The sequence below is a fragment of the Peromyscus eremicus genome, chromosome 4 (assembly GCF_949786415.1).
Source record: "Peromyscus eremicus chromosome 4, PerEre_H2_v1, whole genome shotgun sequence".
Taxonomy (NCBI): domain Eukaryota; kingdom Metazoa; phylum Chordata; class Mammalia; order Rodentia; family Cricetidae; genus Peromyscus; species Peromyscus eremicus.
Window position 1 is genome coordinate 66,076,083 of NC_081419.1, and position 72,089 is coordinate 66,148,171.

The 72,089-nt window shown below is 40.0% G+C and overlaps 5 protein-coding genes and 1 pseudogene across 5 annotated transcripts; 2 read left to right on the forward strand and 4 right to left on the reverse strand.

The window, feature by feature from the left end:
• Nucleotides 1-3,375: 3,375 nt before the first annotated feature.
• Nucleotides 3,376-4,468, reverse strand: LOC131908370 (olfactory receptor 4B1-like). Its single transcript, XM_059259428.1, has one exon. The coding sequence runs from the start codon at nucleotides 4,466-4,468 to the stop codon at nucleotides 3,539-3,541; it is 930 nt and encodes a 309-aa protein (XP_059115411.1). The 3' UTR covers nucleotides 3,376-3,538.
• Nucleotides 4,469-19,845: 15,377 nt separating this feature from the next.
• Nucleotides 19,846-20,772, reverse strand: LOC131908371 (olfactory receptor 4B1-like). Its single transcript, XM_059259429.1, has one exon. The coding sequence runs from the start codon at nucleotides 20,770-20,772 to the stop codon at nucleotides 19,846-19,848; it is 927 nt and encodes a 308-aa protein (XP_059115412.1).
• Nucleotides 20,773-31,759: 10,987 nt separating this feature from the next.
• On the reverse strand, nucleotides 31,760-32,677 carry LOC131908372 (olfactory receptor 4B13). The gene has a single exon (XM_059259430.1). The coding sequence runs from the start codon at nucleotides 32,675-32,677 to the stop codon at nucleotides 31,760-31,762; it is 918 nt and encodes a 305-aa protein (XP_059115413.1).
• Nucleotides 32,678-39,213: 6,536 nt separating this feature from the next.
• Nucleotides 39,214-40,140, reverse strand: LOC131908373 (olfactory receptor 4B13-like). The gene has a single exon (XM_059259431.1). The coding sequence runs from the start codon at nucleotides 40,138-40,140 to the stop codon at nucleotides 39,214-39,216; it is 927 nt and encodes a 308-aa protein (XP_059115414.1).
• A 6,248-nt stretch (nucleotides 40,141-46,388) lies between these two features.
• Nucleotides 46,389-48,252, forward strand: LOC131907812 (uncharacterized protein C2orf78 homolog; annotated as a pseudogene).
• Nucleotides 48,253-54,545: 6,293 nt separating this feature from the next.
• On the forward strand, nucleotides 54,546-55,475 carry LOC131908374 (olfactory receptor 4X2-like). Its single transcript, XM_059259432.1, has one exon. The coding sequence runs from the start codon at nucleotides 54,546-54,548 to the stop codon at nucleotides 55,473-55,475; it is 930 nt and encodes a 309-aa protein (XP_059115415.1).
• Nucleotides 55,476-72,089: the final 16,614 nt, after the last annotated feature.

Sequence of the window (72,089 nt, forward strand, 5' to 3'; positions counted from 1 at the left end):
CCAGCCTAGAGTGTGAGGGTAGATCTGTCCTGGTGGAAAGGTTGAATATGACACGGGAGATTCCTGTGGTTTGGATAATATGTAGTGAGGCTCCTGGCCCAAGCCTAGAGTTCCTTTGCCACGCAGGCAGGGAAAGTCAGACTAAGCTGGTGCATTACTTATGAGACCCAGGTTAAATCTAGCAAGCTGTGGGAAAAGTATGTATGGTGTATATGGAAAAGGTGTGTATGAAGATGGCAGGAATATTCACCAGGCTAGACCTTGGTGAGGGATATGTGAAGTCTAGGTACCAAGTGGGGTTGTGGGGACAACACAGAAGGTAAATATAAGTGGTTGCAGATAGAGTAGGTCCTGGTGGAAGCCTAGAGCTTGGCTTCCTCACAGGCCTGGGTAGCCAGACCAGGCTGGAGCATTGCTGTAGGATCCATGCCAGATCCGGCTGATTGTGGAAAAACAAAGATGGTGTGTGTGGTAAGAAGTATTCACCAAGCCAGACCTGGAGGAGGACAAGTGGAATTCTGGGTATCTAGTTGAGTGATGAAAATGGTGAAGAAGCCTATGTTTTTCTTACAAAATAGGAACTTAAAAATACTTCTCAAAGCTTTTGTAAAAGTAACTATATATTTATTTGGAGGAAAAAGTATATGTATGCCATGTTGCAGGAGTGGAAGTCAGAGAACAATTTTCAGGTGTTGGTTCTTCCCTACCACCATGTGGAAGCTAGGGATCAAACTCAGGTCACCAGATTTGGCAGCAATCACTTTAATGTCTCACAGATTTTATTTACAGTGTCTATTAACCCAGGCATGATCTCTGGGTACAAATCTAGATGTTCTGGCTCCTAGAACTGATGTCTTCCTCCATGCAGTCCCCTCATCCATCATGCCTGGTTTATGCATCCTGACATGGACAGCTGGAGTTTTCCAACCCTTCTTTGTCTTAAGCATTAGAAATACACCCCTAACTGTCATCATAGAGCCTTTCTCCAGTAACTGATGAAAATAGATGCAGAGATCCACAGCCAAACACCAGGCAGAGATCCAGGAGTCCAGTCGAAGAGAGAGAAGAGGGAATCTATGAGCAAGGGGCATCAAGATCATGATGGGGAAACCTTCAAAGACAACCAAACCAAACTAGTGGGAACTCATGAAATTTAGACCAACATCTGTGGAGCCTCCACGGGACTGGACTAGGCCCTGTGCATAAGTGAGACAGTTGTGTATCTTGATCTGCTTAAGAGGCCCCCTGGCAGTAAGATCAGGATCCATCCCTGGTGCGTGAGGAGGTATTTTGGAGCCCATAGGTAGTAGGGAGGGGCTTGGACCTGCCTCTACTGAATGTACCAGGCTCTGCTGACTCCCCATGGGAGGCCTTACCTTCTTGTAGGAGGGAATAGGGGGTGGGTTGGGGGAGGAGGCTGGAGGGGTGGGAGGAGGGAAGAGGGGGATCTGTGAATGGTATGTAAAATGAATAAAAAATTCTTAATAAAAAAAATATGCCCAATGTCCACTAATGAAAGAACTTTTATTTACTGTGATGTGTTCCTACAATGGCACACCATTCAATAAAGAAAATATCAAATTATTGTAATCCACAGTACAAATGAGTTTCAAAACATTAAAATCGGTGAAAGAGGCCCAATACAAAGAGGGTGCCCACCATGCTAGCATTTCTGTGAACACAGCAAGACTCTACACTAACCCCTGGTGGCAGAAGTTAGACCAGCAGCTGCTGTTGGAGGAGGAGGTGGTGATATACAGAAAGGACACAAGAAAATCGGCCATGTCTTCACTTAGATGTCAGGGAAACAGTGTATGTACTTGTCAATAATCATTGGATTGCACGCATTGGTTTTTACATTTCACAGGATATAAATTGCGAGTCAGTGGAATGCTGCCATTGTGAATGAAGCTCCAGCACTCATCTCAGGACATGAGGTAAACATGGAAATGGAAGGGCTTGGTGATAGACAGACATGATAATGTTTCTACCCTGAATCACTTACTTCTTCACTTCTCTCTTATTTCAGATTCTGTTCCTTGCAACCAAAACCTCATCTAAATGGCATTTAAATTTCTAAAGCTATGCATTCAGAACAATTAATTACTATTTCATTAACATCATAGAGTTGATTTGAAGATTCCAGGAAGTAATGGATGTAAAAAGGCTTTGAAATATGCAAAAGCTATTTACTCAAATAGAATGCATATCAATCACTCCAATAATAAATCCAAACAGGGATTAGGGGCATTCTTATGGAGTTTATAAAGCTGATATCTTTTCATTGCAAGATAATATATTAATACCACTTTAATAGTTATAGTTCAATTAAGGTAACGCCTTAAAAAAAATTCTGCCTTGCTTCCTGGTATCCTTATATCTGACCCAATCCCCTTCCAAATGATAAATTCTATTGACATCACCTTGATGTCTTTGTTCATTGTGTAGCTCAGTTCCTGTTATGTATGACTTGTCATGTAAGGCTACCTGGAAAGAGCACAGATGTAGAGGGGGAGGAACAGGCTGATGATTCAATATGGTCAGCCTAGGGAATACACATGGAGAATCAGGGAAGGCATCCTAGAATTCCCTCCAAAACTGCAAGGAGACAAAGCAAAAACATGAACTTTTGCCATTGGATGCCAAGATCCTTTCACATACCACAGTATACTAACACTAAAGGGAAAATGAATAAAGTTGAGGTCACAGAGCTGATGGGTCAGGGTAGGGTTCCATTTTTGAACTGAGGTTCCCAAGAAAAATCCACACTTGGTTTTAAGATTCTAAAAAACTAACTGACCAATTAGAATTTAAAATTATAGGATGTTGGGTTGTTGTAGAACCATGCCAAATTATCATGAGCTAGCTTTAGAGACATTAATAGCCACCCATTGTCCACTTCTGTGCCTAATCTAATGTTCTTGTGGCTATAATATGAATCTTTGGGGTATTTACTGACATAACGGACCACCAGCTTCACAACTCAGAAACTAAAGATGTCAATATACACTGTCTGAAGCCAATAGCAGAGACTGCACACATACACATACACATACACACACACACACACACACACACACACACACACACACACATACATATACTGTTCCATAACCTATCAACCTGATGTTCACATCAGTGTATTTGAAAAATGCCTTGATTTATGACTTTTTGTTCTATGAACCTGTCACCACAGTGGAACGTGGTGTTTGGTGTAGCCTGAGTCTATGTTCTCAGGCCACTTAACTCTATTGGCTCAAGAATAAACTATTTTGTTTCTTTTGATGTGAGAGCTATGTTTTATATCCACACATTACAGAATTCCTCAATCGTACACACTACAGATTACTGGAGAAGAGAGGTATAATAGCCCAATTTGAACATACTCCAAAATACAGACACCTATGACATGATTGAAGTCAAATAAAACAAAAATAATGAGCATGTAGATTTTGATCTGTGCTTTCCCTGATTATTAAAGTCAGATTCACGTTCTTGTCATATTAGTCATGTTGTTCATTATTTCATGTCTCTAATTTTATTCCAGACTTGAGTTCACCTTCTTGCCCCATAACTTCTTCACAGCACTTTTCACCTCTGTGTTCCTGAGTGTGTAGATGATGGGGTTGAGCATGGGGGTGATGACCGTGTAGAACACAGCCACAAGTTTGTCTTCGGTGTAGGTGGAAGCAGGCCTCAAGTAGAGGAAGATGGCAGGTCCAAAGAACAAGACAACCACCATAATGTGAGAGGCACAGGTAGACAGGGCCTTGCGCCTTCCTTCAGCAGAATGATTTCTCAAGTTGAACAGGATAACAATGTAAGAGGACACCAAGAAAAGGAAGGAAAATACAGAGAATAATCCACTGTTTACAAACATAATAACCCCAACCACAAAGGTGTCCGTGCAGGCCAGCTTGAATAAGGGATGGAGGTCACAGAAGTAGTGGTCAATCACATTGGGACCACAGAAGGGCAAGGGGATAGTGATGAAAATCTGAATTATGGAATGAAAAAAGCCCCCCACCCAGGAACCAGCCACCAGATGGTGACACACAGTCTTACTCATGATAGTTGTGTAGTAAAGAGGTTTGCAGATAGCCACATAACGGTCATAGGCCATCACTGTAAGCAAGAGGATCTCAGTGACCCCAAAGAAGTGGAAAAAGAATATCTGAGCCAGACAGCCCTTCAGGGAGATGGTTTTAACTTTAGCAAGTAAGTCAGTGATAAATTTAGGGACAACAGTAGAGGAGTAGCAGATCTCCACCAGGGACAAGTAGCTGAGGAAGAAGTACATGGGGGAACGTAGACTCTTACTGATGTTGACTGTCACAACAATGAGGCCATTGCCCAGCACTGTGGCCAGGTACACAGGAAGGAACAGTACAAAGCACACCTTCTGCACCTCTGGATCCTGGAAAAGGCCAGTGATGATCAGTTCAGTCACATTATTTACACTGACCATGGCGTCAGTTCAGGTGTGCCAGACACCAGCTGTTGAGGGACCTGCAATAAAACAAGCAATAACTGTGGCATTATTCACTTTGTTTATATCACTTCAAAGAGTGAAAACCAACTTACAATGTGTTGAGGTGTGCTCACTGAATATTGAGTGCTAATTTTCTAACACTTTATTTTAATTACCTTACTTTCATTATTAAAAAATGAAAACCTAGTAGAAAATTAAAAGTGAGAGAAATCTTTATTTACCAAAGATCACACAGAATATGGTAAAACTTAAGACTCAGACAAGTGTTTCTGACTGTCCAGGGTTCTCTCTAATCCATACAAGACATTGAAACAGTGGTGGAGCACTAAAGTAAAAAGCCTGTTTGTATCGTTTGCACAGCATTTCAATAGCTCTCTCCCACTGTGAAATCCCCTTGGAACATCTCTGATCTCTTACTCATCTCTCTTCTCTGCACCTCAGGAACTTAGCTTCTCACAGATCATTCTCCCCATATTTCCCTGTGCTGTCTTCTTTCCTCAGCCACACACACACTCTTTCCCCCTCCAATGACATAAGCATATACGAGCCACGTTTACACGCTTTGGGGGTGTGATGCCGTGACACCAGGACACGCTGGCTTTGGGTGCATCTTATCCCAAGTGCACTTTCAGTGATGTCACCCTGGTTGATTGAAATGTGGCCAGGTTGTGGGGCCAGTATAGGCACACTGGAAACCAGCAACACTTCAGAGCTGAGTTCTTGTTAAGGAGAAAGAGTTGTTAAAACATTGGTAAAGGTGCATAGGAGAGCATTTCCTCTCTACCCCTGATGCCTCCTTCCAAGGTGAGGGAGCTGTAGAAACATAACATAGCACAGTTATCCACAGTCTTCCATTAGAGGAGCGGGCTGAATTTGGAGGGAGAGATTGGGTACACCCAGCTGGGCCCTTTCCCTCTCCTCATGTGAAATGTTCCAGGATGAACTTCCTAATCTGCTTCAGGGCCAACTCCTGTCTGAGCGCTGTAGAGACAAGGTCCTCTCTGTTGAATATATCCGAAGCTGCCACAGCTGACTGTTTGTCTACTTCTGGAGCAAGTCATGTGAAGGTCACTGATAACTAATGCCAGGCCATATTTATTGTCATCTTTGTCAGCAACAAAGGCAATGCTCCCTCAAACTCAAGTGCCATTTCCGTTAAGTTAGCTCAGCACCCATATAAACAAAATGACCAACCAAATTTATCAGACACGAAAACAGTATTTCTCACACTTTTTTTAAGCAGGGAAAAATGTAAAGCACCTAAATATACATCAAAACTGTGAAAACATTTTCTGTCTACTCAAGCAGGAGTCATGCCATCTAATATTTTAAGAAGAATATCTCTGTGGCAAAAATAAAAGGAATGGCCTCAGAAGAGAAAGAGAAATCAGACATTCATAGAACCAAAAAGAAATTGACTCAAAAGGCTAATGCTTTTAAAGAAACCTTATTCAGCTGCCAAATTACATTGAAATTCAAGGGCACAACAAGCAATATGATTAAATTCAGCATGGCATGTACTATAAAATAAGAGCAATAACTTGATACAAGGCTTTTGAATCACCAGGAATATCCAGTCCCCTGGAAAATCAAGTTGCTGAATAGGGAGACAATGCAGAATCACTTTTTCCACATCTTCCCTCACAAGCAAAAGGATACAGACAGGGTTAGGAGTGTAGGTGGTGGACTACACTGTGGTTTCACAGAAGACCTAGGAGCAAGGAGGACCTAGAAAGTGTTCTGATGACCCCCGTTAGCCTCCAAGCTACCCGACCTTGCAGCTTTGATGTCAATGTTTCATTGGCAGGCCTATCTCATTTCCCACGTCCAGCCCGCACACTGCATTAATTTGACCTGGGCACCAGATCCCCACTGTGTCCTTTCTTCTATCTCGCTGTCGTCTCCTCACACTCAGAAAACTGATAACTAAATTACCAAAGTCTTCCGATCTCCAGTCACCCCGCCCCATCCTTCCTGTAATGGAAAATCAGAAGACTGCTTTACTACACCCTTCCTTCCTCAGATCACTCTGCTGCCTTGGAGTAACCAGGGAAGCCTGAGTCTCTCTAACTAACCAGTGTTTAATGACTTGTCAACTGAGACTAACCAGGAAAGCCTGGGTCCCTCTAACTAACTGTGTTTAATGACTTGTCAACTGAGACTAACCAGGGAAGCCTGGGTCCCTCTAACTAACTGTGTTTAATGACTTGTCAACTGAGACTAACCAGGGAAGCCTCTCACTGGCTTTTAATGGCTTTCAAATCTGAGCCACCTCAACAATTCTTTCTATTGTCCAGCAAACTTCAACTTGTGTATTTTCAAGTCAGTGTCCTCTCCACCTCCACAAACCTACCCTGTTCATTGCACCAAAATCGCCCACTCCTTGTCCTTCCAGCCTTATGCACCTTCTAGGACCAACTGCAGTCCTGCTGGTTCAGTTTGCATTAATTACACGATCCACATACATCTTCTTCTCTCTAAACACTGGGGAAATGCCCCAACCGTTTTCCTTAAGTACAAATCTAACCACATTCCTTCTCTACCGAATCTTACCAACTATTCCCCACTGCCCTCAGCATGAGGTTTGGTATCTTCAGAGGAAATGTAAGCGCCTTCTTAAACTGACTGTAAGCTCTTTGCACCCTTATTGTCTCCCCCAACTGAACACCGTGAAGCTTATTATAACCTAAAGTGCTCTTACCTCTTTCTTTTGGTATTCCTTCTTTCTAAGTTGTACGATGAACCTCATTGCTATAAGAACGAAGCTCTGTGGATTTCTCTTTCAACAGTCCCCCATCATATTTCTTTCAAAGAAATTAATATAATCTTTTGTTATTTCAGCATCTGTATTTATATCCCTTACTAAGAAATACATTGTCTAGTGTTGAAATTACAATTAATTATTTTGCAATTTTATGCATCTTGGGTTAATATAAAAGGCCATCATTTCAAAACTACCTAACTTATATCACACATTTGTAAGTACTCCATATGAATTAATATATTTAGCATGTACAGCAAACCTATAAAAATTGGTGTGATTATTATCTCTTCTTTTTTTCCGAATGAGAAAACAGAAACACCGAGAAGTGAATTAGATTGCCTAGGTTTACACAGCAGCACAGCCAGGGTTTGACAGCTGGCAGCCAACCACATCCACGCTCTTTAACTACCACGCTATACCTAGTAAGAAGAGGGCACGTGTGTGAAATGTAAGTGAAGAGAAATACAAACGACCAGCTATTAGAAGCAGGGGATATATTCACTTGACAACACAAACGCATAACTCTTGTCTGATCTTCTGTTGAAATATTCCTGATCCATTGCGGAAATGAAGGTAAATTTAGTAGAACCATGCTGAGACACTCAGAGATGTAACACGAATTCTAAAATGGTCTTTTAATAAAAACCAGGAGCCAGATATTAGGGTAAATGCTGAAAGATCAGAGAGATAAAGGAACAAGTCACTGCTACATCTCACCTCACCAACTCCACGAATCCTCTCACTGAATGTCTCTGAGGTCTCCGCTGAAAGGGGTCCAGTTGAAAAAGCTTTCCTCAACCGGAAAAGGCTCTGCTAGTTCCTGTCTCCTCACGCCTTTTATAACTCTCTCCGCCCAGCTGTATCACTTCCTTCTTAGTGCTGGGATTAAAGGCATGTGTGCTTCCCAAGCAAAGGCATGAGATCTCAAGTGCTGGGATTAAAGGCATGTGATTCCCAAGTACTGGGATTAAAGGTGTGTGCCACCACTGCCTGGCTCTGTTTCTCTCCTAGACTGAATCAATGGTATGTAGTCCAGGGTGGCTTTGAACTCACAGAGATCCAGACAGATCTCTGCCTCCCAAGTGCTAGGACTAAAGGTGTGTGCCACCACTGCCTGGCTTTTATGTTTAATCTAGTGGCTTGTTCTGTCCTCTGATCTTCAGGCAAATTTTATTAGGGTACACAATAGATCACCTCACAGAGATGAGGAAAATCATGTAAGGACCCATGTTGCCAAACTTTTTCAACAAAAGGAAGAATACGTAGTAGCTTTCCTCTTTGAAAGAATAACTCCTATTTATCTATCTATCATCTCAGCCTTTTCTGTATTTCTTCTCTCTCTAGCTCCCACTTCTTTGTCCCTACTCCTTCCCATGGCTGATAATGAATACATCCTCTCAGCTCACAATCTAGAGCTATAGATGACAAAGGGATCAAGATATGGAGACATGAATCAGTACATGAGCATGTAGAATGTATATCAAAAAACTCTTGGAACTTGCATTACACCAAATGGTATCATGCCTGAGAAAAAGTATAAAGCAGAGCTTTATGTGTCAATTATGCCTGATCACTATGTGAAGCAATGGAACCGCTATTCTAATTACAGGCTCCAACTTCCTTAAACCCAAATGATACCTCACAAGAACCCCAAAATTACAAAGGACTTAAAAAAATATAGAGACTCTGTAATGTTGTATAAAATTATCAATTTAAATAACAACCGTCTCCAAAACTATATATACAAAAGAAACTATCTCATTTAACAAATAAACTCTGACTCTCGGAGAAAAAGCCATGTCCAGCATCATGTGGCTGCTAAGAAACTTAGCACTTTGCTTTTAGGCAGATCGCCTATCTTTAAGTCAGAAGAGCTGCTGCATGCTTATTCTGCCTTGGAAACAAATCATTGCACAAGAGGGGATTTAAAGACACTCAAGATGCACCCAGAATGAACTTTATAATGCAGCTGAGATGGGGATGAGCACTGTATTCTCCCTTTTAAATCCTGGTCCTTAGCAAATAAAGTCACTTAACTAAGAGCACCACCCAGCAGACATCTCACCAGCTACATGAATCACCAAATACAAAACAATATCAGCTAAACCCTCTAAGGGTGATACAGAAAAAAAAATCAGAAAGAAATTTTACTTCCTATTCATAGGTGGAGTGGCAGAAACTGAGAGCGGCTATTAGCTTTCTAAGTGAACAATCTAGTTATTTCCAGTTACTAACTTAAGAACCAATGCTTCTTCATAACATCTGGCTGCTTCCTGAAGGATCTGGGCGGTGGGTACAACTTCAACTCAAAGATCTGACCTGTCCTCAAGAATAAATCACCAGTGCTCTTGAGAGCTTTATAAAACAAGATAGATAACACCTAAGACAAATCACAAAGAAAATTTAAGGGGTTAGAGTAAATGATAATATTTGTATCTAAGAAATAAGAGCTACAAAAAGAAAAAAAACTGAAATTTTAAGAATCTGCTTCATTGCAGAAATCCTACCTCCTCATTCAGACTCCAAGAGTTGTGATTAAGTGCTCAGAACTTTGAACTATTTAAAATAAATGAAGCTATACACTGTAGTCAAGAGACTAACTTCCCCATAGAATTCCTGTTCTCTAGAGTAAAAATTTGCCAAATGAAGTATGACGCAAGGACAGGGTCAAACGGTCTCAATTAATTACATGCACAGCCATAAAATTTTAGTGATTCAATGGAAAGGTGATGAAAGAAACAAATTCAAATGATTTCCCCCTACACAATTCCACTGAAAATAAATGCCAGATTATAAATCAAGTAGCCCCTGGGCACTAACTCGGGGTAAGCAGTTGAAGACCTATGCCACTACATTCACACCATCTCGCCTCCCCACATCTTATTCCTCCCTGTTTCCTCCTCTATGTAAAATGAAAGTGTTTGATTTTCAGACACCACTGCCCCCTGTTGATGCATGCTGCAGCCACGATCAACCTCACCATGATGTCTGACATTGTGGCTGATAGCAAGCCCTTGGGCAACATCTCCTTCAAGCTGTTTGCAGACAATGCTCGAAAGAGAGCGGGAAACTTTTGTGCTCTCAGCACCAGAGAGAAAGGCTTTCTCCTTTCACAGAATTATTCCAGGATTCATATTCCAAAATGACAACTTCACACACTATAATGTAGCATGTCCATCTACAGGGAGAAACTTAAGGATGAGAACTTCAACCTGAAGCAAACAGGCTCAGGCATCTTGCCCACAGAAAATGCAGGACCAAGCACTAATTTCTCCTAGTTTTTCATCTGCATTCCAAGACTGAGAGGCTGGATGGCAAAGAGGTGATCTTAGGGAAGGTAAAAGAAGGCATGAGCATTGTGGAAGCCACAGAAAGTTTGGGGTCCAAGAATGGCAAGACCAGCAAAAATATCTCCATTGTTCACTATGGACAACTCTACTTCTTTTGACTTTCAGACATCTTACCCATCAGACCATTCCTTCTGCAGCTCAGGAGAACACCTCTACCCCATCGATTCACCATACCTGTCATCACCGCTCTCACTGAAGTTCTTTAGGTTCCGTATTTTCTTCATTCCTCTCCAAGTCTAACTGAAATGCAGAGTTAAGTTTACTATTATGAATCAAAACTAAGTAATAAATAATAAATAAATACATATTGGAAGTGTTAATCTAAACTGTTCATCAAACTTCCTAATTCCACATTCATGTACTTGAGTGTAATATTCATGTATTAAATCACTTAGTCAACCTCTGTGTCAGTGAGGACAGTGGTTATGATCATAGACTAGGACTAGAATTTTCTCTGAGAGTGATGTCATTCACTCACTCAGTCATTCAACACACACTGTTAAATCCTATGAAATTCTAAGCAATATTCTCAGTAATGAAGAATGAGCAGAGGGAAAACAAAATACCTAAACTCATGGTAATAAAAACCATCATACCCTTTCCTGGACATAACGGAAGTGGAGATAAGCATAAACAAATGCAATTTGATAAACAATTCAGTAATAAGTCTGTGGTAGCTAATCTTGGTTGTCAACTTGTCACACCTGAGAAGAGGGAACCGCAGTTGAAGAATTATCTCCACAAACTTGGCCTACCGGGATATTTTCTTGACTGGTAATTGATGTAGGAGGCACAGCCTTCTGTGGGCAGCACCAAACCTAGACAGGAGGGTCTGGGATGTTTAAGAAAGACATTTAAATGTGAGCTTGTGAGCAAACTAGTAAGCAGCATTCCTCCAGGGTCACTTTGCTTTAGTTCCTTCCTCCGGGTTCCTGCTTTGGATTTCCTCAGTGCTGGACTATGGGTTGTAAGATGAAATAAATCCTTTCCTCCTCAAGTTTCTTTTAGTGAGGGTATTTTATCACAGCCACAGAAAAGTAACTGGAAACAAGTCCTATGGGGGGAAAAATAAAACAGATTAAAAGTGACAGGAAATTCTGGTAGATACTATTTTAGATACAGTCACAAAGAAAATCAATCTCATACCATAGTCCCTCCCAAGAATAATAAAGAATGGTTGTAAACACAAGCAATAGTTAGAATAGAGAGTAGAGAAATATAGCTTGATCCAGGATGGCACTAATGAAGATTTTAAGAAGTGATCAGAATTTTGGCATTCTTTGAAGGTAGAACTAATAATATCTTCTGATGCTTTCACTAAAAGGAGATAGATAAAGAAAAAATGAAGAATACCTACAAAAAGATAAATATCCATGAGACTACAGGGAAGAATAAAGCATGCTGGAAAAGTTAATTTGGGAATAGAAAGACCCCAAAACTACAAAACCAACAGAATGACACAAATTAATGCACACCTTCCAATAATAATGTTGAGTATTAATTGAATCTCCCAATGAAACAACACAGGGGAGCAGACTGGGTTTAGAAACAGGCTCCAGGGCTGAAGAGATGATTCTGAAGTTACAAGTACTCACTGTTCTTCCAAAGGAACAGAGCTCAGTTCCCAGCACCCACATCAGGCAGTTCATAACTTCCTGAAACTCCAGCTGCAGGGCATCTGACACCCACTCCAGGACTCCTCCACAGGCACCTGCACTCATCTGCACACACGCATACACACAGAGACCCATAATGAAAAGTGAAAATATCTCTCTTTCTCCACTCTGCTCCCTGAGACAGGGTCTGCCCTGCAGCCTTCCTCTGCCAAGTGTTGTGATTAAAGGCATGTGCCCTCATGCCTGGCATAAAGTAAATGTTAATGTTTTTAAACCCATCAGTTTGTCACTTCTGAGAAACCAAGCTTACCATCAAAAACAAATGTAACCTTAGGGGGAAAGGAAACTATGACTGCAAGCAACTGGAAGTAAAAAGCAACCAGGGGTCAACTAAGCGTAAGTATAATATAATATACTTCAAGGTAAATGTCAAACCAGAATTAATCAGAAAGAAACATAGTCACTCCATGCTAATTAAGAGGACAACTCATACAGAAGACATATAATTTTCAACATTTATGCAGCCAACACTGATGTGCCCAATTACATAAAGTGAACACTGCAGCATGTATATACACAGATTAAACCCAACGTAATAATAGTAAATGACTTGCTCAGCCTTGATGCAGGGTGGGAGGGTCTTGGTCCTGCCTCAACTGAATATACCAGACTTTGCTGACTCCCCATGGGGGCCCTTACTCTTTTGGAGGAGAGGATGGGAGTAAAATGAATAAAAAAAAATTCTTAAATAAAAGAAAAAGAAAGAAAGAAAGAAATCAAGACAGTTAGAGTGGCAGCCATTCTCAACATTTACTAATTTTTATGAGAACATTCAAAATTCTCTTGTAAGCAGTTTGGAGTGTGCAAGACCCCACTGCTAACTTCAGTGACCCTACTGTGCTGCAGAACACTGAAGCCTATTTTTGTGTCTGGCAATAGAGGCTTGTCTGCAACGTCTGCACATTGTAATACAGAACATGCATATTCAATTGAACGTATTTTGGGTCACTAGATGATGTGACATGTCTTGATGTTTAATGATTTGGACATCTCATTTTGACTCACTGGATGAATAAAAAATATTTTAAAAAAAGAAATAAAGAAAAGAAAAGGAGCTGCCTCACCCCGACTCTCAGAGTTAGTCACAGGTTTGAATCAGAAGTAAACATGAAGGCCAATAGACTTCTGCTATCCATTTTGGTAGCCATCAGTATGTAGCTAAATATAATTTTAAGTTAATTATTATTTAACAAGGTTAAAAAAAAGAATGCTGCGCATATTTCAAGTGCTCAGTAGCCCTATGGCACTTGATTAGCACAAAGATTTCTGCCATCAGATAAACTCCTATGAGCAATGTTGACTCAGACTACAGCAGCTTTGAAGCAAAAGGTTTGCCTGGGATGTGAGCTCCATGATGAGATGGTCTCGGTCTGTGTGCCATCATCTCACCAGCTCTTAGAACTAAGCTTCACCCAAAACGCATGTTCAGTTGATTTTGTTGAATAAATTATTAAATGAATCCAAACCCCTAAAATGGATCATTAGTTAAGAAAATTATGCTACAATTAGGCTGTGTGATAACACCAAATCATTGCGAATCATATTTGGGGGAAATATTACATGAGAAAATGCAATGGATCTGATGTTACATGAAAACACTTGGATCATTCTCCTCTTCCTCTTTGGGATTAGGGAACAGACCTAGGGATAGAACAAAATTAAAGTCAGATTTTTAGATGAACACAAAATGAAATACTTCAATCACCAGCCTCATTTGTTATTAAGGCTGGCCATATGACTATTTTCTCAGATAATATGAAAACAAAAATGTTGTGCAGCATATTTGAAGAATCTCCTAAAAGCAAAAAGAATCAGATTATCCTTCTCTTTCTTACTGATTTTTGATGACATAAATGAATTAAAAATGTTATGATCCCATAAAGCAACCACCAACCTCATGTGATTGCTAAAATTTAAACTTTTTAAAATTAAACTTAGAATTCAGTTCTTCGGTCTTTCACGACAATGGGCCTGTGATCACCACATTAGACTTCCTCCAGTACTGCACTTTCCACCTCCATACTTCGGAATTCTAGACCATTAATTTTCTCTTTTTTCTGTTAGTATTCAGCCAAAACTGAAGGATCCAAATATCCAATGGGAAAAGAACATAATACTATATATGCAAAGTGGTCCCTACATTCTGTAATTTCTCTTGCAAAAATAATTATACAGTGTTTATTATCTAAACTGTATTTTAATGTGACAGATCAGTGAAGATTACACACTTTCCAATGCTGGGGTGATATAACTGAACTGCCACTAGTTCTTGAATTGAGAAGCTTTTTGTTTTTTTACTTTTTTGATTTTCACAAGGTTTTTAATTCTTTAACAAATGGTCACCGCTGAAAACATATATGCAAATAACATTATACACACTGAGTTCATTGTATTTAGGAATACACATGTATATATGTATATGAATGTAACAACAATTAATGAAAAAAAAGAGACCATAAATCTGAAAGGAGGGATATATAGGAGGACTTGGAGGGAGGAAAGGAAAGGGAAAAATGAAGTAATTATATTATAATCTTAAAAAGATAAAAGAAGTAATTTAAAAACAATGGGAAAATATTTTCCATTAATCTCTGAGGTTTTCTCCCAGCGAGAGTAGAACAAAGTGAGTAATTAGCTCTCAGTAGACCATCATGTCTCAACCCTCAGTAGGTGAGGTAATTTCTGAAAATGTTGATAGTTCCATTAGAGCAGACTTTATCAACCTGTGCAGTACCCAGCCCCTCATGGGTCACTGAGGAAGTCCTGTCTGTAGCTTTTGCTGAAGAAACCAAACCTGTAGAAGAGTGAGGAACTCTATCACAGTCAACTTCCTACAGTCCCAACATGCTATAATGCAAGCAGTGTGTCAAGTGAACAGGGCATGTCTCCACTGTGTTTAGTTCTGAGCCAAAAATGTTAAATATGCACTAAGAAACTGTGAAAAGCATTTAGCATAACATATAACAGAAGCCATTACAGCAAAAAATGTTACTATACCTATGATATGCTACAGTAAAAGGCAATGCAATAAAGAAAAAGAAAAAAAAAGATGTTACTTCAAAGAAGCCCTCCTTAAAAAAAAAAAAAAAAAAGCCTTGAATTGTCAATTAGTGCTTCAAAGCTGCAAGAATCGGGTGTGTTCTGAGCAGCTGTACAGGACAGACATGGGTGCAGTCATCACACAAAATTAATGCCTAGCACTAATGATGGTGATGGTGGTGGTGATGTTAAACCTTATTAAGTGACCTGTTCTCTGGATCATGTTCTTCTATAAATGTGTTTGCTACAGTCCTGCCACAGCTGGGTTCAGGTCCCGAGATGGGGAAGGGGCATGGATGCAAAGAAGTGTCCAACTACCAGATCAGTTTTACACAAGAAGTCAGCCTGGAATAGCTTGAGCCATCTTACATTTGGAAAACAAGCATGTTTTCCCATCTTCCAGCATTAACTCTGGAGAAAACAAATATTTTTTTTTCCTAACTTCTGCATCAAAACAACTTTTAAACCAAAAACAATGCTCAGCATTTTGTTAACTTGGTTAAATATTGAGCCAGGCACATCCTGGCCTTACAAAGCTAAAAGGTGATAAACATAGGCACATACTCTCAAGAACAACAATATTGTCCAAAACTTAACAAAGTATATTTGCAGAAATAGGGGTGATTTGCCATTGGCTGCTTGCATACAGTTGGCTTGTATTTCTCTGTTTCCTTGTCCTACAAAAGGGTCCCGCATGCCCAAGCTTCTCTATAAAGGGCAAACTTTGACAAAGTTCTCTTTCCATCTTAATGTTTTTTTCAAAATTAGGAGATGTAGTTAATGTCCCCTTTGTTGCTTCCTTGTATGTGCCCAGTAACTTTTACTGCCGCTGATCCTGCCCACACTGAGTCAGAAAAGTTCCCAGGGTCTGAGGTGAGAGCTGGTATTTCCAGATAAGAAATCTGAGAAGCATCAGCCCCCAAAGAATTTTAGAGGAAAATATTGGAGAAAAGGAAATGGGGTTTCTGGGAATGATCACATCTGTCCTATTCATGACTGACAGAATGAAACTAAAAGCCACCAAGAGAATCATCAATACTATGAGAGAAAAGGGAGCTTGCAGGCCGTGGTTTTGCTGCATGAGACTGCTTCCATGGGTCTTGCCTCTCAGACATCTGTTGAACAAGGGCTCATATGCTGATCCAAAACCAGGCCCCATGGCTCCAAAAGATGTTATACGTGGGCTGAGGAGATCACTTATTAAAATACTTAGTTGCAAGTATGAGGAGCTGAGTTCAACAACCAGACCACAAGTACATGGTGGAATGCTTAAAAGCTCTGGGTAGGAAGGGACAGGACAGGGAGGTTTCTAAGGCTCACTGGCCATGCAGCTCAACCTAATCAGCATGTACCAAACAAATAAGGCACTCTGTTTTCAAAAAGCCAAAGTGATCAACACCTGAGGAACAATATCTCAGGTTGACCTCTGGCCTTCAGATGCTAGTGAATACATATATACATACCCACACACACACATATTCATACAACACACACAAAAAAACTTATACATGTATATTATTGGATTAAATAGTCACCATAATCATACAGATGTCTTCCTAGTGTTTATCTTGCTAAATTTAGGCAAAAACCATTATTCACAGGAGTTGGGCACCTTAACTCTCTGGCTGTAGCTGGCAGGCAATTAAAACATTTTAAGGAATTCAGAGCCAGAGCTCTCTTAAAATTTAATAAGGAAATGATGTGCTGTTCACTGTGAAAATGTTCAAGAAGAATCTGTGAGAGCTGATGTAGCAAGCCTCAAGAGTTATTCATACACCAAGTATTTATAAAGCATCAAATATGATATTCACAGCTATAAGGGAGAGATAATGAATAGTCCTCTACTTGAGAGCTTATACTTTGAGAGAGAAACACATTTATTACCATTATAATAAAGCTGGTAGAGCAATGAAATCACGAAAATTTTGGAAACAATTCTCAAGAAGGAAAGCTATCAGCAAACACTTCACAACACAGGTGATTTTGAAGTGGGACTCTACGACTCTACCGGTCTGGTATATAGGAAAAGAAAGTAAAGTCACCCCATCTATTCCCCAAGAAGATGTCACTTGTGAACATTCACCATGAACAAGATATAGTGGAGTCACCAAGAAAAGGAAGATTCCATGCTGCCATTAAAGACATTATTCACCTATAGCTTCAACCAACACAGACAAGAAAGAAAGGGAGGAAAATCCATGTTTAGTGACAGCACAGACACTCCATCTCTCTACTTAAGAAAGGATTTTTTTTTCTAGTTCCATCCATTTGCCGACAAATTTCGTGATGTTATTTTTTTTTAGCAGCCGAGTGATATTCAATTGTAAATATACCACATTTTCTTTCTCCAGACCTCTATTGAGAGACATCTAGGTTCTCTCCAGTTTCTGGCTATTATGAGCAGAATAACAATGAACATGTTTGAGCAAGTGTACAGTGGAGTGTCCCTTGGGTGTATGTACAAGAACAGTTGGTACACCTGGATCTTGAGGTAAATCGAGTCCCATCTTTCTGAGGAACTGCCATACTGATTTCCATGGTGGCTGAATGAGTTTGCACTCCTATCAGAAATAGATGAGTGTTCCCCTTATTCCACATCCTTGTCAGCATAAGCTGCCACTTGTGTTATTGATCCTAGCCATTCTGACAGGTGTAAGATGGAATCTCAAAGTAGTTTTGATTTGCATTTCCCTGATGGCTAAGAATGTTGAACATTTCTTAAGTGTTTCTCAGCCATTTGAGTTTCCTCTATTGTGAAGTCGTTGTTTAGGTCTGTACCTCATTTTTTATTGAATTATTTGGGTTTTAGATATCTTAGCTTCTTGAGTTCTTTAGAATATTTTGGACATCAGCCCTCAATCTTTTCCCATTCTGTAAGCTGCCTCTTTGTCCTCATGACAGTGTCCTTTGCCTTACAGAAGCTTCTCAGTAACATGATGACCCATTTATGAATTACTGATCTTAGTGTCTTTGCTAACAGTATTCTGTTCAGAAAATCATCTTCTATGCCAATAGGTTCAAGGCTATTTTCCATTCTCTCTTCTGTCAAGTTCAGTATATCTGGCTTTATATTGAGGTCTTTGATCTACTTGGAGTTGAGTTTTGTGAAGGGTACTAAGTATGGATCTATTTGAATTCTTCTACGTGCAGACATAAATCCACACACCTATAAATACCTAACTTTTTATAAAGAAACCAGAAATGCACACTGGAAAAAAGACATCATCTTCAACAAATAGTGCTGGTCAAATTGAAATGTCTATGTCATTTTAATACCATCTTTGTTGAAATGCACACTAGAGAAAAGACAGCATATTCAGCAAATGGTGCTGGTCAAACTGGAATGTCCTGTCATTTTAAATTCATCTTCATTTATAAATTGTGGACAGTGAAAGAGGGCCTAAAGTAATTTCTTAAATGCCAAAATGTCACAAGTACTGAAATTATTCACAGGAATTATCTAGTGATCATAATCAATAAATGATACAAGATTCTAAGAAGCAATCAGAATAATAGAAAAACCCTTAGATATAATTTTAAATGATACATTTTTTCAAATAAAAAGAGACAACGAGATTGATAGCCTTATCCTCTGATTAATTCCTCTGGCTGGTTTCCTTTCGAAGTTAAATGTAATGAACTTCCTTTTTAAGTTATTATCCTGAGGTATTTTAAATAAATAAGGAAAAAGGAAAAAGAAGAATCAACTTTACCCAAGAGGTAGTTATGAAAACATTCTCCTTACACTGGGTGCAGCTTGGTTAAGGAATATCTCCTAATATTTCACATTACTTCATGATAATTACTAGTGTTAATAATTAATTAAATGCTTCAAACTAGGTAGCAGAGAGGATGAAAATTTTTTCCAACATGAGAAATGCTAAGTGATTAAAGTGATACACATCACAATTTCTCTGATCATACATGTATTGAGATTACTATACTATACCCCATATATTATATTACTAAGTATCACTTAAAAATATGTTTTCTATTTTTGAGAAAAAAATACATTTTTTCTTATTTTAATTACACTTCTCCTTTCCCTTTCCTCCCATCAAACTCTCCCATATACCTGTCTCCTCTCTCCTTCAACTTCATGGCCTCTTTTTTTCACTAATTTTTTTGCATGCATATATGTTTATATATGTATATATTCCTAAATATAACCTATTCAGTCTGTAAAATGTTACTTGTAGGTATGCTTTCAAGGCTGACCTAAAACTACAAATTTTTAATGGGCTTTACATTGACTTGAATATTCAAATTAGTCAAGCCATGATAAAAGCAGGTATTAGGAAGATAATCAAGTTCCATAAGTTTACAGAAAGGCAGCTCAGCACTGTGCTTGTATATAACACTAGGTTACCATGGAGTTTTGACCTATTAATAAGAGTCACAGAAGCAGCAATGTGATATCCTTATATCTGTGGCCACCATTTTTTTTTAATATCTCACAGAAAAGAAATCCACTTTAACGGTAAGTTACACTTTTTAAAATCATTCCCATCACTTAGCTCTCCTTCACTCCATCCCTAGGTTCTTTTTGACCCACAGCTTTCTCATGGCATTTTTCACCTCTGAATTTCTGAGTGTGTAGATGATGGGGTTCAGCATGGGGGTGATGACCGTATAGAACACAGCTACAAGTTTGTCTTCAGTGAAAGTGGAGGAAGGTCGCATGTAGAGGAAGATGGCCGGTCCAAAGAACAAGATGACCACAGTGATGTGAGAGGCACAGGTGGAGAGGGCCTTGCATCTCCCCTCTGCTGAATGGTTCCTCAAGTTGACCAGAATGATGACATAGGAGGTCACCAGGACAAGGAAGGAACACAGAGCAATTAAGCCACTATTGGCCATTACAGTGACACTCTCCACAAACGTGTCAGTGCAGGCCAGCTTGAATAGTGGCTGGAGGTCACAGAAGTAGTGGTCAATCACATTGGGACCACAAAAGGGTAACTGAATAGTGATAAGAACCTGAATTAGAGAATGTAAAAAGCCCCCCAGCCAAGAAACACCCACCAGCATGTGACACACTTGGTGACTCATGATGTTCATGTAATGAAGAGGTTTGCAGATGGCCACATAGCGGTCATAAGCCATCACTACAAGCAAAAAGATCTCAGCAACACCCAAGAAATGGAAGAAGAATATCTGAGCCAGACAGCCCTTCAGGGAGATGGTTTTAACTTTAGCAAGTAAATCACTGATGAACTTAGGGACAACAGTAGAGGAGTAGCAGATCTCCACCAGGGACAAGTTGCTGAGGAAGATGTACATGGGGGAACGCAGACTCTTACTGAGAGTGACCATTGCAACAATGAGGCCATTGCCCAGCACTGTGGCCAGGTACACAGGAAGGAACAGTGCAAAGCACACCTTCTGCACCTCTGGATCCCGGAAAAGGCCAGTGATAATCAGTTCAGTCACGTTATTTGCCCTGGCCATGGCTTCAGTTCAAGAGTAATGGACATAAAGCAGGGAATGTCCTGAAATTTAAAAAAAAAAAATGTAGCACCAGTTTATACCATTTCCAGATGTCAGAGAAAGCAAACCACTTACTAATCATGCCTTTAGCCAATAAGTATTAATTCAGAATTCAACATGGCACTCTAACATTTTATGATATTATAATTTTCTTACTTTTATCACTGGAAAACAGAAATCCAGAGACATAATTACTCACCCATAACCACACAGAGGTCAATTCTGGGTCCAGAACCATTCTTTCTAGCTTTTGATATGTTGATGTTTATGACAACATATTCTGAATTTGGACAGCCATTCAAGCTAAGACCTATATTTTTACTTCTTATATTTTAATATGTATTCTATTTTAATATCTCTTCTTCTCGGGCAATTCCCTTGGCCTACTTCTTCCCCTCTCTTCTTTGTTTCTTTCTTCTGTGTCTCAAAAAGTATCCATTTTCTGTTGTATCAATATATTAATGCATGTGAAAATATGTCTCACCAGTAATCAAGTAAATTCCCATAAAATATAAAAGGAAACATGCATTTTTAAAAATCAATCAAGGCTTTTTACTTGGAAAGGTGATGAGCAGAAGAGAGATAACAAGTGCTAGTGTGAAAGTTATGGTTGGCCTCATATTCAGTTGTAAACATGAAGACCAGTACCACCACCCTAGAGAACAATCTACCATCAAATTTATGGACAGGTACTTCCATCAATGAGTAGCAAAGAAAGTCTAATGCTACACATAAGTATTGGGGGCAGTGTATTGCAGCCATTTGCAACTGCCTTTAATAAATCTTCCCAAACTCTACATTCAAGAGTGCCATCTTGGTATCCTTATGTCAGTCAAGGTCACAGTATTTATATATTGTAAATTATCAAACACAATAAATCAGATTTATCCTTATTAAGAAGACCCATTTGCAAGCACACAACTTGGTAGAGACTATCAGAAGAGATTTTTATTTCCTTATACAGTAAAAATACACTCCAGCCACACCCTGCCAGAGAGCCGAGTGAATTTGGAAGAAGAGATTAGGCATACACAGGCAGGACCTTACCCTCCTCCCCTCTAAATGAATATTTCAAATAACATACTTTTTCCTCAGAGGTTCTGTCTCTGTGGTTGAGTAAATCCAGTGCTGCCATGCCTGTGTGTATATGTTTGCCAAACTCTTGAGCAAACTATACAAAAGCTACATGGACAGATATAAGCCACCATCTCCCTATCATCTTCATCAATAACAAGGCAATGCTTTCTGCTCACTCAAGTGTCTCCTTTCTAAATTACTTCAGCTTCCATGGGTGGCAGAAATATTAAGTTTCCTAAAAAACATAGAATGTATGAAGTGATACCACTTTACAACAGGAAAAATGTAATAATCTAAGTATATATCAAAGCTATGGCAGTATTATTTATCTACCCAAATAGGAAGCATAGTCTCATATTTCTGAGCAAATATCTGTCATTTGACCAAAAAGAAGAAATGAATGGGTCATTCATTAACAGAATCTGTAAACAAAGACATAACAGATGAGTTCAAATTAAATATGACCTCTGTTAGAAATTTTAGGTGCATTTACCTAAATAAATACATAATTCTTCTCTGAGCTTAAACACAATTTAATCTTGATCTATTACAGAAGTTAAGATAAATTTAAACACAATTTAATCTTGATCTATTACAGAAATTAAGATAAATTACTAGAACAAATATGAGACATCACTTGGAGATAGAATTGTGTAGATTCACAGTGTTCCAGGCTTCATCCTCAAACTCCTTTGGGAATGACCTTTGTCTCTGGAAATGACTCTCTCTCTTTCTCTCTCTCTCTCTCTCTCTCTCTCTCTCTCTCTTTCTCCCTGTCCTTCTTCTTCCTCTCCCTGCCCCCACTCACCATTCAAACCCTCTCTCACTTAAATGGTAAGAAATACCTCCTGCTTTGCTTCATACTAGAACAGAACATACGATAGAATATAGACAGACCATGACTAGGGAAAATATGAGACAGCTTGACATAGTAATTGATCTTCTTGGGGTGAAGTAATAGAACTCTACCAATAAAGGCCCCAATCTAGTAATCCCCAAATAGTATTTTATAGAATGCATAATTGCAAAGAAATTCAGCATCATCCCATTTCATGCTATGGATTTTAAACCAAAAGAAAAGTTATGAGCTCAGTTCATTACTGTCTACTCAACCACCACTTCTTCTCAAAAATGAATTCTCATGGCTCTAATAAAAATGTAACTAGCCCAACATCCTATGTCAGATGAGAAACTCTGCACCTTGCTTCTAGTCACACCACCTACCTTTATATCAGAAAAGCTGCTGTGCTCTTATGCTTCCTTGGAACAACAAGTAAAAAAAAATGGATAGCATGAATTTCAAATACACTCAATGTGCCTCCAAGTCAGCATAATGTTAGGTACCCAGCTGGAACACATCACTACTCCAGGCGTGTTCAGACTTAGGAAAACTGGGCTGGGAGAATAAGTGGATTGTTGCCTGAAAATGCCGGTCCCAGAGCAAGGAAGAAGATCTGTGGGCTAATGTTACCACCCCGCTGATTTCTCACTAAAGACACTCAGCTCATACTCAACTAAGCCACTCTGGGGGCAGTGCTGACGAGAATTTAAAGAAAGATTATTCTAACTCCCTCTTTTCGTATATGAAGAGACATGGGCTGAGAGAGGGCAATTGGCTTTCCAAAACCATACTCTAATCATTTTCCAGGTACTATCTCCGAAATCATTACTCTTTCCAAAAATACTAGGCTATCATTGGTGATATGGGGTGATCATTGTTACTATAGTTAAGGAGTTGGCTCTGTCTCCTAGAACATATCAAGAAGGATCCTGGCAGCTTTAAAAAAACAAGACACAGTAAGCAGAGTCTAATATAAATCACAAAAGGGGAAATTCACAACATCTGCGTTTGAATTTGCAATTTTGAAGAAACAAAATCCCTAAGAATGGTAAACTCAGAGTCTCTGGGATCCTGTTTTGATAAGAAACTACCCACCCATACAAAGTCCAAGCACTGCAACTGAATGCTCACATACTTGAACTGTTCAGAGTAAACCAACCCTCAGCTTGTAACCAAGGGACCAACTTCCCCATGGAATTTCTTCTCCCTGCACTAAAACTTGCCAAATAACTATGACTTGAAGAAAGTTTCACAATCTATTCCAATTATTTTACTGTCCCTTCCATGTTGTTTTGCACACAGTAGAGAGAAAGAACACGAAGTGTCAAAAGCAAGGCCTGCAGGAGACATTTGACTAAACTTGCCAGCTGAAACTTAATCCCAGATGAATAAGGAAAGAGCAGAAGCCCACTGGGCACTGGTCATCAGTACAGGATTCACTGTCCACCTACAGCTGGGCTGCTCCACTTTCCCTTCTCGTTCCTCTTTGCTTACACTTCTCATTTTAATAAGAGTCCACCTAGCCTAGCATTGCTGTAGCCTTCATGGATGGTGTATACTATTTGTGCATAAAAGCACTTAGTCTCTGTGTGGCTCTGTCCCTATATCAACAACAGCGGTCCAGTCAAGGAACGTAGCCGGAATTTCTTCTGGTAGAGAGGTCATTTGTTGATCCATTTATTCATCCATCAATTAACAAATATAATATTGAATTCTATGATGTTCCAAGTTCTGTTATAGGTACTAAACAATACACTGTGAAAAAAATAAAGCCATTTAAGCTCATGGATGCAGCATCCTTAATTTCTCTTTTACAATATAGCTGAGGTAGAGAGAAAATGAAAAGATAATTCCAGACAGTCAACTCAGACCTTTCATGAGTAGAAAGAAAAAAATTAAATATGACAAAAAAATACTAGTGGACATAGCCACAGGATAAGACATGCTGAATACATCACACAATTTCGCTCAAGGACATAGATAAATCAATCTCAAGCCAACTGCAAAACTTCCTCCTTGCTGAACATCTTTCACGGTACCAGAAGGTGCTATGCAGGCTGCTGGAAAGAAAAGACAGCAGTGATCTTACCCAGTGCTGGGCCATACATGCTACAATAGTGACATGCCAGGAGCAATGTGCCCACTGGTGCAATCGTGGTATGATGGCTATGGAGTAACCAGCTGGTCTCTGAGAGGATGTGAGGCCTGTTCCACAGGAGGGAATTCATGCCTGGCCAAAAGCCCATAGCTGGGACAGTCATAGACCCTCAGGTAGAAATTGTTGTTGTTGTTGTTAATATTCTGACCCGCCCCTTCTAATCCCACCTCTTGGGGCTGCCCTGCATCCTGACATAAAAGCCTCATTTTAAGGAAAAAATTCCTCCCCTTCCTCTCTCTCTTCTGCTCTCTCTTTGTCCATTTCCATGAGGTGTGCACACCTCTGCTTTCTCTCCCTTCTCTTTCTCCCCTCTCTCCCTCTTTCCTATCTTTCTCTTCATCTCTCTATCATAATAAACTCTCCATGTGGATGCAGCGCCTGGGTATGAATGACTTTCCGTGAGCCGCTGCCCCCACTGCATCTGCCCAGCCTGTTTTCCCACACCCCTGGCCTGGCAAGCTGGGGGTTCCCGACTCATGCAAATTCATAACAATTGTTGTTGTTATTGCTGTTGTTGTTAAAAGGTCATGTTCTCTTCTAAATGCTTATGTTTATATCTACTGTGATGGCTAATCTTGGTTGTCAACTTGACTATATCTGGATTGATCTACAATCCAGAAATGAAGAGCATGCTTGTGATCTGGATCTTGGGGGCAGGAAGACAACATGCCTTTAATCCAGATCTTGAAGCAGGAAGGCACACCTTTAGTCTAGGCCACATCTTCTGCTATATATAGATAAGCATATATATAAATATATGCTTATGTAAGGACAACGGAAAAAGGAAAGGTTCGTTCATTCTTTGCCTGCTTGTCATCACCTTGTCAGCATATTCATTCCTTCACTGGCATTGGAACTATGTCTTCAGGATTCCAGAACATACAGAAGACCAGCTGAGACACCCAGCCTCATGGGATTGAGGGATTATTAGATTCTTGGACTTTCTATTCACAGATAGCCATTGTTTGGCGGCAGCCTGTAAATCATTTCAATAAATTTCCATATATGTGTCTGTGTATGTACATATATGGAGAGAGAGAAAGACAGAGACAGAAACAGACAGAGAGAGAGAAAAGGGAGGATTCATTCTATAAGTTCTGTGACTCATAAAATCTTTCTGCAGCAGGCAATGCAGAGATTCATAACTGGTCAAAGTGCTAAGGATAGGTGACTGTGAATACTAAACTCTAAATGGGATCTTTTCAACTCCCCTCCCCCAAACTCAGGGAACATCACAGAAGAGGAGGCAGAAAGACAAGAACTAGAAGATGGCGGGGGGGGGGGGGAGTGCTGTGAAGTTCTGTCTTCTGGACATGACATGGATATTGTACTCATGAACTCACAGGAGTTGTGGTTTCTAGCACAAGACCTCCAGAAAACGAAGCCAGTCAATATTCCAGTATCAGTGGAGGAGATGTTAATGAGGTCCTTCTTCTAATTTAGGAGCTATTGGCAGTTGATAGCTACAAGAAGAGGATGAATCCTTCTCCTTTGGGGATGTGGTCATTGGTAGGTTGCCCATGCTCTAGCAGATGGCGCCACACTCAGGTACATATGGCACGAATTAATTAGATTGAGTAGATAATTTCTTCAAAAAGAGAAAGATGTGTCAGAGGTTGTGGTACACCTTTAATCCCAGATTTTGAGAGGCAGAGGCAGGCAAATCTCTATGCATTCAAGGCCATCCTAGTCTACATAGCAAGTTTCAGGACTACATAGAGAGACCCTGTTTTAAATTAAAAAAAAAAAAAAAAAAAGCAGAAATACCAGAACATGAAGTTCAAAGAGGGATGTGTTAGGAAGAAGTCTAGGAAGAGATGGGGAAATGGAGAGAATGGAGAGTAGGTATGATCAAAATACATTTTGTATATATGTATGAAATTCTCAGATAATAATATTTTTAAGTTTTTGAGAAAACATGAATGATTTATTTAGGCTAGCACACCAAACATTTAATCATCATAGCTTTAACTGCAAAAACAAAACCTTCACAAGAGTGAAGGATGCTATCACAGCCAGCTAAATACCTAGCCTACTAAAAACATAAAGTATCAAGAGAAGTGGAGGTGTCTCTACACTGCTTAGTTCTAGATCTAATGTTTTGAAATACATTTTAACAAAGCATAAAAGCATTATTGACTATAATGTAGCCCCTGTACAGTCAATAATCATTTAATAAATAACTAACTGTATCCCTAAGATGTACCAAGTTCTGTGCTACACATTTGAAAGGAATTGGATAACAAAGCATGTTTACCACCATCCCCCAAAAACACTCAAACCAATATGAATGAACTACCAATTGATGTTGGTCTGGGTGTGGAATAGACCAATTCTGAGCAGATCTACATGTGAGAAAGACCAGAGGCAGAGATGCGGTTATCACACAAAATAAAACTAACAATCAGCATAATGGTGATATAGTTAATATTTATTGAGTGCCATATTCTTTTCTAAAAGCTTAGCATGCATATTATCTGATTTAATGCCCAGAGTAATCCTATGAGTTTCATCATGGTATTGATATAATTAAATTTAATCATCAAAAACAGTTGTTCACAGAAGTTAAGGAATATACACCTCAGGTTGTGCCTGACAGGCAATTGGATTAGACTAAAGAATGTCAGAGCCTGAGGAAGAGATGTGGTGCCAACACATGAGTGCTCTAAAATTCTATGTAATTTGCATTGTAAGGATTCACACTCAACAAGAGCTTATGGGGCATCAATTATGGCCAGGGTAGAAGGAACTACAAAGAGGAAGGAACAGCACACACTTCTGCACATAACAGCAAACAGTCTGAGAAACACATATGAATAATCACAATGAAAGTGGCGATGTTTATATCATGTTTCTAAAATGGCTACAAAAAGGAGACCCAAGTCTACCTCAGGAAGAGGGAGTTTGGGAGAGACTTTATAAAAAAAGATGATTTTAATTAACCAAGATTTTAACAGATCTATAAGGTTTTGCTGTATGTTAAAGGAAGGTAAAGGCATTCCACATAGAATAAGCAGAATTTACTCCAGGAATGTTCATCTGTCCTACTGTCATTTCCTGTTGCTGTGATAAAATATCCTGCCAAAAGCAACTTAAGGGAGAAAGGGCTTGCTTGACTCACAATCCAGGTTATCGTCCATCATTGCAGAGAAGACAAGGTGGCAAGAACTTGAAGTGGCTAGTCACATCACATCCACACTCAACTCAAGCATGCTGGTCTTCAGTTGCCACTTCACTTCTACAAAATTCAGTATCTCCTGGCCGTGGAAATGATGCCACACAAAGTGAGTGAGTTTGCCTATTAATCAAGATAATTCCCCATGAAATGCCCATAGGCCAAGTGCTGTGGGATATCGTTCTGTATGCTGTGAATATGTGTTGCTTTGATTGGTTGCTAAATAAAGTGCTAATTGGCCAAGAGCCAGGCAGTAAGGATAGGCAGAGTGAGCAAATGAGAATAATTCTGGAAAGAGGAAGGGCTGAGTCAGGAGTCACCAGCCAGACACAGAGAAAGCAAGATGAGAAGGCAGAACTGAGAAAAGGTACCAAGACACATGGCTAAACATAGGTAAGATTTATGGGTTAATTTAAGTGTAAGAGCTAGTCAGTAATAAGCCTCAGCTAATGGCCAAGGTGTTGTAATTAATATAAACTTCTGAGTGATTATTTTACAAGCAGGCCACAGGATCGCGGGGCTGGTGGAACCAGAGAAACTTCCAACTACAGCCAAGCTAAATTAGACAATCTCTCATTGAGACTCCCTTCCCAGGTGAGTCTAGATTTTGTCAACCTGCTAATTAAAACTATCACACCAACCATGCTTAAGGTTTAGTGCATACACCAAAGAGAAGGAAGAATTGCATAATGATTGTATAACTAATATTCATCTACATATTGAGCAAGTATCTCTAGGAGAAATGGGGAAACAAATGATCCAAGTATACATCTAGCATGCTTGATCTATTCTCTAGGCAAGCTGCTGGCATTAATTTACCTGGTCTGTGATACATAAAACAGATGCACAGCAAATGAAGTGCAGGCCTTAGTAATCTCAAAGCCGCAAGGGGCCAATTTCATGGCAGTCTATACATTGTTGGTAATTCTGTGGGATTGTGGGTGACATGAAAATTCTGAAAGGTGAAATAACATTGGAGACACACTTCTCTTGTATTTTTCACCAATAAATAGTAACAAACTTTAAAAGTAATCAATATGGTATGTCCACTTAAAAGAAGGTACACAAGTCTGGAGTTAAACATGCATGAAGTCAACATGGTCAACATATAAGGTCAACATTATTGATAATTTATTCCTGCCTGATTCTTCTGAGTTAATAAAATATACAAATTTTTGATATTCTATGTTTTTACATCAGTACAGCCAAAAATTATTAATTTTCATAAAAATTATTTTACTTCATCATTCTTGTTGGTAGGCAGAATATATGCCATTTTTAATGTTATTTCCCATTATGAATGTTAGACATTGTAATAGGGCCCAAAGTCTGTCTTTTGCACCATTATGTCACAAGATGTAAAACTAATTCAGATTTTTTCTTATTATCAGGATCAGATGGTCTCTAAGGTACAATATGCCAATCAGAAGAAGAGAAAAATGTAATGACGCATTTGTCTACATTAGAAGAAAAAAGCAGATTACTATCCTCATGCCAAATATTCCATGATAATTCTATTGCTTCGTTCCCTTTCTAAATGAAACACAAGTTGTTATCTTGAGAGATGGAGAAGAAAGGAGAAAAGAGGAAAAGAACAGAGGGATAAAACAAGAAAGGGAAGGATAAAGGAAAGTAATGATTAACCTAAAAAATATTTGTCAAAATGGTCTCTATTCAGTTCATGGGCTTGGGTGGACAACAGGATAAACTTAGAATCTTCCATAGAACAGTAAGAAAACTGAGTGAGAATGATTAATGAATATTTTAGGATCAGTACTGGAGAACAAGTTGAATGTACCCAACAAACAAAATCATTAATATATATATACATATACATATATATATACATATATATGTATATGTATATTTACTAGTTACTATGATCTAATAATCACATATTGGATACATGTATTGAAATCTATGCTATATCCATAAGTATATAAACATATTATGGAGTAGGAGAGGCAGAAGGAATAAACCAATGAAGTGGATTTTGTCCTAGAAAAAAATACTTTGAATTTGCACTTTGTTCCAAGACAATTGTGTTATTAAATGTCATGGATCCAAACATGTTCCTCAAAATGGACCTCTACCTTAGAACATTATACCCAAAAGCAAGGATGCTCATTGCTGAGGAGAATCACAGATACAGGCACGCGAAGCTCTTGTATTTACTGACGCCATTATTAAAATAAGTGGACAGAGGGCTTGAAAGAGGACTAGCAGGATAGGGGTGATATGAATAGAGAAATGGATAAAACAGAGAGTGGGTTCAGACTGAGAAGATGGGGGGGGCAATACAGAAGGAGAAGGAGGAAGGAGGGAATGAATAATACCAAAATAATTTTTTGTAATTGTGAATTTTTACAAAGATGTTCTATGTCACCGCCAAAGATTCTTTTGGGTTTTTGTCTAACTGTGCTGGTGGGAAGCTCAAAATAAAGCAGGCTTTTTTACTCTGGCACTATAATGGCTTGTATAATTTTTCATTGTCTTAAGACTTACAGTTTTTAATGGATGTTGGTTGTTTGTTTTTGCCAAAGACTTAAAAGTTGCAGAAGAAAATAGATGGGACAATTAGTGTTTGGTAAGTTCATGCAAGAGTGTGAACAAGGCAAGTGGGCTGTCCTTGAGCTGCAACATGCTGTTTGGTGCAGCACTTGGGGCTTGTGAGGCTTCCCCCTACTTTTCCACCAACTCCTACTTCTGTGAGAACCAAATATCTGCTCACATTGGCAAATGTCCACAGAGTGACATGAAACGCTGACTCAGTGCTTCTTTAAGCATAAAGAAAAACCAGAATTCCTCATATGCTTATTTATAAAGGTGTGGCTCGTGAGTTGTCAAATTGTGTTCTAATTTTTAAAAGGAGTGTTATACTTAAAGGTAAGATATTCATTTCCATTAACATGTAAAAAGTATATTATAATACAAATGAAAAACTATGTACAGTAGACTCTGCTCTCTATGCTTTTCAGTTATCTGTGGTTAACCTCAGCCTCAAAACATTAAATAGGAAACTTCAGAAATAAGATTTTTATGTTAACATTTTCAGGTTGTTTTACTCCATCTTCCTAGGGACATGATCTCCACTTAGCCAGTGTTATAACTGTGTATTGCACTCAAAACTCAGACACATTTTCTATCAGGGCCACAGCCCAGCATCAGAGCTCTTATGTTCCAGTAACCCCTTTTTACTTCATAGTGGTCCTAAAGAATAATGGTGACGCTGCAAAGGAGTTGCCAGGAAACAAAACATGAAGGACAGAGCAACTCTGTGCTGTGTGACATCTCCAAGGGGCAAATAGAGAAATCAAATAAAACACCTCACAATCATGCATCTACCTTCTACTCACTGTGATAGATTACAAACTGTGGAAATAAGAGCCATTTTAAGTAAACATGAACATAACATGTAATTTCAAGAGAGGAAAAGTTAGTTTGAAAAAAAAAAGCAGAGCTCTAATATCCAGTGACATGGCGTCTTGTTGGTAGATTAATTTTAGAACTAAGCATTTAAGAAAAACCACAGCACAGGGCAAGTTACCTAATGAACTGTGCCATAAACAAATTTTTATTACAAATTGTAGTAGATTTTTTTCTCAAAAAAAAAGAGGAAAGAAAAAAACCTACTGAAAACAAAACCCATTTCATACGCACAAAAAGAAAGACATATTTGTAATTTGGCTGTGGCCCCTCAGTTTTCCTTTTGGCTCCAGAACTTCCCTATGGCATTTTTCACCTCTGCATTTCTAAGAGTGTAGACAATGGGGTTCAGCATGGGGGTGATGACCGTGTAGAACACAGCCACAAGCTTGTCCACAGTGTAGGTAGAGGAAGGTCTCATGTAAATAAAAGCACCAGGCCCAAAGAACAAGATGACCACTGTAATATGAGAAGCACAGGTGGAGAGGGCCTTGCGTCTCCCCTCTGCTGAATGGTTTCTCAAGTTGACTAGGATGATGACATAGGAGGTCACCAAGATAAGGAGAGAGATTATAGAGATTAAACCACTGTTGGCCATCACAATAACCCCCTCCATAAAGGTGTCAGTGCAGGCAAGCATAAATAATGGCTGGAGGTCACAGAAGTAGTGGTCAATCACATTGGGATCACAGAAGGGCAACGGAATGGTGATGAGGATCTGGATTATGGAGTGAATGAGGCCCCCCAGCCAGGAACCAGCCACCAGCATGTGACACACTTGATGACTCATAATGTTCATGTAATGAAGAGGTTTGCAGATGGCCACATAGCGGTCATAGGCCATCACTACAAGCAGAATGACTTCAACAACTCCAAAGAAATGGGAGAAAAATATCTGAGCCAGACAGCCCTTCAGAGAGATGGTTTTAATCTTAGCAAGTAAGTCAGTGAGGAACTTGGGGACAATGGTAGAAGAGTAACAGATCTCCACGAGGGACAAGGAGCTGAGGAAGAAGTACATGGGGGAACGCAGACTCTTACTGATGCTGACTGTCACAACAATGAGGCCATTGCCCAGCACTGTGGCCACATACACAGGAAGGAAAAGTACAAAGCACACCTTCTGCACCTCTGGATCCTGGAAAAGGCCAGTGAAAATTAATTCAGTTACATTATTTTCATTGGCCATGGAGTCAGCTCAAGTGTATTGAACATCGGATAGTATGAAGGCTGGAAAAAAGTCAAAAATTTTGGAACAAATTAATTTCATTAAAAGCATTCTAGAAAGGACAGACTGTTTTATTATACACTTACTACTCAATCTTTCATTTAGCAAGTATATTCTCATTCAGCATTAAATATTAGTAATTTAATGATTTTATTTCTTTTATTTTAGTTTAATTTTGCTATTAACAGAAAATAGAAATCCAGAAAAATATATATTTACCCAAAATCACATAGATATTGTAACTTATAATAAGTCTTTCTAACCTTCAGCCCTTCAGGTTCTTTCTAATTCATCACAAAGAATTCTGAATTTAAGATTTCAAGATATATGACTGTTAGATAGATGATAGATGCCTAGATAGATACATAGATCATATATTTGTATTATCTTCGTTGCATTTTATAGTTCTTCCTATTGAGTTACCCTTTGATACTGTTCTCGTCCAATTCTTTCTATCTGTCTGTTCCTCAGAGAAGTACTACACCTGAAGTATAGACTTGGTAATTCATAAAGAATACACATAGGGACTGGAGAGATGGCTCAGTGGTTAAGAGCACTAACTGTTCTTCCAGAGGACCCAAGTTCAATTCTTAGCAATGTCATGCCAGCTAACAACTGCCTGTAACTCCAAGATCTGATAGCCTCACACAGACATACATGCAGGCAAAACACCAATGCACATACAATAAAAATAAATATATTAAAAAAGGATACACATTTATTAGCTCAGATTTCTACAAACTCGGAAGTCCAAAGCAAGCTCAGAATCAAGGGGTGGGGGATGTTACCTTCTCTCTGTGTTGTGGCATGGCAGAGGTATCAGATGATGACACATAGCAAGCATGACAAGGCACGCTCCCTTTATAGCAATGCCACTCAACCTTCAAGCCTACTGATGCATGAACTGAATGAGCCATCATGATCCAATCACCAACTAGAGATCAAACTTCCAAAACCATAAACTCATCAGGAAATAAAACTACACTTTAGCAAGAAATGTTTTTCCTGTTCTTTCTGCCCTTTCCCACTATCTTTCATGCTGTTTTCTCTCCTCAGTTGGGCCCATCCTCGCTTTACTCAAGGCAGAGTCCTCTACATCTTCTTGCATCAAGAAATATGTTTCTCCAACAAATGTTCACATGTCTGAGAGTACTGAACTAACTACATTTTCCACACTATTCTACAATCATTTCTCACCATCTACCACCAAATCTACTGAGAGACATTCATTACAAAAACAGAAAATTTTCTCAGTAGCTAAGTGGGATCAGATGAGTGGGAGAAACAGAGAAAGGATTTCATACAGAAACTAGAGAGCTGATGAAAAGGGAAAGGTTATGATTCCAGACACACAGGGCCTGTGTACATATGAACTCACATAAACTGTGACCGCATGCCCAAGACCTACACAAATTCAAAACAGACAAAAATCCCGGCATGGAGAAGGGGAAGTGGATGAAAAATCCCACTACTAACCAAAAGGCTATTTGCAATTGATTCCTGCTGGGAAAGAGAAATATCAGTTTTCTCCCATGGAGTGACACTGAGTATATAAGCACACTCCAGGGCAGGCCCCATGCCCAGAAGTAATAAGGCAACACAAAACAGACTTGGTATTTGGGGGGATTGTCTATGGTAGTTTTGGGGGTGGGTTTATTACTGTTGTTTGGTTGGTTAGTTGATTTTTTTTGGTTAGTTGATTTTTTTTGAAAAAAAAAGAACATGAAGTTGGGTGGGTAGGGAGAGAGGAAGAATCTGGGAGGAGTAGTAGGGGGTTGGGAAAGAATATAATTAAAATATATTGTATGGGAATTTCTTAATTAAAAAAATTAAATAAATAAAAATTCAAAAGCAATAAGAATAGATTATAGGATCAAATATTGTTTGAAGAGATAGACCATTATTTATTCTTCCACTTGGGATGAAGCCTAGAAACACTGGACCCATACACAATTTTCTTCCTGTCCCTGACTGATATCTCAAAGTTGAAACACTTATTCTAAATTAATATGCAAGAAAAAAATATTCGTAAGTCAGCTTTAAACAGACTGAAAATGGTTAGTGAATGGGTGTGTTTCCCTAATTAAGGGATTAAGTTTTGTCAAGGTTGTTTGTAACAAACACAAACTTCCATTTCCCTTATCATCTTGTCAGCAATAAAGATGTCTTCTGCTGTCTTAAAAGTTTTAGTTCTTATTAGTTCAACATTCATAAAGAGAGCAATCAGGACAATTATAAATTACTCTAACTTAATAGTCATTATTTTCATAATCTTAGGTTCCTGGACACTTTTTACGACCTCATCTGCCTGAGCTTTTCTTAGCCTTGCTCAAATCACAGTCCTCTCCCTCACCACACACACTCACGCCGTTCGTTCCCAACACAGAACCTCACTTGGCCAGAATGCCTTCATTTGTCCCCTCCAACCCTACCCATCTTGCAAGCCCATTCAAGTCCTGTTTATACAGTGAGATTTTTCCAAATGATGCCATTGCAAATACATCTTCTCTTCTCTGAGCACTGAATAAATATTAAAAATACACAAAGACATCCCTGTTCCCACAAAACAAATACTGATGCTTTCAGGAGTTCAAGGTTGTTCCGGGATTGCTCTTACTGAGTTTGTTCCCTTATAGTCCGTTCCCCAATAGACACTACACAGCAGTTGCCTACCCCAGGGTATCCTCTCTTCCCTCTCTATTCTATATTCTTCCTCTCTACATTGCAATGTGGATTTCACTATCACAGAATAAAGTTCTCATGCCTCTGTCCTTATGACATATTACCATTCTCTTTCCTCACAATGAATGGCTCACCAAGAAGCATGGAAGCCAAGAGGACAAGTCTAAAAAATCACAAATCAGCAGGTGAACACATAAGTCTATGTAGACAGGGCTAAAGAAAAGAGTTACCTGATACCTATAGTGGCCAATAGGCTTCGTGCTTTTACCTCTAGTCATTTCACCTACCTTCGGGTCAGAAGAGCTTCTGTGCTCCTGCTCTGCCTTGGATTTCAAATAAATTGTCTCTAATTCACCATAAAATGCTCTGCTCCCATGAAACAGACCATGGCTCAAGGAGAGGTTGTGCTCTGGAAAAAACTAGACAGGGAAGGAGTATCAGATTCCTCCTTACAGATCCTGTGTTCTTCCATAAATGAAGTCCCTTGACTAATAATATCATCACGGAGCAGGCTGCCCATGGAAGACCCAAACCCAGGTTACACTCACCAAAATCACCCTAGGAGCTTTGCCCTAAACAATTTAGAGAACAATTATTCTTAATTATTAATAATAATTATTTAGCATAATCTTATTTTAACTTCTGAATGTACAAGAAAAGTGAAGAGTCTGAGAGAGGTGAATTGATTTCCCAAAGTCACACTCTATCATTTATCTGGTACTATCACAGAAATCAATGTTCTCTCCATATCCTTAGGCTTTGGGGATATGAGGTGGAAACGTTACTGTGGTTCAAGGGTTGGATCTGTCTCCTAGATCAAACACCTGTGGAGTATTTAGAAAACAAGGTTGATGACTAAGACAAATCACAAGGAAAGGAAATCTTTGGCCATCTTGTATCAGGATTCATACTTAGATTTACAACATCCAGCATATAAATAACATCCACGAGAATAGAAAATTCAGGAGTTATAAAATCCTGTTTTGATGTAGCAATCCTATCTATCCACACAATGTCCAAGGTTGTGATTAAGTGCTCAGAAACTTGGACTATTCATGATAAACAAATCCACACATATAATCAAGAGACCAACTTCCCCATGGAATTTCTTCTCCCTGTAGGAAAACTTAGCCAATTAAACCATGACTTGGGGAAAGTTTCTAAATCTTCTGCAATCATTTTAGTGTCATTTCAATATTGTGTTACACCCAACAAGGAGAAGTACATAAAGAAAAGTAAAGGAGATATAGCTTATGGCCTACAGGTTCTGATAAATATCAGAATTTCTTTTCATTTTTATAGTATTTTATTTTATAATTAACTTAATTTCATATATCAGCCAGAGATTCTCCTGTCCTCCCTCCTCCCACCCCCCAGCCCTCCTCCCCAATCCACCCCCCAACTCCCACCTCCTCCAAGGCAAGGTCTTCCCTGGGGAGTCAGCCCAGCCTGGCAGACTCAGCCAAGGCAGATCCAGTCCCCTCCTCCCTACACCAAGGCTGAGCAAAGTGTCTCAGCATAGGCCCCAGGCTCGAAAAAATTCAGCCCATGCACCAAGGACAGGTCCTAGTTCCACTGATGGGGGGCTCCCAAACAGTTCAAGCTAATCAACTGTCTCACTTATCCAGAAAGAAAGTCTCTGGGCATTAGGTTTTGATCAGCTAGTGAGTAAGTGAATATCCAACTAAGAACAGCTGTTTCCATAATGACTTTCTGTTCTCCTGTTACCACTTTTATATAAAACTATAGTGTTGATTGACATTATTATCACTTCACCTTCTCATTCTCATATTTGAATATTTGTGCATAACATGCATTTACTTCTCCCTGTACTTCTGCCTCTCTTGGTGCTGACAGTGGTCAATAACCACTGAACACAGCAAGAATTAGGCTCTGACAGATAACGTTCACCAATTCATTCATTCAACAAATAATCCAGCAAAATCCCTAGCTATGTGTAGAACTTCTGCTAAGCAGAAGATCATGAGGCAGGAAATTACACAGGCTTTAACTACATTCTTAGATGGCTAGTGAGAGATCAAGATGAACTGGCTGGGCATGGCCTGTGGCTGCTGCCAATGCCCCTTCTCTCCAGCCACTCTGACATTTGTGTGGGAATTTGGGAGTCATTAGAAAGGATATGTGAGGATGAGATAAAGAACTGGTTAGTGAAAGCCTGAGGTTAGAGGCAGTTAGCCAGACAGCCATCAAGGTATTGGGATAGAAGTCTCACCCTAACACTAAGACATCTACAGGTTTGAAGAAAACATACTTATGCTATCAAGTTTGATAATCCCTACAGTGTGTGCCTATGTTAATTTTAGTAAGTTAAAGTTAAATTTTAAAAATTCCAGGTTTTAGTGGCACTATACATACTTTGAATGCTCTGTAGCCATGTGTCTTGAACTATCATGCATTAGCACAGACAATGTTTTCATCAGCATACAAATTTGTTCATGCCTTGTCCTGAAAACAAATTGCTATTGCATATAATCTCAGAGCCCAAAAGACACTTGGTGAAACCACAGTCCACTCTGGCATGTCACACACTTAGGAAAAGCTGGGTGAATAGATGCAAATCAGTGCAATCCCATACAACACCTAAGCCAACAGGGACCAATTGTAAGATATACTCAGAACTTTTCACAATGGGGAGAGACAATGGGTCATTGAAGAGATTCCAGGAGCTATAACAACGTAGATTGGCATAGACTCTTCTATCTCCCTTCACTGAAAAAAAAATCAATGGCCATTAGAAGAAATAGCCGTGCATGCTCACTTACAATAATGGGACATAGATATGAATTAGAAAGAGTATTACCCTGTCCTTCATTCTTCAAGCTAAGACAGTAAGCATTTCTAACATTCTATATTTCTAACATCTCATAAAGCTGAAAATCATTTCATTTTTATAAAAACATTTTATTTATTTCTCAATACATAGGTAGAACTGTGTTATTTTGATATTACTTTGATTTACAAATGTTAAACATTGTGAGAGAGCCCCCAAGACAGTCTTTGATGCCAGTATATAACAAGAATTAAAACTGTCTTTTCTGGTGGCTGAGATCAGATGGTCTGCAATACAAGAATCCAACAGCCACAATAGAAAATTCCCCAGGTGCAGTTCCCAACAACATGCTTATCCACATTAGAAAAAGACAGGTTGATAACTGCAGCACCACATACCCCCTGATAATACCTCTGGTTACTTTCCTTTTCAATAAAATATAGGTTATTAACAAACAAGTGAAATGAAAGGAAAAAGTAGAATTTGTACCTTCATGCAGATGAATAGGAAGAATAATTCCAAATGTTTTATAATACAAAAAGATAACCACACATGGTAAATACTTCAAAATAGTTACTAGAAAGAATGTTTAATTTCCTCAACTAAAGAAAATGCTAACTTGTGAAACAATAATAAACCTATGGGTGTAAAATTATTTTATACATTGCATGCAAGTATTAAAATAAACTTTACCCTATATTATAAAATATTACCATGTCTTGAAGAAAGATACAAGCATGTTTCTAAATGTTCTTTGTATTTGCATTTGCTTTGAGTCTTCAAATTTCTCAGACTCATGAGGAACTATGCAGAACCCAGGAAACTGTGCAGCCAATCAAACTCAGCAGGTAGTCAGTGAGACTACCTGACCCCTGTCCTTGGAGTATTTAGTTACTAAGAGGGGTACAACAGTAGAACTATGCTCTTCTTATTACTTTTATATTTGAATATGTACCAAAACAGCAAAATCTACATCAACAACAGACTAATTTTCAAAATCCTTTCCCATCATTTATTGCTCCTTTCACTCTGTCTCTGAGTTCTTTTTGCCCCACAACTTCTTCATGGCATTTTTCACCTCTGCATTTCTAAGTGTGTAGATGATGGGGTTCAGCATAGGAGTGATGACCGTGTAGAACACAGCCACAAGTTTGTCTTCAGTAAATGTAGAGGAGGGTCTCATATAAAGGAAGGTAGCAGGCCCAAAAAACAAGATGACCACTGTAATGTGAGAAGCACAGGTGGAGAGGGCCTTGCGTCTCCCCTCTGCTGAATGGTTCCTCAAGTTGACTAGGATGATGACATAGGAAGTCACCAAAATGAGGAGAGAGATTATAGAGATTAAACCACTGTTGGCCATCACAACAACCCCCTCCATAAAGGTGTCAGTGCAGGCAAGCATAAATAATGGCTGGAGGTCACAGAAGTAGTGGTCAATCACATTGGGATCACAGAAGGGCAACGGAATGGTGATGAGGATCTGGATTATGGAGTGAATGAGGCCCCCCAGCCAGGAACCAGCCACCAGCATGTGACACACTTGATGACTCATGATGTTCATGTAATGAAGAGGTTTGCAGATGGCCACATAGCGGTCATAGGCCATCACTACAAGCAGAAGAATCTCAGCAACCCCCAATAAATGGAAGATGAATATCTGAGCCAGACAGCCCTTCAGAGAGATGGTTTTAATCTTAGCAAGTAAGTCAGTGAGGAACTTGGGGACAACAGTAGAGGAGTAGCAGATCTCTACCAGGGACAAGGATCTGAGGAAGAAGTACATGGGGGAATGCAGACTCTTACTGATGCTGACTGTCACAACAATGAGGCCATTGCCCAGCACTGTGGCCAGGTACACAGGAAGGAACAATACAAAACACACCTTCTGCACCTCTGGATCCTGGAAAAGGCCAGTGATGATCAGTTCAGTCATGTTATTTACACTGACCATGGCTTCAGTTCAGGTGTACTGGATGTCAGAGAATCCTGTTGAAAAAATATTTTGACACAAATTCATGATATGTATAGTATTGTAGATAATGTAAAACAATTATAATGTATGTATTAATCATTTATTTAGTCAATAAATACTAGTTACATATACATTTGCAGCCTAACATTTTATATTATTTCAATTTGTTTAGTTTTGTAACTAGAAAATGAATATTCACAAAAACTCTTACTTGACCATAATAACAGAAAAAGTAGAGAATTCTAGGACTCAGAACCATTCTATCAGGCTTTCACTCTGGGATCTTTGTAATTTACAGTGCATTCCAAATTAGAGAAGTCATTAGAGGTAAGAGCCTATTTACTAGTATAACCTTCAGTACATTCTGACAGCTCCTCCTGCTGAGGAAACCCCTTTACCTGTGAAGAAATCAAATTCCCATCCAATTATGGGTCCTACTTGGTGATTCTAAAACAGCAACTTGCAGAAATCAAAACCTAAAATTACCAATTTAATTAAGTCCACCACCCCCAAAATCATCAAATGCAGTCACTCTGTACAAATGAGCCCTTGTGGATCTATGGGGGAAATAAGGTTATCCAATACCCGGTGGCTGCTAAGAAACTCTGTACCTTAGTCACTTTACCTAGCTGTAGGTCAGAAGAGATGCTGTGCTCTTTGTCTTGCAAGAAGGAGCTAGACCATGGATTTCAAATAAACTCAAATTGTCTCCAACCCAACATGAAGTTTGTCCCAGCTGGAATACAACGTGACTCAAGGAGAAGTTTGGGTTTGGGAAAATTAGGCTGGGAAGGAACAAGCTTATGAATCCTGGTCCTTGAGTAAGCAAGGTCCCTTAAATAATACCACCACCCAACAGATTTCTCACTGAACCCCCAGTGAGCCAAGATCCAGTCATCCTCAGCTTAACCAAGCTAGAATAAGGTGAAGTGGGTCTAAGGTGATATCTCCCAAATCTTTCTGCTCATAGACGAAGTGACAAAGACTGAGAGGGGAGAACTGGCTTCCCAAACCACCTGCAGATGATTCTTCCATGCACTAAGTCAAAACAGCAGTCTCAGTAGCATTGAGACGTCTGACTGTTCTGGGTGGTGGTTGTCATTGCAATTCCAGAGTCTCACTTTGTCTCCAAGGAAAAAAACATCAGTATTTCTAGTAGCTATTAGAAAGCAATTGTAACTGATATATAAAATTAGTCACAAAATAAAGAGGACACTCAGCGATCTACATGAAGATCAACATCATTTGAATGTAAAGAATAATTACCGGCATAAGAAGCAGCAAAGAAAGAAATTTTAATTTTTTTCTTTTGACAAGAGAATCTACCCACTTATTCTTTGTCCAAAGGTTGTGACTAAACACTGAGGTCTTTGAATTCTTTATAATAAACTAACTCACAGGCTATAACCAAGGGACAGATGTCCCCCATGGAATTCTTTTCTCCAGAGGGAAACTTAGTAACTGAATATGACTCAAAGAAAAGGTTTAAAATTAATCTCAAGTACATTAGTGACTTTTGCATGAAGCTCTTTCTCTTAATAACTGGGAAGGCAACAAAAAAAGATAAAAATAGGGCATGTAGAACACATTTTTTATAAATATTTTTATTTTATAGTTAATTTAATTTTACATATCAGCCACGGATTCCCCTGTCCTCACTCCTCCCACCCCCCAGCCTTCTACCTCTATCTACCCCCTATTCCCACTTCCTCCAAGGCAAGGTCTCCCCAGGGGAGTCAGCCCAGGCTGGCAGACTCAGTCAAGGCAGGTCCAGTCCCCTCCTCCCAGCACCAAACTGAGCAAAGTGTCTCAGCCTAGGCCCTAGGTTCCAAAAAGCCAGCCCATGCACCAAGGACAGGTCCCAGTCCGACTGCCTGCAGGCCTCCTAAATAGTTCAAGCTAATCAACTTTCTCACTTATCCAGAGGGCCTGGTCCAGTCTATGGGGGCTCCTCAGCTATTGGTTCACAGTTCATGTGTTTCCACTAGTTTGGCTATTTGTCCCTGTGCTTTTTCCAATCATGGTCTCAATATCTCTTGCTCATATAATCCCTCCTCTCTCTTGCTGATTGGACTCCTGGAGCTCCACCTAGGGTTTGGCCATAGATCTCTGTATCTGCTTCCATCAGTCACTGGATGAGAGTTCTATCATGACAGTTAGGTTGTTCGGCCATCCAATCACCAGAGTAGGTCAGCTCAGGCTGTCTCTCGACCATTGCCAGTAGTCTATAGTAGAGGTATCTTTGTGGATTTCTGGGGACCTCTCTAGCACTCTGCTTCTTCCTATTCCCATGGGTGTCTTCATTTATCATGGTATCTCTTTCCTTGTTCTCCCACTCTGTTCTTTATCCATCTGGAACCTCCCGCTCCCCTAAGCTCTCTTTACCCCGACCCTTGACCTTCACTGCCCCCACCCCCAGTTTGCTCATGTAGATCTCACCCATTTCTCTGTTGCTGGGCAATCGCTGTGTCTTTCTTAGGGTCCTCTTTACTAGGTAGCCTCCCTGGAGTTGTGAGTTGCAGTTTGGTTATCCTTTGCTTTACATCTATTATCTACTTATGAGTGAATACATACCATGTTTGTCTTGGTTACCTCATTCAGGATATTTTCTAGTTCCATCCATTTGCTGCAAACCTCATGATGTCATTGTTTTTCTCTGCTGAGTAGTACTCCATTGTGTATATGTGCCACATTTCCTTTATCCATTCTTCAGTTGAAGGGCATCTAGGTTGTTTCCAGGTTCTTGCTATTACAAATAATGCTGATATGAACATAGTTGAGCATGAGTCCTTGTGGTGTGATTGAGCATTCCTTGGGTATATGCCCAAAAGTGGTATAGCTGGGTCTTGAGGGAGGTTGATTCCGAATTTTCTAAGAAAGCACCATATTGATTTCCAAAGTGCCTGTACAAGTTTGCATTCCCACCAACAGTGGAGGAGTGTTCCCCTTGTTCCACATCCTCTCCAACATAAGCTATCTTCAGTGTTTTTGATCTTAACCATTCTGACAGGTGTAAGGTGGTATCTCAGAGTCATTTTGATTTCATTTCCCTGATGATTAAGGATGTTAAGCAATTCCTTAGATGTCTTTCAGCCATTTGAGCTTCTTCTGTTGAGAATTCTCTGTTTAGCTTTATAGCCCATTTTTTAATTGGTCTGTTGTGTATTTTGATGTCTAATTTCTTGAGTTCTTTATATATTATGGATATCAGCCCTCTGTCAGATGTGGTGTTGGTGAAGATCTTTTCCCATTCTGTAGGCTGTCGTTTTGTCTTATTGACTGTGTCCTTTGCTCTACAAAAGCTTCTCAGTTTCAAGAGGTCCCATTTATTAATTGTTTCTCTCAGTGTCTGTGCTACTGGTGTTATATTTAGGAAGGGATCTCCTGTGCCAATGCATTCAAGACTACTTCCTACTTTCTCTTCTATCAGGTTCAGAGTAACTGGATTTATGTTGAGGTCTTTGATCCACTTGGACTTAAGTTTTGTGCACAGAGACAGATAAGGATCTATTTGCAGTCTTCCACATGTTTACATCCAGTTATGCCGGCACCATTTGTTGAAGATGCTTTCTATTTTCCATTGTACAGTTTTTGCTTCTTTGTCAAAAATCATATGTTCATAGTTGTGCAGATTAATGTCAGGGTCTTCAGTTTGGTTCCATTGGTCCACATGTCGGTTTTTATGCCAGTACCAAGCTGTTTTTATAACTGTAGTTCTATAGTAGAGCTTGAAGTCAGGGATCATGGTGCCTCCAGAGGTTGTGTTATTGTACAGGATTCTTTTGGCTATCCTGGGTTTTTTGTTTTTCCATATGAAATTGAGTATTGTTCTTTCCAGGTCTGTGAAGAATTGTGTTGGTATTTTGTTGAGGATTGCATTGAATCTGTAGATTGCTTTTGGTAAGACTGCCATTTTTACTATGTTAATCCTACCTATCCATGAGCATGAGAGATCATTCCATTTCTGACATCTTCTTCAATTTCTTTCCTCAGGGACCCAAAGTTCTTGTCATACAGGTGCTTTGCTTGCTTAGTTAGAGTTACCCCAAGGTATTTTACATCATTTGTGGCTATTGTATAGGGTGATGTTTTTTTTGATTTCTTTCTCAGCCCATTTGTCATTTGTATATAGGAGGGCTACTGATTTTTTTGAGTTAATCTTGTATCCTGCTACATTACTGAAAGTGTTTATAAGCTGTATGAGTTCCTTGGTTGAAATTTTGGCGTCACTTATGTATACTATCATGTTATCGGCAAATAGTGAAAGCTTGACTTCTTCCTTTCCAATTTGTATCTCCTTGATTTCCTTATGTTGTCTTATTGCTCTGGCTAGAACTTCAAGTACTATATTGAATAAGTATGGGGAGAGCAGACAGCCTTGTCTTGTTCCTGATTTTAGTGGAATCGCTTTGAGTTTCTCTCCATTTACTTTGATGTTGGCTGTTGGCTTGCTGTAAATTGCCTTTATTGTGTTTAGGTATGTCCCCTGTATTCCTAATCTCTCCAAGTAGAACACATTTTTCTCAGACTTGTCTACTGAAAATATATAAAAGATAGTAGATAAAAGAAACAGGACTGGAAGCCAAGACCTGAACATTAACTCTTGTTCAGTAGTAAACTAATTATTTTCCTATAACCATCCAATTTTCACCTCCCCACCTCTCATTTTCCCATTTCTACTCCTACATGAATTAACAGTTAGCCTAGATTGTCTCTATTGAATCTTTCAATTCTCATATTTATGTTCAATGTCTATATTTAAAAAATCACTTCCGTTTCTATGAACTCTGTCTCTCCCTCAATGATGACAGTGGTCATGATCATGAAAGATGGAGGAAATTTCCTCTGAAAAAAGTAGCAATCACTCCTTCACTCATTCATTCACTTACTTACTCAACAGTACTACTGCAATTTTTTTTCAACTCTTACTCTCAATTCTCACATGGTCTCTATTCCAATTCCCAGTAGAATACTAGCTCTCATTAAAACCTTATGAGTGTGGCCTTTAGGCATTTCTATTGTCATTCTGGTCTTCTGCAGTTCCACCAGAATCACTAAAGCTTTGGTTATAACATCCTATGACTTCTTTTGTTTACATCTCCAAACTCTGTTCCAAAGTCCTCCCCCAGGCTAGCCCCAAAGGCTGAATGTAAGTGGGCTTTTCTTTCCCACCTCAGTTCCCAAATAACCAACACAGACAATTAATATAAATTATAAATGCTCAACTAATAGCTCAGGCTTATTATTAACTAGCTCTTATAAGTTAAATTAACATATTTATATTAATCTATGTATTGCCACATAGCTCGTGGATTTACCTGTCCTCCAGCATGTCTTGCTCCCCCTGTGACTTTTGGAAAATCTTCTGACTCTGCCCTTCTTCCCAGTGTCCTTAGTCTGGTTTTCTAGCCTAACCTTATCTTGTATAGCTGTTAGCCTATCAGCTTGTCTATTAAACCTACCGCAGCATAATTTACACAGTGTACAGAAGGGATTATTCCACAGCAGCTAAAGCCCAAATGTCTAAGGTTAGTCACAGCAGCGACCCCATTTCTTTGGAAACAAAAATTTATGGTAGTTACTTTTCACATCACTGTGACAAAATACATAACAGAAACAACCTAAGAAAGGAAATACTTATCTGGGTCCACAGTTTCAGAGGAGTCCATCCACAGTTGCTTGATTCTGCATTTGGACAGAACATCACAACAGGAGAAACATGTGGCAGAGGCTGTTCTACACTTCTAGGTAGACACGAAGCAGAAAGCGTGGGATTCCAGTCACTAGCCTATAGAGTAGTGTCACCCACAATCAAGGTGTACCTTTCCTCTTCAGTTAATCCTTTCTAGAAATGCTCTTAAAGATGCAACTCAAAGTGCCTCACTAGTCTCTTATGTGAATCTAAATCCAGTCAAGTTAATAATAAAGTCTAACCATACCCCATGTAACCCTGCATGATAAATGGAAGATGGTAAACACAGTACATGCTAAGTAAACAAAAGATATCAAAGAGATTCCAGCATCATTTATCTTTCTCATTTGGAAATTGTTTGGCCCAGACATTGGGTCACTAGGAAATAAGAAACAATTTTCTGCCAGACATCAGTCTTCAAGGAATGAAGGACTGGGTTTGCATACCTAAACCCACTTAAAAATCCAAGCTTCTGTAGGCATATGAGTAATGCCATTATCTAAAAGAAGCCACCAGATTGGTGGTGGGAATGAAGATGGCCCTTGGATTGACACCTTCAGGCCAGACACTCTGTCTGCTGCAGAGTCTTGACCTCTGCAATTCCTGCATCTATGATGCCCAGATGAGACACCACTTGTTGATGGGGACAGGTCATTAGCTGCCCTCATTCACAGTCCTTCAGAATTCCTGGCCTTGCCTCCAGCTCCACGCCTGGAACAAACAGAGAATAACAATGTGGAAGAGATGACTGCTGAGCAATCAAAGCCTCTGAATGCCTATGAGGGGAATAAAGAAAACCAAGGCGCATCATTCCTCCTTTTAGCACACCCCGACATGCAGCAGCCCCTGAACTACACTGATGCTGGGAGACTAAGGCAGAAGCCAGCTTCTGATAATGCCATCTTGGGAAGCAATAGCCTTGGTCTAGGAGAGCCTAGGTCTCTGCAGAGTGCTATGGTCTCAAGCATTGACTTGGAAGACATGACTACAGTAGTGGTTAGATATTCACCTTCCCCAACTCTTAAACTCCCTCACTGACCTAGACCACTTGGAGAATCCCACAGCAATCCATTCCAAAGACTCCACAGTCATCAGGAAGGATCAGGCCTAGGAATGCTCCAACATCATCGGACTCTCTGAACAGGTGAGCAAGAAAGACCAGAAAGTATCTCATCTGCTTCATGGAGTTCCTCAGGCCCAAATCCAGCACCAGGACCTGGTGGAGGGAGGAGAGGCTGGGGCCAATGCTGGGGCCAGTGAAGGGGCTATTGACAACATGGACAACAAACACTTGGAGGACAAAGCTCAGAAATCTGCACCCAGCAGGCCCAGGGTAGCTAGGGTGCAGGGCAAGACAAGACCAAGAAGAGCAGAGAAAACAACTTCAGCGAAACACAGCAGCTGAAGCCATCAAGTCACAGAGTCAAGACACAAGAGAAGCCCACCATCCCCAGGACCAAGAGGAAGAGGAATCCACCTGAGCTCTGCAATGACAGCTTTAAAAAGCCTCGAACTCACCTCGGCAAGCACATGCTGGCATCCGTGCAGATCCTTCACCCACTGGAGAAGAAGAGTGAGGACAAAACTGGCATCTCCTGCTTAACTTCAGACGCAACCAAGATCCCAGGACAGGCCCAGTCAACACATCACTACAGGATGTGCCCTGTGATGGCCGAGGCCCTGGTAAAACCCTGGGCAATGCTCAGAAACCAGAGAGCAGTGTTTGCAAGGAGTATCTGTCTCCGTCCCACTATGAGCTACCCCCATCTGGGAAGGTCAAGTTAGTACCACTGCCTTTCCAAGCCCTGGACAAGCCTCAAGCCAGACCTGTTTCTAGAAAGCTTCTCTCCCTGGCTTCACGCAGGCCCACTGCAGCTTACCCTATGAGGGCTCATTCCCACTCTGCTCAGCCTACCACACTCAATCCATCCCAGCCAGCACCTTCCATCACATCTTTCATGGCCTCTGACAAGCCAGCTCTGCCCATTGCCACCAGTGCCGCATGACCTAACATAACTAACCCCATGCAGTCTTGCACTGGGCCTCAGCCAGCTGCCTCTAGGCCTGCACCCTACAGACCATCTTCTCACACTTTACTCCAGAGGGAGCTTGTTTCTGCTGCCAGGAACAAGGTCCCATCACCTCCTAAACCTCAAACCCAATATCTGCTACAAGACTTCAGCTGCTAACCAATTCTATGGAGGAAAGTCAACATTCCAGGGCCAGTCATCACACAGTCCACCACAGAAGAGCAGAGGCCAGAGAGGGAGGCCATGAAGAGGTAGACTCAGCAGAAGAGAGAGAAGGCTGCCAAGTACACCTCTCTGGGAAAACTACAGCCTTTCCTTCAGAGGGAGAAGGATATGGAAACTTCTAGATATTATGGCTATGCAATGTAAGAGCAGGCCTACTCTTTGGAACACAGTGCTATTCAACATAGACAAGGTGAGATATAGATACAGATATACATGTATACTTTGGATTTAAAGACTTGGGTAAATGTGTAGATATGTGGGTATATATGGAGTTAAGGAGATTAATATGTAGATGCAAGGATTTATATATAAATGGCCAGATATAGTTTCTATACTTGTAAATATTTGAAGACACTAAAAGTGACTAGAGAAACTAAAGTTAGTTATATTTCATCTATGAGTAAGTATATATAGAGGGCTTTGATGGTTTCCTTGTACCCTTGCTATTATTCATTTATGTTGCCAAAGAAGTAATATATGTTACATAAATACATTATATGCTATAAATCACTAGTAATGTTTATTTAAGGTAAAAGTAATTAACAAAAACCTGTAGCAGTAATAAAATTATTCTCCTTAAAAGAAAAAGAAACAATTTTCTTGGAATTTACCTCTGAGATATAGAAGTTGTATTAACATATTATCTTGCAGTGAAACATTAGCAACTTCATAAGCTATATGGAAATGCCCAACCACAATATTTGAATTTGTTAGTAAAGTAATTTATAAACCTTATATTTGTATAATAGCTTGTACACTTTCAAAGTCCTTTAATATCTATTGCTTCATTTATAGTCTCATCATAGAAAACCTGTGATATTAATAAAATATTAATGGTTCATAATGTATAATTTTATAATAGAAGTAAAAAAACATCACTTGGACTAGTTTTTAGCTGTAAAGAACAAAATCTGAAAGAGTATGGAACTCAAGAAGAAAGCAAGTCACTGTGGAAACAGTGTCATATTTCTCCATCCTTGGTAGTACAGCTCCCATGCCCATCTTCACTCATGACCCAAGATGAATATTGGACCTCAGGTCACATTGGCAGCATTATAATAGGAAAGAAGAAAAGACAAAATAAGTACATATCCCCTCCCTTGAAGGGAAGCTGAGTAATTTAATTTTTATTGCAATGACCATGTACCCAGATAAAATTTTAGGTGGTTGAAATATTGTAGGAGAAAAGAGAAAACAAATGTCAGTGAACACCAGCAACCACTACAAAAACAGCCAGGCACAATGCCTGGACACAAATTCAGGTATTCTGACTCCCAGGACAGATGTGTCCTTCCATTTGACCCCCTGTTCCAGACATATTTTACCTTTTCTGCTTGACATAAAATTTACTTCCAGTGAGACGTATACCTTAAGTATACAAATCAGTGACTTGTGACAGATTTATATAGTGTACCACCAACATCTCAAACAAGATAGAAAATATTTGTATCACTCCAGGACCCTTTTCATGACTTCTTCAGAATCTTTGAACCCAGCCAGTACCCACTGATCTAATCCCTGTTTTTGTTTTGTGTTGTTTAGTTTTTGTTTCTGTTTCTGTTTTTGTTTCTCAAAACAGGGTTTCTCTGTGTAGCCCTGGCTGGCCTGTAACTTGTTCTGTAGACCAGGCTAGCCTTGAACTCAGAGATTCACCTGTTCCTGCCTCCCAGTGCTGGGATGAAAGGCGTGCACCACCATGCCCAACTTCACTATTCTAATTTCTATTGTTGTGAGTTCCTATAAATGGAAGCATGAACATGTGCTCTCCTGTATCTGTCATTCTGCTGTGAAATACAATAAATTAGGGGTTTGTAGGTATGTGGGGTGTGTGTGTGTGTGTGTGTGTGTGTGTGTGCATCCATGACTGTACATGCATGTACGTGTGAATGTGGAGAAGACAGAAATCAATTCAGGTATTCCTATATCACTCTCCACCTGATTTTTTTTTTATTGCAACAAAGCCTCTCACTGAACCAGAGCTCATCAGTTCAGCTAGGCTTGCTGGCTAGAAAGCCCAAAGATTCTCCTATCTATGCCTTGCACCCCATCTCTGAGCACTGTGCCAGGGTTAAGGCATGCACCCAGATGTTTATGGATTCTAGGGATCTGAACTCAGATCCTCATGCATTCATGGAAAGCACTTTATCACCTGAGCCGTCTCTCCAGCCCAATAGTTCATTTTTGTATGGAATATCCTATTGCATGAATTCATCATAATTATAAAAATATTCACTGGGTGTTGAAGTGGTTTCATTTGACTGTTATAAGTAAAATCTTCAAGAAACGCCTTAAAAATATAGGCATAAACTGATAAATCCACTTACTCATTTCACATGCAAATATACTTATATTCTTAATTCTAAATAAGAAAGCACTGGTAGGGTTGAACTGCAGCTGGTAAACGAAGTCATATTCAATGACTGAATCTTCACCACCAGCTTAGAAACAAGAATAATCTGTTGTGACAAGCACAATTTATAAATTTTGGAGAAAAACATTTTTTACTGCAAATATTTAACAAAGACATGTTCCTACAACAAGTACTCATGGGCACACATTTTTTAAAATCTACCTTCCTGGTGCCAGAGAGATGGCTTAGTGGATAAAGGTGCATGTTGCTCTTGCAGAAGACCTGGGTTTGATTCTTAGCACCTACATGGTAGCTCACAAACATCTATAACTCCAGTTACATGGGATCTGATGTCCTCTTCCTGCCTCCACAGGCACAGACATACATGGAGGCAAACAATCATACATATAAATTTTAAAAATTAAAATTAAAAGAATTCTACCTTTCTTAGACTTATTAAACAGAATCCTATAATATAGAAAATATTGGGTCTGACAGACTTTCACAGAAACTCAACTCCACAGAAACACATTAGGGAATATGTACAGGTTTTCCTTAACTATTAAATATTTTGATGTAATTATTCACTGGTATTCCCTGAATTCCTCTCTATATAAAATGTAATGCTTGATTCTATATCTGCATATTCAAAATCAATTATTTCAAAACATTTCTTAAATCTTGATATCTCATGGTCTCCTTATTAATTATTAGTAAGACTTAAAATACCTTGTTTAGTTTCACTTGATTTTTTTTACCCTTTAACAGATTTTATTAGATCAGTTTTAGGTTCTCAGAATTTAAGAAAATACAGGCATTTCCTATATGTTCCCTATCCCAGCACCTGTGTGTTCACCTCCCCCACTACCAACCAGACACATCATTGTCACCCAAAGTCTATAATTTACTTTGGTCTATTCTAGCTGTTGCACACTCCCAAGGTTTGTACATACACAAATGGATGATGACATACAACCATCATGATAGCATATTTTCACTACCCTAAAAATCTTCTGTATTCACCAAGCATAGGGGCACATATCCTTAATCCCAAGCACTCAGGAGGCAGAGACAGGTAGATCTCTGAGTTTGAGACCACCCTGATCTACCTAGAGTTCCAGGCTAAACAAGGTTACATAGTGAGATCATTTTGTGTTTTTTTAAATCTTACCACAGGAAACTTAAAACACAAGCAGGTATTGTCAAAGCTCTGTAATGAACTCTCATACATTCATCACCCAATTTAAATGAGTATCTATTCAGGGAAATTTTTGTTTATCAATAGTAGGGCATCATAACAAATCTGTAGACTCCTTGGGTTAGAATATTCTGCTGTACAGGAGCATCCTATGCATTGTAGGTTACTTCATGAATCTCTGACCTCTGCCTCCTTGACATCAGTGGCGCTCTCCTCCCCAGCCAGGCTGGTCAAAGGAAAAATATCCCTAAGCATAACCAAAAGTCTTATACAGGCATAATCACACCCAGTTGAGAGCCACTGACCTATGCATCTAATTCACTACAAGCAGTGTTCTCGCTCCTGTGGTTCCAAAAATCTCTGGGCCATCTTTAAAGGATAAACTTTTCTGTAAAGTCACATGACTAAGTTTCTGGTGTGCAGCTGAGATCTCCCCACACACATAAGTGCTCTCTGAACAGTGGGTGAGTTCTGCTTTTCTACATTTCTTACTGATTTCTGAAGTTGTTTCCCACAGGGACTTTGAGGTCCTGCTTCCAGTAAGACATTTTCCCTAATTAGGAAGGGGTGAGGATGAAAGTCCCCAAGGACTCCTCATCTCTCACTTAATCATGACATCTCCCCAGCTTCTCTTGAACTTAAAGCTGAGTTTCCAGGGTTCTTAGTTCTCTGAGAAACACCTGAGAAGCAAATCTGCTTTGCTTTTCTTTTTAATTCATGGGAAGTTGAGGCTCTGGATCTCCACATTTCCAAGTCTAAGGCTGCTTGGGAACAAATCCTCATCTTGTGACTCCATTGAGACAGGAGTCTGGGCCATACCTGGCCTATGCATCTCCATCAGGTAACTGGGAAGCTATCATGAGCTAGGGCTGTTTTCACAGTTATTTGTGTTAGGAACATAAAACATCACTGTGCTCAGAACAGCCAAGTAACTGAAACACTAGTGTGAGCTTTGGGCCATAGGCTTAATGTAGCTGTGATAGTTTGTTCCACTTTGAAAGTAAAGAGAATGGTGCCATGAGACACCTGGCATTTCTCAGAGTATGCCTACATGAATATGTGTGAAAAACACTGTCTGGACACTGGGTGGGACTCTAGGATGAATAAGGTATAATATCATACTATGGAGACTTTCCCTCCTTCGGTAGTTACTGAACACCTGCAATGTGCAGAACCCCAGACTAAGGAGACTAAGTTTAGATATCAACTGTTCATTGATTCTCCCGGTCTTTGCTGAAGACAATCTCATGATATTAACTTCAGTGAGCATTGGAGACGAAATGAAGAGCAAGGCACACTCTGTCCTCTGGGAACTCATACTGCAGTAGGCAATATCATTCACCGTGATAAGTGCTACGGTTGCACAGTGTCCTGAGAGAAGGCACAGTGGCTGCAAGGACCTATGAGTGGGGGAGGAGGCTTCTCATCTCTGAGAGGTACCCCAGAAATTAAAGGCTAGAACTTAGCTTATCAGAGAATGGGACAGGACCTAGGATTTGCAGTCTCTTCCTTTGAAGTGTGTGCCATATGCATATTACAATCTGGATCTTGAATATCTGAAAACTTAAAGAACTCTGTAGACATTACAGAAGTTACTACCTGAGAACAACTGAATGTGAACCCAGCTCATTCCTCTACAAGCAGCTTCCTGAGAGGATTATCTAATGACCTGGGAATTTATGCCTGCTCTCCACACTCTGTGTCTATAATTGTAAGGTGTATTTCCTGAGTTCCCTCTGGTCTGTAGAGGTCTTTACCACTTGCCTGAATCAGCAAGGAGAGAGCTTTTGTAAGATGGGCAGAACCATCTTGCTCTAACCTCGGGAGCTCTGGAGTTTCACTGAAGGGAAGGCTGTGTTAATGCACACAGTCTCAGCTATGTTGGAAAGGAAAGCATAGTTTTCAACTCAGTCACTATGCAGTCCAGGTAACGCCCTGAGGTGTTATATAGCTGGGCACCGAGGAAGGATATTGGAACATTGCTGCCACTAATAGAATTAGAGGGGATCAAAGTGCCAGGAGAGAGAAGAAAAGTAAATGGATTGAAGTGAAGGGAAAAGAAATCAAACATAGACTAAGGACAAGAATTAAAAGGAAGTACAGTCACAGCCATGTCTGTGGTGAACTCTGATCCCCTTAAGGAATGCTGAGCATCAAGGGAGCTACACCAGGGTTATCTATTCTGAAAACACTAATACCATATATTAAATGGTTGAGAACTTCATTCTGCAAACCAAGGGAAGAAGTAACAAAGGAAGACTTCAGGAAAAAGAATACTAACAATCCACCCAAAGGCAATAGAAAGACATGCAACACAAATGGAAATGGTGTCCTGGCAGCCTCTTCTTGATGAGGAATACAACTTTCTAATTTTTCCTTCTTTGATCCGTTTCCACAGCTCTACTTTCTACATACAACGTGACTTACTCATCGGATAATAGACATTCTTTTTTTGTGGAATATTTTTTCCTTTTTATTTTATAATTTAATTTTACATATCAGCCACGGATTCCCCTGTCCTCCCTCCTCTCATCCCCCACCCCGCCCTCGCCCCAGCCCACCCCCCATTTCCATCTCCTCCAGGGCAAGGACTCCCCTGGGGATTCAGCTTAGCCTGGTAGATTCAGTCGAGGCAGGTCCAGCCTGGATAATAGACATTCTTGCTGATGGCCCTTGGCTTCAGGGAAAAGCCCAAAGTCCCTAACAGTCCTTCAGATACTGATGGTGTCTCTCCTATATCATTATGCTTTGCTATTTCCCCAACTATTCCAGCCACACACAACACATTTTCACTTTCTCTCAGTCTTCATGGCATGCTCTTCCTTCTCCATGTTGCTAACTCCTCACCTTTCATGTCATTTCAGGTCATACCATCCAACTTGCTCCCTTATGGCTAACATACACAATGTGACTGAGTTCATTTTTCTGGGACTCTCTCCCAATCAAGAGGTACAGAGAGTTTGCTTTGTGATATTTCTGCTCTTGTACACAGCCATTGTGCTGGGGAACCTCCTCATGGTGGTCACTGTTGCAGCCAGCAGAAGTCTTGGATCCCCCATGTACTTCTTCCTCAGCTACTTCTCCTTCGTGGAGATCTGCTACTCCTCTACAACAGTCCCCAAACTCATCTTTGATCTCCTAGCTGAGAAGAAATCCATATCTGTGTGGGGCTGCATCACACAGCTCTTCTTCATCCACTTCTTTGGTGGCATTGAGATGTTCCTGCTCACAGTGATGGCCTATGACCGCTATGTGGCCATCTGCAAGCCCCTGCACTACACCAGCATCATGAACCGACAGGTGTGTGTTGTCCTTGTGGGAACAGCTTGGGTGGGAGGCTTTATACACTCCCTTGCCCAGATCTTTCTCATCTTCCGCTTGCCCTTCTGTGGCCCCAATGTCATTGACCACTATTTCTGTGATGTACTTCCTCTGCTCAATCTTGCCTGCTCAGACACCTTTCTCAATGGTCTGCTGATTGTTGCCAATGGGGGTACACTGTCTGTGATCAGTTTTGTGGTCCTCTTAGCATCCTATGTGGTCATCTTGTTTCATCTGAGAACTCAGAGTTCTGAGGGACGACGCAAAGCTCTGTCCACCTGTGGGTCCCATGTCACTGTAGTTGTCTTATTCTTTGCACCCTGTGTCTTCATCTATCTGAGACCTTCAGCCACTCTGCCTGTAGACAAGATGGTAGCTGTGTTCTACACAGTGATAACTCCCCTCCTCAACCCTATCATCTACTCCCTGAGAAATGCAGAAGTGAAGAAAGCCGTGAAGAGTCTATGGATCAGGACAATGAAAGTAGATAAAAAATAGAGGCTGAGTCTTTGTATGGTCATGGGTTTGGAATGATTGAATTCCTAATTTGCCCATGACTGGGCAAAATGAGTAGAAAAAATTCTTGTTAGTTCTAGAGTTGTTCTTTATGGTTCACCCTAAATTTTCATTTTAAGCACTTGTAAAATATATCCTGCTACAGGTATACTATAATACATTTAACCATGTTTCAAATCTTTACCTCTATAAATAACAATGTGAAAATATGCAAAGGGAAATATCTAACTATACCTTCAGCTTTTCCTTTAGACTCACCCACTACAGTGAATTTATCTTATTGAAGAACATGAAGGCCTTTGTTACACTGTAAAATTGAACTGCATGCCTTGTGAAAATGCTACTCAAGGAATCAAGACATTGTAATTAAACAGAGTGGGGGACTGAGGATGTGGCTCAGCTTCTACAGTGCTTTACTCATAAAGCCCTGGGTTTAATCACCAACACCCATAAACTTGGCATGGTGGTGCATTCCTGTGATCCCAAGCACCTGGGAGCTGGAAACAGAAGCATCAAGATCTCAAGGTCATCCTTGGTTAGGCAGTTTTAAGCCAGTCTGGGATACAAGACCCTGATTTATTATATATACATTTCTAATTAATAAAAATATTTTATTTGAGATTATAATGCATTTACATTTTCTCCCCCTTTCCTCTTTCTAAACCCTCTCATATATCCCTTCTTACTCTCCTTCAAATTCATGGCCTCTTTTTTCACTGTTAGTGCATATATTTGTGTGTGTGTGTGTGTGTGTGTGTGTGTGTGTGTGTGTGTTTCCAAATATAACCTATTCAGTTCATAATGTAACTTGTATGTATGTTTCAGGGCTTATAGTTTGACACCGGACAACCTATTAGTGTATTCTTCCCTGGGAAAGAACACCTCTCCCACTCTCAGCTTTCTTCAGTAGCCTATAGTTCTTTACTCAAGAGTGAAGCCTTGTGGGCTTATATGTGTGTGTGTGTGTGTGTGTGTGTGTGTGTGTGTGTGTGTGTGTGTGTTTTAAAACTGTCTTAAGGTATCTCCTAACAATATATTTATTAATTTCAAAGGGAAATGTACCAATTTCCACCCCCTTTACAATTGTCCAAAGTTAATATACCAAAATGAGATGAACTAATGCCATGTGCCTCCTAATAGCCAAGCAGAAAGTCATAACACCTTCTCAGTGGGAAACTCGGGTTGAATAATATCTGTAAAATAACTATCTTTTACTCTTTAGAAGTATAACAACTAAGAAAAATTGAAGAATTCTTCCACAAAAGATTAAGAGTAACTTAGTGTAATACGGGATATTTTGGGTTGGCTCTTGTCTTAGATAAAAGGCACCAGTGAGGCAAAACTTTATAAACAACTTAAGAAAGTCATACAGATGCTAATTTTCTTGTTTTGATGATTATAATTTGTTTTTCTCCTTGGGTTTAGGAATATCTCATTGACGGGTCCAGACATAGAAGCCTTCATGTCAGTAACTTGCAGACATTTCAGAAATATGTTTTATTTATATTCTACATATTTAAGCTATACAATATGCATGATATATATACATATACATGCACAATGAAATTATTAGTACAGTGAAGCAAATTAGCATAACCATTACTTCCATATTTAGCTTATTTTTTATAAGAGTGCCTAAAATTCACTCTTGTGGCAAATTTTCAGTATACAATTGGATACTGTTTGGAGATATAGACAGACAGACAGATAGACAGACATACAGATAGATAGATAACTGATAGATAGATAGATAGATAGATAGATAGATAGATAGATAGATAGTTGTATAAATGATATATACAGATTATATATCTAGATAGGTAGATACAGATATTAGATATGGATATAGATATGTGTATAGATGATATATATAGGTTATAGATGAGACATACACACACACACACACACACACACACACACACACACACACACAGAGATAAAGATGTTGCCAAGACTTGCCTCAGACTTGTAGAAATTCTCCTGCTTCAGATTCTCAAATGCTTGGATTTCAGGTGTATGCTCCTACATATAGCTATAATAATTTTATGTATAGTTCTCATGCTGTGCATTACATCTTCAGACTTGTTCACATTATATAACTGTAAGTTTATTCCTTTGACCTAATACTTCCTATACCCATTGCCTACATATCTACTTGCTCATTGAGAAAATAATAAAAAAAAGCTTAATAAAAGGTTCCAAACACACAAAACGGGAGTTCCTTTATTGTACAGTATTGTTTTAGCCCTACTGGATTTTTTGGTTTCCATATGAAGTTGAGTATTGTTCTTTTGAGGTCTGTGAAGAATTGTGTTGGGACTTTGATAGGGATTGCATTGAATCTGTACACTGCTCTTAGTAAGATTGCCATTTTTACTATGTTGATTCTACCTATCTAAGAGCATGGGACATCTTTTCATCTTCTGTTATCTTTTCCAATTTTTTTATTCAAAGACTTAAAGTTTTAGTCATACAAGTCCTTCACTTGCTTGGGTAAAGATACTCCAAGATATTTTATATTATTTGAGACTATTGTAAAGGGTGTTGTTTTCCTGATTCTTTTCTCAGTCCATTTGTCATTTGTATATAGGAGGGCTACTGGTTTGTTTGTTTTTTTAATTAATCTTGTATCCAGCCACTTCACTAAAGAAATTTAGTGAAGAAATTTCCTGTAGAAATTCCCTGGCGGGAATTTTAGGGTCACACATATACTATCATATCATTGGCAAATAAAGATACTTCGACTTCTTCCTTTCCAATTTGCATCTCCTTGATCTCTTTCAGTTGTCTTATTTCTTATTAAAGGCGTGGTGGCGCACGCCTTTAATCCCAGCACTCGGGAGGCAGAGCCAGGCGGATCTCTGTGAGTTCGAGGCCAGCCTGGGCTACCAAGTAAGTCCCAGGAAAGGCACAAAGCTACACAGAGAAACCCTGTCTCGAAAAACCAAAAAAAAAAAAAAAATACCTTCCAAGAAAAATCATAAACTTCATCAAAGAGCTCAATAAAATCAGGGCACAGCTGATATAGAATAAATGCCCAAGAAAACATAAACATAAGAGTGCTTTAAATAATAAAAAAGAGTTGAGAATGGATTTCAATGAGGAGACAAAAACATTGAAAATGCATCAAGCTGAAATGAAGATGAAAGTGACAAACCCAATAACTCAGCAGAAAACTCAAAAGAAGCCTTGTAAGTAGAAAGAATCGAGCAGAAGATAAAATACCAGGACTCAAAGATAAAGTAGAGGATCAAGAACAAGTAAGCAAAGAAATACAAAAATTTTAAAGTACACAGGAAGGAACATAAAGGAAATGAACCACCAAACCTTCAAGTTGCAGGCATAAATGAGGGATAAAAATCCCAAATCAATGGCATAGACTTGCTCTTCAACAAAATCATACAGCAAAACTTGCCCCAAAATAAGGAAAGACATACCCTTTCAGATATAAGATGCAAACAGACATTAAATAAACAAGACCAGAAAAAAAAAAACTCAACCAAGGCATATCATAGTCAAAACACTAAGTATGCATAATGAAGAAAGTATATTTAAAGCTGCATGAGAAAAAAACACAAGTCACATCTGAATGAAAACCCATCAGAATAAGCTGAATTCTTGATAGAAACTGAAAGTCAGAAGAGCCTAGAGCAATGCATTCCAAGTCCTAAAAGACTATGATGACCAGCCTAGACTATATATCCAGCAATACTATCTGTCATGAATGAAGAAGAACACTTTCACAAAATAAATAACTTTAAGAAAAAAAATGTGTTTCTGGGCTGGAGAGATGACTCAGCAGTTAAGGGTACTGGCTGTTCTTCCAGGAATCTTGAGTTCTATTCCTAGCAACCACATGGCAGCTGACAACATCTATAATTGCAGTCACATAGGACCTGATGTGTTCTTCTGATATCCAGACTTTTTTAAAAAAGGAAATGTATTTGCAAGAGGCAGTGGTGGCACATGCCTTTAGTCCCAGCACTTGGGAGGCAGAGGCAGGCAAATCTCTAAGATCAAGGCCAGCCTGGACCACAGAGTGAGTTCCAGGACAGCCAGGGCTGCACAGAGAAACGCTGTCTCAAAAAAAAATGTATTTGCAAGAAAACACAGGAAGCAATATTTTGTACTGAAGAGATGTATGAGCATACCAGACAGACTGTGGAAATAAATACAAAGCCATAATTATTAAAATACAGAATACCACTGAGAATGGAAACAACTCCAGAAATCAACAACACAATGACCATAATTAACACACACATTTCAGCAATAACATTAAATATCAATGGCCTCAATTCTCCATGAAAATATACAAACTGACTGAATGGACAAAATCTGTTTCTTACCAAAAAAAAAATATCATAGATTCAAAGATAGGCACTGGCTCAGAGTTAAAGGATGGACAAAAGTACTTCAATCAAATGGGACCAGGAAGCAAATAGGCATCAATATCTTAATATCTGATGAAATAGAGCCCAAACTAAAACTAATCAGAAAAGATAAAGAGTGACACTTCATCTTAATCAAGGGAACAGTTAATTTTAAAAAAAGGTACTATCCTGAACATATATACACCAAACTCTGAGGCACTGAATTATATTTTTAAAAATACATATAGGCTTGTTAGGGTCCTTGAGAAGTCCCACAAAAACACACCATCCACATATGCAATTAGCAAAAGCATTTATTATCTCAAGAATAAGAGTTCCAGCATGCTAGAGCCACACATCTGACACAAAGGCAAAATGTTGACTACGAGAGAAGCTCGAAGGCTCCTTTTATACACACTCAAAAGAATTCTAGAAGCAGTTAGGTCATCATCTCTATGATTGGCTTAAGCAAGTAACAACTATGTTAGTACAGTACTAATTAGCTAGGTTAGTAGGAGCTGGCTAGGGTTACAGTTTTACCATCTTTGGGCTAATTTGATCAAGTTCCAAGGAGGAGTAGAGAATTTTTCCCTATTTGGTCACATTGCCTTGAGATACCGACTGGAATGGCCCAGGTTTAGTATATGCTAGCTCCCTCATCTCTGCTGGCAGGGGTTGTCCATTGTTTGTGGTTCTTTCATAAACTGCTTGTTCATTCTCAGGAAATTGAAACTGAGGCCTGATCTCTGATAGAAGTCTGAGAAGTCTGTAATGATGTCTGCTTGGCTCTCACAGAATTACTGAATTTAAAGACACAGGTTAATGTTGAAGGACATTTAATCACACTGTGAAAATCCAAGACTGTATTAATAAAATTAACCTTGGATCAGGGGGTGGAACCAATGGATAGTTGTCAAGAATTAGTCATACAGAGTGCAGAGGACCCAGGGATATGAACAGAGAGAGGTACACGAAGGAGTAGGAAGGGTGCTTAGAAATTGGCGGTATTTTTGGTTTGGGACAAGTGGAGAGATATTTTTCTTGCTGCGTCTCCAGCCAAAAAAGAAGGTCATCTGGTTGCTTCTCGGTTTCTCTGATCTAGTAGATTTCCACCCCAACATTTGACTCCTGAGTCTTTATTGGTAAACAGATTGATAGAGCAGTGAGGTGCAGATGGTAGTTAAAATATCAGTAGATTTAGGTGTGGCTGCTAAACTGACAGAAAAACAACAGATTAATATCAATGAATTAATAGTAGGTTATTTTTCAATGCCCCACTTTCTCTAATAGTCATCTAGACAAAAAAGGAAATGGAAAAACATCAGAATTAATTGATATCATACATCAAATAGACTTAACATATTTCTACAGAATTTTCTATCCAAACATTACAGAATACACATTCTACTCAGCAGCACATGGGAGCTTTTCTAGAATAGACCATACCCCAGAACACAAAACAAATCTTTACAAATTCAAAAGATTGAATTCATCCCTTCAACCCTATTGGATTACAATGCAATTAAACCTGAATTTGACAGAAAAAAATTCTAGTAAATATGAAATTAATGGAGATTAAACAACTTGTTACTCAATGATGAATGAGGCAAAGAAGAAATCAAAAAAAAATTTTAATTTCTTGGAGAACCCTATGGAAGAGGAAGCAGAAGGAGTGAGGGAGCCAGAGGAAACAGAGGACACCAGGAGAACATGGCCCTCTGAATCAACTAAGTAAGGCTCATATAAACTCACCAGAGACTGAAGCAGCAAGCACAGGGCTTATACAGATCTACACTAGGTCCTCTGCATATATATTATAGCTTCCTGCTCAGTGTTTTTATAAGACTCCTGAGAGTATGAGTGAGTCTCTGATTCTTATGCCTACTCTTGGGCTCTTTTCCATCTGTTGCCTGTCCAGCCTCAATGTGATGGTTTTTGTTTTATCTTATTACCTTTTATTTTATCATGTTTTGTTGTTATCTCCTAGAAGCCTGTTCTCTTCTAATGAGAAACAGAAAAAGAATGGATCTGGAGGGCACAGGAGGTAGGGAGTAACTGGGAGAAGGAGAAGAAGGGGAAACTATAATCAAGATATATTGTATGAGAACAGAATCTATTTTCAATAAAATAAAAATAATAATAAAACAAAAAAACTTCCTGGAACTAAATGAAAATACAACACAACAAAACTTCTGATACACATTGAAAGCAATTTATAGAATTTCAAAGAAATTTATAGCTCTACATTTCTACGTTAAAACATTAAAGAATCAAAAAGTCATAGTGGTGTATACCTTTAATCCCAGCACTTGGGATGAGAAGAAAGATGGATCTCTATGAGTTCAACCAACCTTGTCTACATAGTGTGTTACAGGACAGCCAAGGCTATGTAGAGAGACCCTGTCTCAGAAAAAAAGAAAGAAAGAAAGAAAGAAAGAAAGAAAGAAAGAAAGAAAGAAAGAAAGAAAGAGAAAGTAAGAGAGAGAAAGAAAGAAAGAGAGAGGGAGAGGAAGAAGGAGGGAGGAAGGGAGGAAGGGAGGGAGGGGGGAGGAAGGGGAAAAAGAAAGAGATTCAAAAAAAGCACAAATAAATGACTTAATGATGAAACTAAAATACTTGGAAAAACAAGAACAAATCAAATCCAAATCCAGTCAATGGCAAGAAATAATTTAAAAAAATCAAAGCAGAAATCAGTGAAATAGAAACAAAGAAAACAATGCCAAAAGCCAACAAATCTAAAAGCTGGTTCATTGAAAATATAAACAAGATTAAGAGACTCTTGGCCCAACTAACAAAAGCGAGAGAGAGAGAGAGAGAGAGAGAGAGAGAGAGAGAGAGAGAGAGAGACTCAAATTAACAAAATCAGAAATAAACAGGGAAACATTATAACATACACCAAAGAAATTTAGAGTATTATAAGGAAATATTTTTAAAATCTGTACTCCAAGAAGCTGGAAAACCTAAAAGAAATGGATAAATTTTTATATTCAGCCAAATCATTAAAATGAAACCAAGAAGTCAACTATCTAAATAGACCCATAACAAATGAGAAAGTTGAAATGGTAATAAAAACCCTTCCAGAACAAAAAAGAGAGAGAGAAAGAGAGGGGCCAATGCCAGATGGATTTAAGACAGAATTCTACCAGACTTTCAAAGATCTATAGCCAAACCTTCTTAAACTATTTGAAGAAGGAGGACAGGAGAAGGAGGGGGGAAGGGGAGGAGGAAGAAAGAAAAGAAAAGAATGAATACTATAGGCCAATATCTCTGATAAACATAGAGTCAAAAATACTCAATAAAATATGAGCAAACAGACCACATCAAAAAGATTATACACTGTGACCAAGTTGGCTTTACTCATGAAATTCAAGCATGGTTCAACATACACAAGTCAATAAATGTAAGAAACCATATAAATGGACTACAAATATCATCACTATCTAAATAGATGCAGAAAAGGGCTTTGACAAAATCCAACATGCCTTCATGATAAAACTCTTAGAGAACGTAGGGCTAGAGGGTATATACCTCAACATAATAAAAGCTATGTATAAGAAACCCAAAGCTGAGCCAGGCTACCCTGCCTCACAAGGTGACACTACAAAGAATAAATATGTGCTGGAGAAGCCATGTTGATGTGTGTGGTCTGGGCTGCCTCTGAGGGTCTTGTCTGGATCCTTGGTCCTACTGCAGCCAGGGCCAGGTTTGTGGTCTGTGCCATCACCAGAAACCACGTGGAAGCCCATGATCCATGTTCTTACTGACTGTAAAGACCAAGAAAGCTACTTTTACAGTGATATTGATGACAATAGACACACAGTTGAGAAAGAGGGACATGCAAGGCTTCTGTGGCAACCTCTACCCCAATCCCAACCCCAACCCCCCTTCAAAAAAGTAACAGACTAAACAGGAAACCATTGAAGAGAAGTCTTTAAAAGTATGAGGATGCTGAAGTATAGCCCTCCACAACAGATGGCTCTGGCAGAGCTGTGGGAAAGACTCTGTTCTATTTAAGGGATAGGCCACTGAGAGTTTGACCATGCTCCAGTGATCATGTGTGTGTGTGTGTGTGTGTGTGTGTATATATATATATATATATATATATATATATATATATATATAACAGATACTTTTTTCTATTTTTCTTATTTTTATTTTTATTTTTTGGAGGGAAGTCAGAAGGGCTGGGGTGGCCATGGAAGGACTGAGAAGTGAGTGTGATTAAGGTGCATGATGTAAAATTCCCAAAGTGTCAATAAAAATATATTGAAAAAGAAAAAACCCATAGCCAACATCAACCTAAATGAATAAAAGCTTAAAGCATCCCACTGAAGTCAGGAAGGAGATAGGAATGTCCACTATCCCTATGCCTTTTCAATACTGAGCTTGAAGTACTATCCGGAGCAATAAGGCAAGAGAAGGAAATTAAAGGGACATAAATAGGGGGGAAGGAAAGAAGTTAAACTATCCCTATTTGAGGATGACATGATACATTAGTGTAGTGGGTAGCCATTACAGCTTTGATCTGGAAGTTCCAACCCCCATTGAGGCTTCAGTAACTGTCACGCCTACAAGGTGGGGCGAAGAGAGGACCCTGAAGACCCGAGATCCAGTTGGGCCGCCTCTCTTCCTGCTTGGACCGAGGATGCTAGAGGTAGACCAAGGAGAGTTCTCCAGAGAACACCTCTGGACTGCGCTGTGTCTTTCACAGAACCCGCAACCTACCTATCCCTTCATTTGTAAGTTATGCCATTAAATAAATCTTCCTTTTAACTATGTGGAGTGGCCTTAATAATTCCACCAATACATTAGAGATCCCAAAAATTCTACCAGAAAACTTCTAGAAACAACAAACAGATTCGGCAGTGTGGCAGGATAAAAAAATCAACTTGCACAAATCAATAGCTTTTCTATACACAACCAACAAACATATAGAGTAGAAGATAATGGATACTCTCCCTTTGCAATAGCATAAAGAAAATAAATTATATGGGAATAAACCTAAAGGGAGTGAAGAACCTTATAATGAAAACTTTAAACCTCTGAAGAAAGAGCTAGAGAGAGACACTAGAAAATGGAAAGACATCCCGTGCTCATTGACTGGTAGAATTAATATTGTGAAAATCATCATTCACTCCAAGAATGAACTATTTTTATTTTCCCACTGCTGTTTGTATATTATTGTTTAGCTAGCTACTAGAGACAGCGCTACAAGCAGAGCTTGATCAAACAGCATCCTTGACCCTTTCATCTGAGTTATTCCTTTTGCCCTTTTGGCCTTGTTTTGCCCCAGAGGGTGTTCCTCTTAGGCTTTATTTCCTGCCTGCAGTTTTCCTGAAGCCCTGAGACCTTATCTGGGTCAGGGTTTGTGCTTGAGAAAGGAACTGCAAAAAGGAACTCTGGACCCCCCCACTCCCCCCCAAAAAAATCCCATTTCATTCTTAACAGAAATAGAAAAAAAATTCCTAAGATTCATATGGAACCACAAAAGACCCAGTGTAGTCAAAGCAACCATGAACTAAGAGAACAATGCTGAAGAGACTATCATTCCAGATCTTAATATGTATTATAGAGCCATAGAGATAATAACAATACGGTACAGCACAAAAACAGACATGTAGACCCACGGAACAAAATCAAAGACCTAAACTTGAGTATACATACTTCAGCAACTTGATATTTGACAAAGATACCAAAAACATAAGCTGGAGAAAAGAAAGCATCTTGTACAAATGGTGCTGGGAAAACTGGATGTCCACATGCAGAAGAATTAAACTAAATCTGTATCTATCACCTTTCACAAAAACTAACTCCAAATGGATCCAAGCCCTAAACATAAAACCTGAAACACTGAAACTGCTAGGAAAAAAACATAGGCAGTACTCTACATTAAATATATGGAGGAAAGTACTTTCTGAATAGAATTCCATTTGCCCAAGAGTTAAGATCATATACATTTATGTATGTGTGGTGGTTTGAATGAGAATGGCCCCCATAGGCTTATCAATTGGAATTCTTGGCCACCAGGGAATGGCACTATTTGGAAGGATTTGGTGGCATTGTTGGAGGAAGTGTGTCATTGAGGGTGAGCTTTGAGGTCACAAAAAGCCCATTCCAAGCTCAGAATCTCTCTCATCCTGCTGCCTATGGATCAGGATATAGATAGAGCTCAGTTATTTCTCCTGCACCACATCGGCCTGCAGGCCGCCATGCTCCCTGCCATGATGATAATGGACTGAACCTCCGAAGCTGTAAGCCAGCCCCAGTTAACTGCTTTCTTTTATAAGAATTGTAGTGGTCATGGTGTCTCTTCACAGCAATAGAATACTAAGACAACATGTAACATCTATTAATGAAAAAAGGACACAAATTTCAAAGAGAGCAAGAAGGCTGTTAAGGGAGGTTTGGGAGGGAGGAAAGGGAAGAAGACATAATGTAATTATATTATAACCTCAAAAAAATAAAAAAAAAATTTAATTTTAAATCTATATTCCACATATGAGAGAAAACACTTGGTATTTATTCCTAAGTCTGCCCTGTATTTTTGGTTTTTGTCTTTTTTAAGCATGGTGATGCCCAATTCTGTCTATTTATCTGCAAATGACCCAAGCTTGTTCTTCCTTATGGCTGAGTAAAAGTCCGTTTGGGAGGCTAGAAAGATGGCTCCACAGTTAAGACCACTTGCTGCTCTCATAGAGGATTGAAGTTTGATTCCCAACACCTACACGGTGGCTTACAACTGTCTGTAGCCCCAGTTCCAGGGAATCTAGTGCCCTCTTCTGGCCTCCGTGTGCACTGTGTGCACATTTGCACATACATGCAAACAAAACTCCCATACACATAATATAAAAATAAACCAATATAAAGAACTCTGTGGCCGGGCGGTGGTGGCGCACGCCTTTAATCCCAGCACTCGGGAGGCAGAGCCAGGCGGATCTCTGTGAGTTCGAGGCCAGCCTGGTCTACCAAGTGAGTTCCAGGAAAGGCGCAAAGCTACACAGAGAAACCCTGTCTCGAAAAACCAAAAAAAAAAAAAAAAAAAAAAAAAAAAAAAAAAAAAAAAAGAACTCTGTGACCCTGCCCCCCTCATCTGCCATATGGTGGCATAGGTGAAGGAAAGATGTCACCCTCGCCCCTTGACACCTGTGGCAGGTGGGAGAGCTGGCTCCAGGGATCATGAGAGTGAGAGAGCTGGCCCTGCCCCTCACTGGCTTCAGCAACTGGGAGAGCAGGCAGGCCATATACCTAGCCTGGGCAAAACAGTAGAACTGGCCCTGGTGGTGTAAGCCAGACCCACAGGCATGAGGACAGGAGAACTGGCCCTGGTCCTTGCTGCCTGCTGCATTGGGTGAGCCAGCTGGGGCAGTGCTAGAGAGCTCACCCTGCTGGTAATGATGAGGAAAAGCTGGTGGGCTGACCAGCCTAGCTACCACCTAAGCCCAGAACCAGGACTATGAGTTAGCCCACCCCAACATCCACCTCATCTATGAATTCTGGAGTATGTGAAGGGGCCAGATCTGCCAATCAAAATCTCCATTTCACAGGACAACAACAGGCCACTCAGGAAGTTCCAGTGTGGTAGTTTAAATGAAATTGGCCCCCATAAGCTCATAAGGAAGTGTGGCTTTGTTGGAATGAGTATGGCCTTGGTGGAGGAAGTGTGTCATGTGGGGGTGGGCTTTGAGGTTTCCTATGCTTGGATATTGCTCAGTGTCTCAGTTGACTTCGTGTTGCCTGCAAAATATAGACTCTCAACTACCTCTCCAGTATCATGTCTACTTGCACGCCGCCATGCTCCCCATCATGATGATAATGGACTGACCTTCTGAAACTGTAAGTGAGCCACCCCAACTAAATGTTTTCCTTTATTCTTGAGTTGCCATGGAAAAAAAATTTTAATCTGGGAGGTAATGGCACAGACCTTTATTCCCAGCACTTGGGAAGCAGAGCCAGGCAGATCTCTGTGAGTTCAAGGCCAGCCTGATCTACAGAGCAAGATCCAGGACAGGCACCAAAACTACACAGAGAAACCCTGTCTTGAAAAACCAAAAAAAAAAAAAAAAAAAAAAAAAAAAAGAGTTGCCATGGTCATGGTGTCTCTTCACAGCAATAAAAACCCTCACTAAGACAACCAGTGAGGGCCCAGTATCAATAGAGTAGCAGAAGCCGGAGGCCTCGAGCCATACCAACAATCCATGATCCATTGGAATGAATATTTACAAGTGAAGATGTGTGGACAAAGGGGTATACTGGGTATACACCCAGATATTTTCTTCTTATTTTTGGTTTGTTTTTATTTGATTTTGTTTTTTGGCTATACTTTTAAATTTTGTTTTGTTTGGGGGGAGGTCTCAAGGGCAGAGAGCAGAGACGAGAGGATGGGAAGATCAGTGGGATCGGAATGCATGATGTGAAATCCACAAAGAATCAATTAAAAAGTTAAAAACAAAACTCTGTCATATGTGTATGTCACATTTATAGAGAGGAACCAAAATATATACAGTGAGAGGTAAGCATAGATATCACATTTTCTGCACCCATTTATCTGTGATGAACACCTAAGCTGTTTCTATGCCTTGATTATCGTGAGTCACACAGCAATAACACATGCACACAGACATCTCTTTTGTATACTGACTTAGATTCCTTTGGACACATTCCAAGATGTTATACAGCTGGATAATTTGGTAGTTCTATTTTTAGTTTTTGGAGGAAACTCCATTAACATCCATGCTAGCTAAATTAATTTATATCCCCAACCACAAAAGTATATAAATGTATATACATACATACTTAATGATGTGTACAAATTAAATATTTGAAAATGTTAAAAATAATCAATAGGTGTTGTCTTGTCAACCCTACACAAAGAACTATAGGCAACTCAGGAATGCTGAGAGCGTGAGAAATAGTCTTCTCCTAGGAAGGGCACACCAACTGGTTATCCAATACCAAACGGTCAACCCTGAAAACATATACATACAAGTAACAGCATACAGACTGAGAATGTTATATTTAGGAATATATATGTGTATACATACATGCATGTAACAACAATTCACAAAAAAATGGACAGGAATTTGCAGGAGAGCAAGGAGGGGTATATGGGAGGTTTGGAGGGAAGGAAAGGGAAGGGGAAATGATGTGATTATATTTATAATTTCAAAAAGAAAAGAAAAAATAATGAATAGTGTTATTAAGTAAAAATAAAGGTAACTCAAAAGTACACATGCACACGCACACACACACACACACACACACACACACACACACACACACACACACAAATAATGAATATGTGTATGCACATTGACGTTGGGAAAAGTTCCAAAATGCGTTGTTATGAAGAAAAAAGCAAGTTGCAGAACTATGCATGTGATGTTACCATAGGTGGAAAAAGTACTTGCTGTTCCCACCAGCCCTCCACAACTCAGACACCAGCCTCTGAGCTCAGTAGGAAATGTTCTCTGCTGATACATTGGTCTCCGGGGAAAGGAGGGACCAATTAGTCCTCTGTTCTCTGAGGTCAGCCCCCCGTCCTCTGCTTCTGGACCTGTGCCCAGGCTTTGTAGCTCTGCAGCAGGCTTCAGCAACTAATTAAACCCGAAGGAGCTGAGGTAAAGAGTCAAGAAAAGTTTGCAAAGAAGCAAATTAATGCCTTGGAGGCTCTTCAGAGCTGAGAACTTCTACTTCCTTGAGATTCCCAGAAGCTTCAGATCTGTAACTAAGGGTACAATTACAGACCAGGAGAAGCACGTGCTCATGAATTGGATGAGTCACTTCCATACCAGTCTGAGCTACAGTGTCAGACTTGTCTCAGAAAAATAAAATAAAAACAAACAATAAGTTCAAGTCACTAATGAGCTAGGATATGTGATTCCAATCTCCATCTGTAACCACAGTGTGGACCATATTGTAACCTAACAATGCCCCCATTAGATCCTGAACAATACATTCAGAAGATCTGGGTCACCATGCCAACACAGGAAAATAGAAGCTTCCTCTCTACTTATCTAGGCAGGCCAAAATGGAAGGGAGGATACTGTCATTTAAGGAATGCACATGTTCCATGTGCAATCACTGAACCAATTGGCCAAGGTGGCAGACGATGCCAACACTCACAGTTCTCTTCTTCCTGGACATGCAGATCAATGTTGCATGGACGACGGATGAAAGTGATGAAATTTCAGGAAGAAAACTAATATTCTAACTGGTCATGGTTGTAGTTCATTGCTATGTAGGTCCCATTGGATCTGGTGAACATGGATCTACACCTGCAGTAATGCTGCTGCAGGTCTGGCCCTCTGTTACTTCATAGTTGGCCTCCACACTTGAGCTCCAAGGTCATAGTTCTCCTTGTTCATCTTCATATGTCCAGCTATGGATTCCTCTAAAACGCAATGATCCAAGTTGGCTGGATCAACATTCTACACACCAGCTTCCCACATACCTCAGAGTTGCACATACACAGGAACTGTTCCCTCACTGAAAGATCCCTAGTGAAACTATCAATATTCTTTTAAGAAACCAGATCATGGCCAATGCCACTCTGAACCATTCAAGTAAGTTTCCTTAGAACCATTAAAGTAAGTTTCCTTAATTGCAAATCTCAATCAAAACTTGGGCATCCCTTAGACTTTAAAGAAAATATGTTAGGAGTCCCACCGTCTTCATTTTCTGAATACTTAAGGAAAACATTCCATACATAAGGAGAGGCACTTTTTCTGCTCTGCCACAGGAAGGTGGAATCACACCTCTAATCACCACATGTGCACCCTCAAGTAGAGTACTCAGTTGATCTCATCACAAGGACACTTGCTCAAATGCAGATTTCTGTCTCTGCCCGCATAAAGGAACTAGCATTTAATCTTGAATTTAGCACATGCCTCTTTTAAAAATGTGAATAGCCTTCTGAAGCACAGGTGAGTGCCCTAGCTTGCCCCAGACCCCATCCCTGGGCACCAGCCACTCCGGGGAAGACCTGCCCAACTTGGGCCCAGGTTCTGGTCCCCGGGCAGGTGCCCTTCTACCACAACCGGGAAGGATCCCCTTCTCCAAGACCCCTGGCAGACCCTGCAGTCTCCACGCCCTGCCCCCACGCCCATCTGCCTGAGCCCCAAGCCTCTTCCTGAGACTTAGAGGCCGGCCCCCAGCTCCCATCTTGCCCAGGACTTCCCTTCTGAAGCACAGGTGAGTGCCCTAGCTTGCCCCCGACCCCATCCCTGGGCACCAGCCACTCTGGGGAAGACCTGCCCAACTTGGGCCCAGGTTCTGGTCCCCAGGCAGGTGCCCTTCTACCACAACCGGGAAGGATCCCCTTCTCCAAGACCCCTGGCAGACCCTGCAGTCTCCACGCCCTGCCCCCACGCCCATCCGCCTGAGCCCCAAGCCTCTTCCTGAGACTTAGAGGCCAGGCCCCCCAGCTCCCATCTTGCCCAGGACTTCCCTTCTGAAGCACAGGTGAGTGCCCTAGCTTGCCCCAGACCCCCATCCCTGGGCACCAGCCACTCCGGGGAAGACCTGCCCAACTTGGGCCCAGGTTCTGGTCCCCGGGCAGGTGCCCTTCTACCACAACCGGGAAAGATCCCCTTCTCCAAGACCCCTGGCAGACCCTGCAGTCTCCACGCCCTGGCCCCACGCCCATCTGCCTGAGCCCCAAGGCTCTTCCTGAGACTTAGAGGCCGGCCCCCAGCTCCCATCTTCCCCCGGACTTCCCTTCTGAAGCACAGGTGAGTGCCCTAGCTTGCCCCCGACCCCATCCCTGGGCACCAGCCACTCTGGGGAAGACCTGCCCAACTTGGCCCCAGGTTCTGGTCCCCGGGCAGGTGCCCTTCTACCACAACCGGGAAGGATCCCCTTCTCCAAGACCCTTGGCAGACCCTGCAGTCTCCACGCCCTGCCCCCATGCCCATCTGCCTGAGCCCCAAGCCTCTTCCTGAGACTTAGAGGCCGGCCCCCAGCTCCCATCTTGCCCAGGACTTCCCTTCTGAAGCACAGGTGAGTGCCCTAGCTTGCCCCCGACCCCATCCCTGGGCACCAGCCACTCTGGGGAAGACCTGCCCAACTTGGGCCCAGGTTCTGGTCCCCGGGCAGGTGCCCTTCTACCACAACCGGGAAGGATCCCCTTCTCCAAGACCCCTGGCAGACCCTGCAGTCTCCACGCCCTGCCCCCACGCCCATCTGCCTGAGCCCCAAGCCTCTTCCTGAGACTTAGAGGCCAGGC

Coding starts and splice junctions, on each gene's coding strand:
- LOC131908370 (XM_059259428.1), bottom strand. CDS start 4,468: ATGGTCAGTGTAAATAATGTGACTGAACTGATCATCACTGGCCTTTTC.
- LOC131908371 (XM_059259429.1), bottom strand. CDS start 20,772: ATGGCCAGGGCAAATAACGTGACTGAACTGATTATCACTGGCCTTTTC.
- LOC131908372 (XM_059259430.1), bottom strand. CDS start 32,677: ATGGCCAATGAAAATAATGTAACTGAATTAATTTTCACTGGCCTTTTC.
- LOC131908373 (XM_059259431.1), bottom strand. CDS start 40,140: ATGGTCAGTGTAAATAACATGACTGAACTGATCATCACTGGCCTTTTC.
- LOC131908374 (XM_059259432.1), top strand. CDS start 54,546: ATGGCTAACATACACAATGTGACTGAGTTCATTTTTCTGGGACTCTCT.